Consider the following 69,902-nt stretch of genomic DNA (forward strand, 5'->3'; position numbering starts at 1 on the left):
TAAAAATAAATTGCACAGTTATTTTTATCCTGGTTCGTTGTTAACTAAACTACTCCAGTCCACCCCCGCAGAGATGATTTACCTCAACTGAGGATTTAATCCACTAATCGCACGGATTACAATGGTTTTCCACTTAGTCAGCAACTAAGTCTTCCAGAGTCTACTGATCACACACTGATCACTCCAGGAACAACTGCTTAGATACCCTCTAAGACTTTTCTAGAGTCTACTGATCCACACGATCACTCTAGTTACAATCTGCTTAGTTCACTCCTAAGACTTCCTAGAGTATTCTGATCCACACGATCACTCTAGTTCCTTACAACTTAATGTAATCAATTCTAAGAGTATTACAAATGCTTCTTAAAAGCGATAATCACAACTGTGATATTTCTCTTAATCGTTTAAGCTTAATCTCACTAATATATTACAACAGCAATGTAGTGAGCTTTGATGAAGGTGAAGATTCTGAGTTTAGATTTGAACAGAGTTTCAGCAAGTTGAATAAGCGTTGTTTTGTTCAGGATCGTTAACCTTGCTTCTCATCAGAACTTCATATTTATAGGCGTTGGAGAAGATGACCGTTGAATGCATTTAATACTTTGCGTGTTCCGTACAGCATCGCATTTAATGTTATACGCTTTTGTCAACTACCTCGAGCCTTGTTCACGCTGTGTCTACTGACGTAGCCTTTAGTAGCTTTTAACGTTCCTTTTGTCAGTCAGCGTAGCTTGCCACTTGTACTTTCTTCTGATCTGATGTTTGTGAATACAACGTTTGAATATCATCAGAGTCAAACAGCTTGGTGCATAGCATCTTCTGATCTTCTGACCTTGAAGTGCTTCTGAGCGTGATACCATCAGAACTTCAGTGCTTCTGTTCTCTTGTTCTTCTGATGCTTCCATAGACCCATGTTCTGATTCTGCTTCGACCATCTTCTGATGTCTTGCCAGACCATGTTCTGATGTTACATGCTGAACCCTTTGAGACAAAGCTTCTGAGCGCTGAATTATGCGTACTCTTTATATATTTCCTGAAAGGGAAATTGCATTGGATTAGAGTACCATATTATCTTAAGCAAAATTCATATTATTGTTATCATCAAAACTAAGATAATTGATCAGAACAAATCTTGTTCTAACAATCTCCCCCTTTTTGATGATGACAAAAACATATATAAATGATATGAATTTGCGATCAGAAAGAATAGAACGGCAAAAGACAAATTACACAGCTATAGCATAAGCATATGAATATGTCTCCCCCTGAGATTAACAATCTCCCCCTGAGATAAATAATCTCCCCCTGAAACAAATACTCGAAGAACTTTAATAAAAGACTTCCCTGATTATTTCGGTAGAGACGATCATATAAGCTTCTGTCTTTAGAGAATTCATAGCTTCTGACTTCTGCTTCCATAGGACAGCTTCAGAACTAGAATTTCCTTAGATCCCTAGAACACTCACAGCTTCTGATTCTTGCTTCCATCTAGGACAGCTTCAGAACTTGAATTTCTTTGATCTTCTGAACATTCACAGCTTCTGATTTCTGCTTCCATTCAGGACAGCTTCAGAACTTGAATTTCTTTGATCTTCTGAACATTCACAGCTTCTGATTTCTGCTTCCATTTAGGACAGCTTCAGAACTTGAGTTTTCTGGATCTTTAGAACATTCATAGCTTTGAATTTCTGCTTCCCTCGGATAGCTTCAGAGCTTGAATTTCTACCAACATCACTTCATGCTAGATTTGTATCAGAACATTGTTGAATGTACCAGAGCATCATCAGAGCATCTCTACATCCTGAAATGTTACAGAACAAAAACTAAACGACAAAAGTCAGCATGAACGAGTCAGAACATAAAATGTATATTCTAACACATTATATGTATCAGAGCTATAACATTATATGTATCAGAGCAACATTATATGTATCAGAGCCATATAGGCTAAAATAATGTATCAGAGCAAATAGAATTTTGTCAGACAAAAAATAGACAAATATGGATCAAATTCTATTATCAGTGCTTCTGATTTCTGAAGCTTGATAGCACTCAGCTTGCTTCAATTTCCATGGTTTTGCTTCTTGTGTTTGCTTTGAAGATTCTCTTCACTTCTTTATACCTGCAAAACACTTAAACCATATAGAACTTGCAGTTCTTGTTAGTGAATGTGTGGGAGCTTTACCCAGCAACTGATAGATTAATCAAATCATTTATCATTTATCTTCTCCCCATTTTTGTCATAACATCAAAAAGCAATATTTCAAAAGATTCAGATGCATAAAACGACAAATAAAATCACTGGAATGTAAAAGCAAAGAAGGTTTTTCATTGATAATCAAAAAAATTACAAGAAAGGGATGCAGGAAAACAGATGCAACAAGGAGAGGAAACTACAAAGACCAAAAGACTAAGATCCTAGCCTACGCAAAATCCGCGCCAGAACATCATGAATCCCGTCAGTGCTTGTAGCTTGCCTAGTCATGAAGGAGCGAAACTCAGCATTGGCTGCTTCTTGCGCGTCCAAACGAGAAGCCAGCATAGCTTGATTCTGATGAAGAGTTTCCAAGGTCTCCATCAGAGCTGAGGTTTCACCAGAAGAAGAAGCACCAGTATTTCTGCCCAGAGAGACAGCAATCTCAGCAGGGTGATCTTCTGGGAGATCTACAGCTTGTGCATCTTCCATTTCCTCATCTGAGTCTGACTCAGAAGTAGCCTTAGCATATTCTGGTTCAGGCAGCTCAGAAGTTCCATCTTCCAATGCTTGAAGAATAGCTGCTAGATTTGTTGGAGGAGTAGGACCAGCAACTTCAGCACGATAAACCACTAATGGAAAGACCATGTGAGGTGCTTTTTCAGAAGGGTTCATTCTGAACCAGTTGAACAGCCACTGAAAATCTCCAGTCAGCACAGGAAACCATGGTCTCCACACCACAATGTCTCGGCAGAGATTTTCTTCTTCCATCTTATCTGCTGGTATCTTCCCTTCAAGAACACTTCTGTTCCTGATGAGATGGTGATGGCTGCTTTCACCAACTTCCAACCGAAAACCACGAACACCAGGAGCTTCAGACATAATCCTTCTCTGAGTGTCTGTAGCCTTAGCCAGAAAATCCTGACGAAAGGTATTCCAAAGGTTGTTTGTGGCATACTCATCCAGATGATTAAGGTGAGCAGCACCCAGAATCTCCAACCAGCCATTTACATCAGCATGTAAAAGCTCCAGATATGTTTGAGTGGTAGGAGTTGGAGGGTTGACAGTGAACCTGGAGTCGGGAAGAACAACACTATAGGGATTAGGTGTTCTGGTGGGAAAAGGGTGTGAGAGAGATGAAGGAATATCTGATGGAAGGGTTGAAGGAGAGGAGATATCAGATGGTGAAGAAGGTGGTTCTGAGAGAATGAATGAGGAGGAAGAGGTGGTGGAGGTCTTTGAAGAGGGAGGTGATTGAGGGGAACCGTCAAGGGGTTGATACACTTTGAGAGGGTCATAAGAGATCCTTACTCTTTTTGGTTTGGTTTCTGGTTCAGCAGTTGCCTTTCTCTTTTGTTTCCGATCATTATCTTGATTCCCAGAGCTTGACGATGGATTCATGATGAATTTGCAGATATTGGAAACTGCTAGGGTTTATGATATGAAAACAAAGAGAGAGAGAACGAAAAAGAAACTGAATGCAAAGTGAGAGAAATATGAGAGGGAAAAGAAACGTTTGAAGAATATAAATAGAAAACTGAAAGAGAGTAAATGATGAAAAGCATTTAATGTTACGTGACGTGAGGAGAGATAATAATGACAAAAGACGTGATTTGCACAGTTACCTAAGTAGACGTCCCCTCAACTGCACGCACGCTTGTCCAGGAGTAGTGACCACGTGTTTACCATCTGGATAGCCAGTTACAGCTGTTTTGCTTTTAAAGAGATTCTGAATCTACTTAGACAATGAAACGTTAGTAATAACTGAATCACAATTTCTAATAGATTTCAATCAGAACTTCTTAAGAAAAAGATTTCATTTCAGAAGATACCCATATATAAGAATTTCTCATCTTCTCATTCTGTGCTTGTTTCTGAAGACCCATTTTGTACCAATTATATTGAATCCATCTGGTCTAGGAACAAGATCCCAAACATCATTCCTTGTAAACTGATTCAGTTCTTCTTGCATAGCAATTATCCAGTCTGGATCTTCTAGAGCATGATCAACAGAAGTTGGCTCGATCAAAGATACAAGACCTAATTGACAGTCTGCATTGTTCTTAAGGAATGCTCTTGTTCTGATTGGATCATCCTTCTTTCCAAGAATGACATCTTCTGAATGACCAGAGATGAGTCTGGATGATCTTCTGACAGATGGTTCTTCAGAAATGCTTAGATCCTCCAGAGAAGCTGATACTTGATCTTCAGATTCTTTGCTTCTGAGAAGCTCTGCTTCTGATGCGTTGCTTCTTGGCTCAACAACTTCTGATATATCAATATCACAATCTGCAAAATTATCAAACTGCTTTGGTTTTTCAGAACCAAGCTTATCATTAAACCTGATATTGATTGATTCTTCTACAATCAATGTTTCAGTATTGTATACTCTGTAGCCTTTTGAGCGTTCAGAATATCCAAGAAGGAAACATTTTTGTGCTTTGGAATCAAACTTACCAAGATGATCTTTAGTATTCAGAATAAAGCATACACATCCAAAAGGATGGAAATATGAAATGTTGGGCTTTCTATTCTTCCACAATTCATAAGGAGTCTTATTTAGAATAGGTCTGATGGAGATTCTATTCTGAATATAGCATGCAGTGTTTATTGCTTCTGCCCAGAAATGCTTAGCCATATTGGTTTCATTGATCATGGTTCTGGCCATTTCTTGCAGAGTCCTATTCTTTCGTTCTACAACCCCATTTTGCTGTGGAGTTCTAGGACAAGAGAAATCATGGGCAATACCATTTTCTTTGAAGAACTCTTCAAAGGATCTGTTCTCAAATTCACCACCATGATCACTTCTAACCTTTATGATTTTACACTCTTTTTCAGATTGAATCTGAATGCAGAAATCAAAGAACACTGAATGAGTCTCATCTTTGTGTTTCAAGAATTTTACCCATGTCCAGCGGCTATAATCATCTACGATGACTAATCCATATTTCTTCCCTCTGACAGATGCTGTTTTGACTGGGCCAAACAGATCAATGTGCAGGAGTTCTAATGGCCTTGAGGTAGAAACAACATTCTTGGACTTGAATGCAGGTTTGGAGAACTTGCCCTTCTGACATGCTTCACAAAGAGCATCTGATTTGAATTTCAGATTAGGGAGTCCTCTGACCAGATTCAGTTTGTTAATCTGAGAAATCTTTCTCAAACTAGCATGACCTAGTCTTCTGTGCCAGACCCACTGCTCTTCAGAAACAGACATAAGACAAGTCACCTTCTGACTCATAAGATCTTGCAGATCTGTCTTATAAATGTTGTTCTTCCTCTTGCCTGTAAATAGGATTGAGCCATCCTTCTGATTTACAGCCTTGCAAGACTCTTGATTAAAGATTATATCATAACCATTGTCACTCAATTGACTGATAGATAAGAGGTTATGTGTTAATCCTTCTACAAGAAGTACATTAGAAATGGAAGGAGAGTTACCAGACTTTATAGTTCCAGAGCCAATTATCTTGCCCTTCTGATCTCCTCCAAACTTGACTTCTCCTCCAGACTTAAGCACCAGGTCTTGGAACATAGACCTTCTTCCTGTCATGTGTCGTGAGCATCCAGAGTCCAGGTACCATGACATGTTGTGCTTTGTCCTTTTTGCAGTCAAGGATATCTGCAATAGGAATAATCTTATCCTTAGGCACCCACATCTTTTTGGGTCCTTTCTTGTTAGATTTTCTCAAGTTCTGATTGAACTTGGGTTTAACATTGTAAGCAATAGGAGGAACAGCATGATAATTTTTAATGTGAGTTTCATGATATTTCCTAGGTTGTGTCACATGCTTTTTGGTGTGTGTTATGTGAAAACTTTGAGCATGTGAAGTGTGCCTAATATCATGGGAGTGGCCATACTTGAACTGGTCATACAATGGCTTGTATGTGAATTTCATTTCATCAATAGGTTCAAGTTTGTATGGGGTTTCACCCTCAAAACCAATGCCTACTCTTTTGTTTCCAGACACAGCATATATCATAGAAGCTAGCTGACTTCTGCCAATACTTCTAGATAAGAACTTCCTGAAACTTAAATCATATTCTTTCAGAATATGGTTTAGACTAGGAGTGGATTTTTCTGAATCAGAAGGAGATCCAACATTATTGGATAATTTTAAAAGTTTTTCTTTTAATTCAGAATTCTCCAACTCAAGCTTCTTTGTTTCAAATTCAAACAGCTTTTTCAGCTTTTTGTATTTGAGACTAATCTGAGACTTGAGTTCCAGAAGTTCAGTTAGACCGGAAACTAACTCATCTCTAGTAAGTTCAGAAAATACCTCTTCAGAATCTGATTCTGATGTAGATTCTGATCCGTCATCTTCTGTCGCCATCAGCGCACAGTTGGCCTGCTCATCTTCAGAGTCTGAATCATCTTCTGACTCATCCCAGGTTGCCATAAGACCTTTCTTCTTATGAAATTTCTTCTTGGGATTTTCCTTCTGAAGATTTGGACATTCGTTCTTGTAGTGTCCAGGCTCATTGCATTCATAGCACATGACCTTCTTCTTGTCAAATCTTCTGTCATCAGAAGATTCTCCACGTTCAAATTTCTTTGAACTTCTGAAGCCTCTGAACTTCCTTTGCTTGGTCTTCCAGAGTTGATTTAGCCTTCTGGAAATCAGGGACAGTTCATCTTCTTCTTCAGATTCTGATTATTCAGGATCTTCTTCTCTAGCCTGAAAAGCGTTAGTGCATTTCTTGATATTGGATTTTAATGCAATAGACTTACCTTTCTTTTGAGGCTCATTTGCGTCCAGCTCTATTTCATGACTTCTCAAGGCACTGATGAGCTCTTCCAGAGAAACTTCATTCAGATTCTTTGCAATCTTGAATGCAGTCACCATAGGACCCCATCTTCTGGGTAAGCTTCTGATGATCTTCTTTACATGATCAACCTTGGTGTATCCCTTGTCAAGAACTCTCAATCCTGCAGTAAGAGTTTGAAATCTTGAAAACATCTTTTCAATGTCTTCATCATCCTCCATCTTGAAGGCTTCATACTTCTGGATTAAAGCTAGAGCTTTAGTCTCCTTGACTTGAGCATTTCCTTCATGAGTCATTTTCAAGGACTCATATATGTCATAGGCCGTTTCCCTGTTAGATATCTTCTCATACTCAGCATGAGAGATAGCATTCAGCAAAACAGTTCTGCATTTATGATGATTCCTGAAAAGCTTTTTCTGATCATCATTCATTTCTTGCCTTGTCAGCTTTACGCCTCTGGCATTTACTGGATGTTTGTAACCATCCATCAGAAGATCCCATAGATCACCATCTAGACCAAGAAAGTAACTTTCCAGTTTATCTTTCCAGTATTCAAAGTTTTCACCATCAAATACCGGCGGTCTAGTATAACCATTGTATTGCTCAGCAGAGCCAGATGTAGATGCAGGTGTAGACTTTTCACTTTCATCAACCATCTTTTACTGAAGCGTTTTTCTCTTCCTGAATCTTTTCTAAACACGGTTAAGTGCTTGCACCTTAGAACCGGCGCTCTGATGCCAATTGAAGGATAGAAAAACACTTAGAAAGGGGGGGTTTGAATAAGTGTAGCTTTAAAAACTTGACAGATAAAAATAAATTGCACAATTATTTTTATCCTGGTTCGTTGTTAACTAAACTACTCCAGTCCACCCCCGCAGAGATGATTTACCTCAACTGAGGATTTAATCCACTAATCGCACGGATTACAATGGTTTTCCACTTAGTCAGCAACTAAGTCTTCCAGAGTCTACTGATCACACACTGATCACTCCAGGAACAACTGCTTAGATACCCTCTAAGACTTTTCTAGAGTCTACTGATCCACACGATCACTCTAGTTACAATCTGCTTAGTTCACTCCTAAGACTTCCTAGAGTATTCTGATCCACACGATCACTCTAGTTCCTTACAACTTAATGTAATCAATTCTAAGAGTATTACAAATGCTTCTTAAAAGCGATAATCACAACTGTGATATTTCTCTTAATCGTTTAAGCTTAATCTCACTAATATATTACAACAGCAATGTAGTGAGCTTTGATGAAGGTGAAGATTCTGAGTTTAGATTTGAACAGAGTTTCAGCAAGTTGAATAAGCGTTGTTTTGTTCAGGATCGTTAACCTTGCTTCTCATCAGAACTTCATATTTATAGGCGTTGGAGAAGATGACCGTTGAATGCATTTAATGCTTTGCGTGTTCCGTACAGCATCGCATTTAATGTTATACGCTTTTGTCAACTACCTCGAGCCTTGTTCACGCTGTGTCTACTGACGTAGCCTTTAGTAGCTTTTAACGTTCCTTTTGTCAGTCAGCGTAGCTTGCCACTTGTACTTTCTTCTGATCTGATGTTTGTGAATACAACGTTTGAATATCATCAGAGTCAAACAGCTTGGTGCATAGCATCTTCTGATCTTCTGACCTTGAAGTGCTTCTGAGCGTGATACCATCAGAACTTCAGTGCTTCTGTTCTCTTGTTCTTCTGATGCTTCCATAGACCCATGTTCTGATTCTGCTTCGACCATCTTCTGATGTCTTGCCAGACCATGTTCTGATGTTGCATGCTGAACCCTTTGAGACAAAGCTTCTGAGCGCTGAATTATGCGTACTCTTTATATATTTCCTGAAAGGGAAATTGCATTGGATTAGAGTACCATATTATCTTAAGCAAAATTCATATTATTGTTATCATCAAAACTAAGATAATTGATCAGAACAAATCTTGTTCTAACACAAACTTTTGACATTTTTTGTAATGCATTAGTTTGTAAAAGATATGATCCTGATAAGTGTCAAATTGTAGCTATTTTTGTTTATATTTTTGCGATACTTATCGTCTCTTTTTCTTCAGCTTGTGCGTGAATGCGTAAGTTTTCGTCATATTTGTACATATTACATATTCTTTGAGTTTTCGACTCATTTATTTATCATTTGATAGGTTTTCATTCATTTTGTAGGTATTCATTCATAATTGGAGCATCGATTAATAAGAGCCAAAGGCTAAGCTTCAAGGATACAATGTTTAGCAATTCATCAAAAAGTAAGGCTCAAAATAAGGATGATAAAAATAATCAATTTGATTGTGATTTAGTCATTTTTAGATAGAGCATTGAATAAGTTTTCCAACCCTTCGAACCGGGCGCAAATCGGAGTTACGATTCTCAAGTTTTGGCCGAAACAAGTTTTCAAGTTACAGTAGAGTTTGCTTAGCGAGCTCTGGTACCGCTAAACGAGATCAGTTCGGCAGAAACACGTTAAAAGGGCTAAAATACCCATTTTATAGGTTATGTTTTGGGGTATTTGTTCTCAACTCATCAACCTTCATTCTTGATAGTTTAGAGCTTAGAAAACAACATTTATGGCTTGTAATCGGATGATCTGGGGCCGAGAACTTGGTTGATCATGATTGACACCATGAAAGATTTGGTTTCTTCTCCATTTCTGCTCTTTGCAAACTTCTATTTGTTTGGGGTTTTGTTTGTAAGTATGCTTTGTTTATATGTATATAGATTACTCATGGTGTTGTATGATTCTTTCTTTACAAATTAATGTTGGTGACTGCATGCTTTATTTGGGTTTGAGTTGCTATAGACATATAAGGTTCGAATCTGAATTTAGGATGAACGTCTATTAGGCTTTGACTTTAGAGATATATTTAAGCTTAATAATCATGTGGGTATCGACTCTTAATGCCTCCGTGTTGTTCGTGTTGTGCTAAAAAATCGTCAACACGAGCAAAACGGTTGATTTCTCACTTTGCGTTAGATATAACCTCTGTGTGAGTGGTACATGGTGATATTTACGAGTGATTTAGGTTGATTACAACTGAGTGATGAGTTTAAGTATTTAACAGATATGTGAAATTCAGTCCCGAGAGTTCTATCCTTTTCGAAGAATGAAATTCTTTTTATGTTAATAAATTTAATTCCCGCATTTACAGTTTTAACCCATTTTAACCCAAACTCATTAACACATAAACTTGTTGAAAAGAAATTCAATAGCACTAATCCCTATGAAGACGATATGATAAAACTAAATAAATACTTACTTTTTGCTTCCGCTTTATCGTTTCAACAGCTCCCATCAATTCACTTTTATTTTATACTTTTTTATTCAAGGGTCTTTTGTTGAAGTTGATATGTTAATACTTGAATTTTATCTTTCAATGCATCATTCTCTTATGATGATGTTGCATCATTAGGAATGATATTTTTTATATATGATTTGAAGGTAACGGCTTGAGATCTTAATCAAAATATGTGCCCCCCCTTCTTGTATCCATAAATCTTATTTTAAGCTATTTATTTTGTTTAAGTTTTATAAAATATTATTTCCCAAAAAATGGAAAAAGCAAGCAACTTGAAATTCAAAGAGTGAACCGAAACATTTGAAGGGAGGAGATGGAATTTTTAATTTTTTAATTATTTATTTGGTGATCGAAATAAACATGGAATAAATCAAAGATGGAATTAGTTGACCCTAGGGTGACGACCATTGAGACAGAGTTATTTATACACATATTTTGTGCTTTTGCATAACATTAAGACAAAATAATATTTGGTGCTTTTGCAATTCTAACCTTGAGCCTTCTATTGTTAAAATTAATGATCAACATATTGCTTTCACCATTGATTTTCATAACATTAATTTTGGTTTCTCTGTGATTTATGCATCCACTAATTATATCATAGAAGAAACTTATGTAACTCTTTAAACAATATCCCCAACGGTATTCCTTGGTCCTTCCTTGGGGACTTTAATGCTATTGTTAGTGCCTCTGAATACAAAGGCAATCACTTACCTGCTAAAACTCCTATAGAGGATTCTTCAACTGGTCTCACCTTAATCAACTCATCCACATCCCTATTGTATGTAATTTTTTTACTTGGTGTAATGGGAGAAAGGGTAGGCATAGAAATGAAAAATGCTTAGACAGAGCCATTTGCAACCTTTCTATGATAGATACTTGTAATTATGTTGTGTGTAATACCCTAACAAAAGCCAAAACAGACCATTACCTGCTTCTGCTAACCATTAAGCTAAATAATGTTAATTTTAGGAGTCAATTTAAATTTCTTAAAACGTGGACCTTAAATGAGGACTGTGAAAGACTTATTAAAGATGTGCGGAAGGTGAAGATCTATGGTTTCCACATGTTCACTCTTGATAAGAAGCTTAGGATTCTTAAGTTTAGGCTTAAGGAGTGGAACAAGCTCACTTTTGGCAATGTCCAAGACAATGTTAGTATTGCTGAAAGGAATCTTAAAGAGATTCAAACAGATATACAAATTCTTGGCTATTATGATGTTTTGCAGGATTTGGAATCTAAAGCTCAACATGAGTTTGAAAAAGCTTTGAACATGGAAAAGGAGCTTTGGAGGGAGAAATCTAGAATAAAATGGCACTTGCAAGGTGATAGAAACACAAACTTCTTTCATACTTATGCTAAAATCAAAAGAAAGACAAAAATGATTTCCTCTTTAGTTATTGATGGTAAGATTGAAATTGACCATATGCTATTATAGAAGCACATAGAAAATCATTTCAAAAAGCTCTTTAATTCTGACTTTGTTGGGCGGGATTCTGATCTTATTCAAAGATTGATTCCTAAACTTGTTAATGATCATACTAATGTGATGCTTTTGAGAATGCCTAACCCTGATGAAATTCATAGTGTTGTGCATAATCTGAATATTGATTCTGCCCCTATCCCAGATGGATTTAGGGCATTTTTTATGTTAAGTATTGGTACATAATTAAGATAGATGTTATAAATGTTGTTAACCAGTTCTTCTTGCAAGGATGGATTCTTCCAAACTTTAATGTTAATACTCTTATTATGGTTCCTAAGACTAAGAATGCTAGTAGCATTGGTCATTATAGGACAAGTGCTATAGCAAACTTTAAGTACAAGATTATTTCCAAAATTCTGGCTGACAGGTTATCTTCTATTCTTCCATCTATTATTTCTCTAGAGCAAAAGGCTTTATTGTTGGTAGAAACATTAAAGATGGTATATGTCTTACTTTTGAGGCCATAAATCTTCTTAGCAACCAAAGATTTAGGGGGAATGTTGCCCTTAAAATAGACATTACAAAAGATTTTGACTCTCTTAATTGGGATTTTATTTTAAAAACTTTAGCTGGATTTGGTTTTAGTCATAAATTCTGCACTTGGATTCATACTCTTCTCAACTATGCTTCTCTCTCTATTGGTCTCAATGGTAAGTAGGTGGGGTACTTCAATTGTTCCAATGGTCTTAGGCAAGGGGATCCTCTCTCACCCCTTCTCTTCTGCTTGGCTGAGGATGTCTTAAGCAGAGGCATTACTGAGCTTGTGAACTCTAACCAAATTAACCTCATACAAGCTAATAAACTTTGCAAAGTCCTTTCCCACACTCTTTTTGCTGATGACATTATGATCTTTTGCAGGGGGATATAAAATCTCTAACAGCCATTTCCAATCTTCTGAAGGAATATGCTATGTGTTCTGGCCAGATATGCAATTCTTCTAAATCAATCATATATGCAGGGGGCATGTCTCATGAAAGGCACTGCTAACTTGCAGATATAATTGGCTTTACTAAAGATTACCCTCCCTTTATCTACCTAGGTGTTCCAATCTTTATTGGTGAACCTAAAGCTAGGCATTTCTCTTTTCTTGCAGATAATATTAAGCTCAAATTGGCTACTTGGAAGGCTAAAATGTTGTCTATGGCTGGGAGAGTCATGCTGGTAAAGAGTGTTATTCATAGTATGATGGTGCATTGCATCAACATATACAATTGGCCGACTAGTATTATTAAAAGCATTGACAAGTGGATGAGAAATTTTATTTGGAGTGGCAATGTGGAAAAGAAAAAGCTAGTGAATGTGGCTTGGAATAAGTGTTGCACTAAGACTTCTGAAGGAGTCCTTGGCATCATCTTATTGAAACATTATAACACTGTTACAAACATTCACCTTTGGTGGAAAGTCTAAGCTTCTTACTGCTAGAGTGAAAAGAAATAGCAATCTAATCAAGTACTCCATCAAATCCTCTTTATGTAAAGGCTTTAAAGATGTGTTTGACAAAGTGATGGAGAATTGTATTTGGATTATTGGAAATGGCAGGAAAATTAACTTTTTGATGGATAATTGGGCTAGTGAAACCTTGGCTTTCAAATATAAAATTCCTGAAAAGTTTCACTCGAGTCTCAATAAATGCATTGTTTGTTGTTGGCACAACCACTCATGGTCTATACATGACAACATTACCCTTGCTCTGTCTAGCTTGCTTTCTTTCATTTCTCCCTATTTAGTTTCTAAATTGGATTATGATGATCTACTGGCTTTGAAAAATGTGGAAGGTGGGAAACTCTCCATCAAGCACGATTACAATATGATCTTTAAACCCTCTAGTAATGGTAATTAGGCTCTTTTCCCTTGGGACAAGGACACGACTCCGACTCACTCGATGATTATTTGGAGACTTTTGCACAATCGCATCTCCACTGACGAGAATTTAGATATGCGTGGATTTTCCTTCCCGTCTATCCGCTCTCTTTGTCACAAAGTTGCATCTCCACAAACTACTGAACATTTGTTCTTTAGTTGCAAATTCGCAGAGAACATTTGGAATTGGCTCTATGAAAAATTTCAATTGCCATACTTGATCAAAAATATGGGGGACTGTCATAAGATTTTAAATGAAGCTTGGAACCCTTAAGCTCCTGAAGTTATCAAAGTAAACCTTGCCTTCTCCTTCTCTCAAATATAGCTGGTTAGAAACAACTTCAGATTTAATAATAAAGTCACACATTGGAAACACTACATTTCTAACATTGCTGCTTGAGAGCCAAAATGGTTGGAAACTTAACATCAAAAAAGGCTAATGATTCTATGAGTAGCTTTTCAATGCTTAAAGCTTTTGACATTAACATTCGTCCTTGTAAACAATTATCCACTGTGGAAGTGTTGTGGAGTCCGCCAGCTCGGGGTTGGATCAAGTGCAACACAGATGGTGTTGCTTCGGGCTCTTCTTTGTTGGATGCTTGTGGTGGTCTATTCAGAGATGAGGAAGCTAATCATTTGCTTAGTTTTAGCGTGTTTATCGGTCCAAGAACTCCGGTTGTTACTGAATTCATGGCGGTTATTATTGCAGTTGAGAAGGTCAAGCAATTAAATTGGTCTAAGTTATGGATAGAAACAAATTGTATGTTAGTGGTGAAGGCTTTCGCGAATGTTCACTTGGTGTCTTGGACTCTCAAATCTCGTTGGCTTACGTGTTGAGCGTATACTCTAAGAATTGACTTTATGATCTCGCATATATTTAGAGAGGCTAATTTTTGTGCTGATATCCTGGCTAATATTGGTTTTATTAACAAAAGCTTCACTTGGTATGACGATGTGCATAGAGAGATATTGTCTCGGATTACTTGTTAGATAAGTCGGGCAACCCTAGGCTTAGGCTTTGTTTCTAAGAGGTTTTGGCTTGGTTTCCCTCTTATGTCTCTTGTATTCCTTTTTGTTTGATTATTAATATAATCTATTTTTTGGTTAAAACAAAATTCTTCTCTAAATTTTGTCGCCAACTACTTCCTCCGTTCCAAATCAAGTGTCGCATTTGAGTATTTTACACAGATTGAAAAAGTGTGATAAATGAAAAAAGAGAATATCAATTTTACAATTTATCATTGTTCAGTGTTGGTGTATTATAATAATCATAAATGTTAAGCGAGAAAATAGTAAATTAGGAGTGATGTAAATAGTATTAATTAAATAATGTAATTGAAAGAAAAAAAATGAAAGTTGTATTGAAAACTAAAAGTGATATTTATTTTGGAGCAAATAATTTGTTAAAATGGTCATTTATTTTATGGTCATTTATTTTAGGATAGAGAGTAGTATTTATTTGTTTAATTTACAAATTTACAAATTTAAAATGGACTTTATGACAAAAAAATATTCGGAGACAGAACTTCATATTTTTAATATCATCACTGTTTAGTCTAATTTAACTTTGGTCTCTATCTTTAAAATTTCGTCAATGATTCTATCTTTAACAGAGAATAAACAATTTCATCTCTAAATCCGGTCGTTCAACATTTTTAGTAGTGAACTAGTCAAAGACCCGTGCTGTCGGACGGGTGCATTATTTGTGGTGTCGTATTTTTTGAACGATACCGAAAATGTGAAGTAAAGAAGTTTGATAAAAAATGTATTTAAAAATGGAAATTAACAATATAAAAAAAGGTTTGGTTGCTTGATTGCTTAAAAAAAAAAAGTATTATTGTGATAGTGACTCACGCAGCCGCACAGATAAATTCGTTCATATATTTCATTTAATAAAGTTTGATCACTTGAAAAAAAAATTAAGTATTATGGTACTAGTGACCCACGGATAAGTTTATTTTTTAAATTTAAAATAAATATTTTCTTTTTAAATAAAGGTCATTGTTAATTAAAATAAAATAGACATTGTATTGATAGTGACCCGTAAGATTAAACATTTTATTATCATAAAAATTCAATTATATTAAATAAACATACAAAATAAAATAAAAAAAGGACCAATTGAGAAAGAAAGAAAAAGAAAAATTTTAAATTCAAAAGATTTCTATTGTTTTTGTGGGTAAGGAGTTACAGTGAAGTGCTAATAATTCATCCATTTTGGGGACTAATATGGTTTCGTTTTTCTCAATCACTATTTTTATCATGCAAGTTCTCATGTTCCTTGAGTTTTTCTTGAAAACATCCATGATACAAAGTTTCAAAAACTTAAATTAAAACTTAAATTTTTGAACTCCACTATCAATTATGGAAATGATTGGACATTAGGAAACTTTGACATTATCATTCCAAAAAAAAAGCTAATGACAGTATCGTTTTAAGATGGCTAAGTATTGCCACTTATTGTCATGTTACAACAAAAGTGTATCATAGTATCACAATATTCATATTCTATTGAGTTTAAAACCAGTGTCCGAATAGAATTTATTTACAATTTCATGTTTCTCCTTGTACTTGTGCTAATTTATTCATCAAAAGAGGGAGAGGAACAATCAATATTTTTATTAATCAATTAAATGATATACATATAATTACAATGATGAAAGCAGACGTAGAAAACAAAAACTAAACCCAACAAAAATTTAACTTCCTAACTTAGGCACAAAGCATTTCTGGCAAATCTCTCTTTGAGAGCTCCCAATCTATTGACAGTCCATACTAAAAGCCTGCAGAATGCCTGTGAGCAGCAACAGTGACTGCTGCAGCACCAGCTGCACCAAATTGAGAATGTGCTTGCAACAATTTAGCGTCAATAATCGGTATAACTGCAAAATCCATAGCATCAGCAAAATCTCTAGCATGTCAAACGCAAGATTTCTCATTCCCGGTATAACTGCAACAACACAATACATAATCAATCAGAAAATGGCAAATATATTTTCATCGTGATTCCGTGATTCCTCTAAAACGCCTATACAACCATCTGAACTAACCCCAATCCAAATCCCAACACAATTGGAAGCTACAAAACAACCATACAAGAAACAAAATTCTGAAACTATATATAACAGAATCAAAGCAAAGTCATCTGACCGGGTGAATCTCGGTGGTGTAAGAGTTTGGAGAAAGGCATCTGTTAGTCTGCTTAGAAAATGCTGCTAACCCTTACGCTTCCGAATCAAATGCAGATAGTACCGAGGTTGGAGATTGGGTGTTGTTATCTACAGCGGACAAGTTAATGGATGGAGATCTTTATGATTCATTCAGGACTGACTGTCCCTTGAAAGTCTCAATTGATTTGCGAGGGTATGGATGAAGAGATTTCCGCTTTGGGTGAGGAGGAGGTATGTTAATTGGCTGAATAGGACCTTCAGCGCTGCCATCAGGTTCCCGCATAACCTGAAAAATAAATCTTCGCGCTAATTATGTTATTAATTAAAGTATCAATGAATAAAGTTTAAATCTATGTTTATATTAATATTCATTTTATAAGTGAGAATTATCTACGAAACTAAAATATATTAATCTTAGAGAAAAACTTTTGAGCATGGCTTCGAATCGGAACTGCGGTTTTGGATCCTATATGTTCTGCTTGAAGATTAACAGGACTTTATATCTAACTTGAGTACAAGGAATTCATTTATTTTGAATTAGTTCAACAAACTTTGTTCATAAACTTTACCTTCAATTTGACGCCAGCCACAGCCATATAATTTCAAAGCCTTGATGAACTTTTGATGCTCTTCTTCAGTCCACTTCTCCCTTTGTTTAGTGATGGTATACGGTTTCTTCGCCTGATTTAAATTGAATTAAATTTCAGGACAATATATCCGTTCAAATTTCACAACACTAAAGTGCTATTTAACATTGTTGAAAATAATATTTCAATATCGATTATAAAAGGAAATTATAACAACCTTGGGAGTCTGGTGATTTCCAACAGAAAGTATATTCTGCGACTTCAAAAAAATTTCAGACACTGCTCCACCTTTGGAATGACACTTGCTAATTGGCCAAGCCACATTGATTGGGCATGGGCCAGACTCTTCTTTCATCTGCGGCGAAAACAACTCGGTTACAATCAAATTTCACACCTATTACTGTTTTCTCAGAAACCAATAATACCTAAAAACAGGTCATAAAGTGATCCAGCAGTTGAAAAAAATATTAGTAAATTATCCCTAAAGTAGACCATGAAAAACTAAATGCTTAAAAAGATGGATGCTGACCAACATCACGGAGAGGCAAATCCCGGAGCTCTACAAAACAGAGGATGCAACGCTTTGCTTTGGATGGAAGAGGTGCCATCTCCAAATAGTGAAAATCATTTGTTATAACTTATACCAATCTGCATAGAGATGCAAAGTGAAAGACTTTAAAATTTGACTGACATAAAAAAACAAAGAGACACAAAACTTAAAAACTTAACTGATAATATTAACAAAGTCAACACAGTGAACATGAAGTAAACATTCATTACATTCAATAAGCCAGTGGAGATAACAACCTGTAGCTGTGGAAAACCCTCCCTTATTAAAAACTCAACAAATCACGGAACCACACCAATTTGTATAACCTCCTCAATCTGTGGGCTACATTCTGATCACACATAAAAATTGTTAACCAAATGTCCATTAACAAATAGTAGATAAAAAATATACATAGAACAATATCTAACCAATTGAAAGCAACTTCGAAACTGAGTTGTTGCCTCGAACTGCAGGTCTGACCAAGTCTGGTAGTTTCCAATATAGTTGTTGCTTTTTTAGAATTTCCCCTGCCAAAACACATATTTATAAATCTCAAATGATTCACAAGATCTATATTTTAGCAATTTATACAAATTAAACTAACCACCAAATATACATCATACTCATAACTTTTTAGAAACGAAACTTATATTAATTGAAACTGAACTTTCGAAACGATATCGAAACACATAAATTAAAAACTCTGCAATAGCCATCAAAATGGAAGATGTCAAAACACAATATAATATACAAACTTATCTCTAAATCTAAATAGGATTTGAACAAAAACTCAACAGGTGATTAATCAGAACAACTTTAGAAACTTTTATTTCAAAAAAAACAACAAACAACCGAAAAATGGTCCAAGAGAATCCACCTTTCAGCAAGAAGTTTGAGTCTTCAGTTTTCTCTTAAACTGCCTGAAAAAAAGAAACAATAACAAAAAAAAAATCAGAAGATAACCAACTGGTCGACGGCGAGTAACATTATCCGACGGCGAGGTTGTTCGAAACAAAATTCTAACCAGTTCATTAGGAAGGCCATGAGACGGATAGTACGAAAATGGCTTTGATTTTTTCATCGGAGGTGGTGGTCACCAATAATAGAGGCAGAAAGGGTGGCGGCGTTTTAGGGCTTCAGAGAAAAAAGAGAGAAAAAGAGAAAGAGAGAGAGAAAGGTGACAGAAGACACGATGGTGGCGACGGCGAGAGGAATGATAACATTCTTCCATGTTTCTAGATCTGAATCATAATAGAGAGAGGAGTTTAGGGTTTGTTTTTTTTTGTGATTCTGGGTTTTAGGGAAAAGAGAAGAAGAGACGATGAGAGAGAGAACGAAAGTGAGGAGAGGAAGAAGAGAGGGATAATTTTCAAAGGACCAATGAGAAGCACACAAATGGCATTGAGTAATATTTATTTTGTTAATTACTTAGATAGCCTTTTGTTAGTGTAAAAAAAAAAATTGAAGGAAGGGTATATTAGTAAGATTGGGCAACATAATAGTATTGGGTAGATAGTTGATTCTGCAATAAAGAAAGAAAGGTCAACTATTAGATGCCAAATATATCCAACCATGGCTCAAAAACTCACAACACAATAGCTACAAGTTGAGGCCGTGATATATGATCAATATTTTTATGTACTCTATTATATTTTATAGATATTTTTAAATCTCATTTTAAACATATATAAACAATCAAACAATTTTTTTACTCTCAATCATTTAGTTTTTTTTTAATTTACTTAATATCTTTATTAAGTGATTAAAAATAGTGTACTGTCAATGTAAATTAATTTTACATTATTAGCTAATAGAATTATAACATTCTATCATATCATATCAACATTTTTAAATTAAAAGTGCGACTTGACTGAATACACGTCCATGATTAATTGATATTATAAAAATACTTTACAATGTCATTGCATCTTCTTTTTTTCTCTTTTAGGGGTTAAAGATAGTGCATTCTCGGTGTAAACTAATTTTACACTATTATCCAATATAACTACCATATTCTACCATGTCATATTAGTACTTTTAAATTAAAGATGTGATTTAGGGCCGTTTGTTTTGCTTTTTGTAAAAATGATTTTTATATTATTATATAATTTTGTGTAAAAAAATTTTACAAAGAAATTTTTTATAAAAACTTCAAATGAAAATTTGGTTTGAATAGTTATTCATAAAATGTGATTTTAGGTATTTCATCTATTTATGGAAAAAAATTGGATATCAAAATTTCAAAAAATCACTTAATTTTTAAGCTTTTTCAAATAGATTTTCATAAAAATCATTTTTGAAATACAATTTTTTCAAAATATTGGGATTTTGACTAGGTTTTGGTCTTCAATAATATATACTTATGTTATACGATGTCAAAATTAGTGTTTTATTTAAAAAAAAAACAAATACAAAAAACTTGTAATATTTTAAAAAATACAAAAAAAAATTATTTTTTAAAGCTGAAACAAACAGATTTTTGCTTAGATACACGTCTCTGATTAGTTAATAGTGTAAAAATTCTTTACTCTTTTAAAATGAATTAAAAGAAATTCACAAATAAGAGACAAAATTTCTTCGTTGGTGTAATCAGTTGAAGAAATAAACAATCATTTTCAGTGTTTTAAAAACCAGACCGGCCGGTCGGACCGATCGAACCGGGAACCAGCCAGGTAACCGGTCTGGTTCAATAGCTGGATTGAGAATGTCTTTGAACCGATGTGAATCGGTTAAAACCGGTGTAAACTGCTAAAACCGGGAAAACCGGCGGTTTTTGTGAACCGGCGGTTTAAATGCATTTCTTAATTTTTTTTATTTTAAAAAATTAAAACAATGTCTTTTTGACTATTTTAATGAAAAATTAAAATAAAAAATAAATAAAAAATTAAAAATAAAAAAATTGTTTCAGATGCGGTTGATTTTGTTACCGATAATTATGATATTGAAGAAGGAGATCCCAACATTAAAACAATTTTTTTTATTCTAATTAAATTTAATAGACAATGGAATTGTTTTGTTATAAATTATTCAATTAGATTATATTGCGATTAAACTTTCGTTTGTAATTATATTTTATAATTATGTTCTATTTTATTATGTGTGATGCCTATAAAATTTGAATTTAAACTATAAACTTGTGAATTTATTTATAGTATGATATTTTCAAAAAATTTAAGTGCTAGTTATATTTTGTAGAGACTGAATCATCCGATTCGACAGATTTTATACCTTTATAATTTTGTTATAACGACCGGTCTATTCAACCGAGTTATTCAATTTAACCCGGTTTAGTCACGCGGTTCGACTAGCAACTCGGTGGTTCGACCAATAAACTAGTGACTCAGTACTTTCATCAGTTTAATGTCCGATCCCATTTTTAAAACACTGATCATTTTTAAGAATTATATTTTTAATCCTCAATTAATTTTTAAGTCCAGCCATAATATCCAAACCACGATGCTTGCAATGTCAACCTATCAAAAACAATGAAAATTTTATTTCAGAATTGGTATAGACTTGAAAACCACCGACAATTAGATATTTTAAAAAAAACTTATTTCTTTCAGGTGTGCCAAATATTCGGTTGTAATATTCAAATCCATAACTAAATCTAAACTATTTTTAAATATTCGAATATAATTGAATGATTATTAATCGGTTTAGTTATTAATTATTTGGTTATTCATTCATATAATTCAAATATAATTAAATAGTTATTAACCAGTTAAATTATTTTGGATTCGGTTATAATCCGGTTATTATCCAAATCCAAAATATTTTAATTGTCAAAATAAATTAATTTTTTTGAAAAAAAAAAGTTTCGGAAGTTTTTTTCTTTCAAAACTCGATTTTTTTAAAAAACCAATTATATAATCATAATCAAATTTATAACCAATTTTGATTAAAATGTGATTATAATTATAAATCTAAATTATTTAAATAATTTTAAAATAATTATAATTTAATTTTTAAAAATAACTAACCATACGATCCCTATTTCCAACCCTCTAGATGTTGTTTAACATATGAAAATGAAATTGTTAAATGCAGCATTCTCTAATCATATGAATATTTCTCTATATTGGTGATGATATACAAATTGAATAACATAAAGTAACTATTTTCTAGCAGACAAGTAGCTAGGACTTTTCTTTGTAAAAATAAAGTCCCTAGGAAATTTCCCTAAGTTATAGTTCCACAATGATCACAACATTGTATGTAACGTTACTCATTCAAAGATTTGACAGTTACCTAACTTCTCTCCTTAAATAGTTTTGCACATCCACACATTCATATTATTAATTATTTTTTACAAAAGGTATAAAGTTTAAGTGAGTTTGATTTCAACTTCAAGAGTTCATGTGAATTTGGGCAAATTCCAAAGTTTAATTAATGTTTACATAAATATCTTTATATTATTTACTAAAGAGATCGTTCCGTGCTAAATTCATTATCTTTCAAGTCATCCAAATTCTTATTAATTAATAGTATATTTAGATTAGTTTTTGAAAAAGAAAAAATAATTTTATCATTTTAAAGTGATTTTGAGATATTTAATTCTTTTAAAATATAATTGATTCTGTCTTTAAAATTGATTATATTTAAAGTTAGAATTTGTAGCTTTTGAGTTTAAACATATTTTTTTACATTGAAATTTATTGTTCAAATGACTTTTACATAAATGTATCCAAATATAAATCAAATATGCTAAATTCAATTTTATTAAAATCAATTCAATCTACTCAATTCTGTCAAAATTAATTCTTTCCACCACCAATTCAAATACACACTAAGTCTATCTTTATTTAGTTGACATATTATATGCACGTTCATAGGATCATAGATACATAATAAGTTTAAAAATTCATAAGAAATTAGAAATTTAACTACAAAACTTTATCTTTAATCACTATCATAAATGAAAGAAAAACAAAAAACAAATTGTGTCACTATCCGTTAAGTGTTCCTTTTTACTCTTGTGATAAATCAACTTATTCATCATATAAGAGACAATTTTAAACTTCTTTTTCATGTCTAATATTTTGATGACGAGGCCACCATAAGGAATTCAAAGAAGGTAGCTAAAGCTCCAAACATCATTCGGGAGACCAGTCAAAGATTAGGTCTCAAATTTAATATTCGTAAAACTAGGATCTTTTGGCCTTCGTGTGAGAGTAGTAAACTTCGTGTGGGAGTTGTTCCCTTCGAACATTGGGATGTCAATATTGGGAATGAAGTTGCTTGGAGGAGTTGTTAGTCGAGATGAAGGCTTTATCGATGGGTTGTTCATGAAGACAACGGTCAGGATTGTCGAGTTAATGCATCTTTTGCCACAACTTGGGATCCTCAGTGAGATTTTTCTACTTTGATCTTGCATGGGTATCACCCAAATCTTTTTTGGCCTAAGAACTTGTAAACCTAATCATATAGAGAATGCAACTATTTGGTTTGATAGAGAGTTATGGAGGACAGTTGAAGACATCGTAGTTGATGGATGTCCTTTATTCGGGGACCTCAATTGAGTATGGCTTCTTTACCTATTGGAGTTGGGGAATTAGGTTTGTGCTCGATATCAGAAACTTCTCTACGCTATTGTGGCTTTTAGGGCTCAATCTTGCATGTTACATGATATATTGAGAAACAGTGGGATATATGGTATGAAATTTGATTTTAACACAACTTTGGATGATCTTAGTATTGCGATTCCAGATTTTGACCTTAGCAGTTTTACTAGCAAGGATATTGTCCCTCTTAAAGTACAACGTGTTCTGACGATTGCCCTTTTTAGTAAAAGTGTTCAGAATATGAATGTAAAGTTTCAAAAAACCACAAAATAAAAAGCAAATTTTGGTTGTTTGCAAGCAACACATGCTCAAGATTTTCTCCTTGCTATTCTTATTAATGGAATATATATATATATATATATATATATATATATATATATATATATATATATATATATATATATATATATATATATATACACACACACACGAGGTTTGTCTTGTTTGCCGCAAGACGTGTTTGGATACATTTGTAGAATACATGATTTATTGTATGGAGCTTTCAAACTTCAAATACTAATATGACTTTGTTAGAGATGTCTTATTTGATTTATTTCGACGGCTCAGGATATCTGTGAAAAAAAAGCCGTCCATAAATTTTTTGATTGACCAACAGAAGAGGAGATCGACACTTAGACCAACAGATATTATAATTGCGGGTGGGTAGGAGAAAAACATGTGTGTATAGTCTTGGCTGGATTTTCTTAGTAGTGAAACTGAATACTAGAGCTTTTACTATAAGACAAATAGTCTTAAAAGTCTTTTCTAATAAAATATCAAATAAATAAAAAACATATTCTAACCATGAACATACTTTATATCACTTTAAATAATGAATATAGTTTTGAAAATATTGCATAAATATAATTTAGATAGAAAAATGTATTTAGTGTATAAAGCATGAGAATCGCTAACTCTTTTTGTACGCTACTATGATGCCATAAGGGAATATAAAAAGCTCATGTAAGTAATAAAAAAAATTGATTTTACATAAATTGAAATAGATTTTGAGATAAGGGAGTGGCAAGCATAACAATTAGAATTAGAATGATTCAATAGAAAATGACAATAAAAGCCTAGTCAGAGTTATATTATAGACATGTACTCCTATTTTGTTTGATATTTCAATTTCAATTCATGAATGAGTAAGGAAGATAGAGTATCAATTATCAAACAAAACGCACCGACTATGAAATGAAAGAATAAAGCAAAAGGCTTTTAGCTTGCCCCACAAGAACTCTCTTTTCACACACAACAATCATGCTTGCGTTTAAAAGTAATGAAATCACAGTGAACCATGTCACTCCCCACTGTTGGTGACTTCCCACACAGCAATGTATGTGTGTCATCAAGAGATGGGTCCCACATATTGTAGTGGAGGATGAAATGATCCTCAAATGAAGATAACCCTAAAAAGCATTTTGACTTATATAATTAATGATATTCTAGATATGGTGGTAAGGGGCAGAGAAACAATTGGAAAGGGTTTGTTGATTGGATTGTGGCACAAAGTTAAGGCAAGAGGGGGGCCACTGAGGGCGAACTATGTGTATGATAGGAGGCACTAATAACGCAAATGGAATGGAGACATATGCTCTTTTTGACATAAATAGATTTGGTTAGTGGAGGTGTGCTAGCAGCCTAGCTAGCATAATTAGTGGGAACATTTTACCACAATGATAAGCACGTGTATCATAGTGATTCATGAGCATACATGGCGGGTGATCTCAGCTAAAATTCGAGTTGGATTCACATGAGTGACATTAGAGAGAGGTGTTTGGGTCGATGATGTTTTTGGATGAAATTAACGTAGAATTGTAGATGTAAATACTCAGACGTTAAAATTTGTAAACGAAGACGAATATTATGAGCATTAATGGCCTCTATGATCTTAATTGTTGTCTGCGATGTTGCCCAACCCATATCTTTATCCTGTAAGAATCGTTACAAATTTGTCTATATGGTTTGTTTTAGATCATTGAGGGAAATGAATTCACTAACTTTCAATCCTCTAACTTTATGTGACTTTAGGCAATATTTCAGAGAGAGATAGAGCTGAGAAAGAGAAGAAAAAAAAGAGAGGGAAACATGATGTGAGAGACAAAATTCTTGGAGAGAGATAGAGAGAAAGGTAAAGGACAGTTCCTTTCAGAAAGTCAGACAATCCTTACCCATCATGGAGTTGGTTTGGTCCAGTTCGAAACAATTGAGTTATAGACATAGTTTAAAAATTGATTGATGCAACTTTATAAAAGCAAATTAATAATTATCATCACTTATAAATTTATGTTTAGACACTTGAGTTATGTAGGTGAGTTGTTACATTCAATTACACATATTACAAATTTGTTGAAAAGCAAGATGTTGTGTATCTCGCGTTAATGGGAGGTGCAAGTCATAACTAATTTTCGTGATCTTGTTTACAAAGTTAACAAAATGTTCTGAATTCGATTTTGATCAAAACTTTTGATCCGTTTTTAGGACATTCAAGCAAGTTTTGGAGAACACTTGCGACATACCTCTAAATTAATTGTCAATCCTTTATTTTAAAGGGGCGCAGTAGCCATAAAAAATTGAAAGATGATTATGTTGATGGCCTTAATAGTTGCAAAAAAAATCTTCAAGTAAGGATAATAAGAAAGGAGAATCTTCTCTAACAAGTGATGCGGTTCATGAAAAGTTAAATGTTCTTTGAAAGATTCTAGACAAATAGCCTATCACAAATGTTTGTAAGGGATTTTTGTTTTTTTGTTTTTATTTTCTTCTAATGAGGATCTTAGCAGGTTTTGTTAGTAGGATTGTGGATTCTATCTCCTAGTATCCTTCGCGTATTTACGTGAACATATCAAACTTCAATCGAATTTTGGATCAAATACTAATGTACAATGTTTGATTAAAATACTTGATTTTTCTATGGAATATTAGAGACCAAGTTCTTTTTTTAGTCACAAGAGATAAGAGTATCCTTCTTGCCTTATATGAAGCCACTAGCACTAATATTTTGGATATTGTGCTAAAATTTTGTTGATTTGATAAAATTCTTCCCCAATTCCCTACTTGTTAAAATGGAGAGTTATATTTTTAATGCTAATGTTGAGTGCGAAAAATTCTCTTCACTATATTCTTTGTGTCATATTATTGGTCACTCCTAAAAACATTATCATGCAAAAAATATTGTTAAGTTGAGGAAGAAAAAGATAACAACGAAGAGATTTTATGTTCTAATAAGATCAAATCATCAGGTAGAAAAGGTTACTACGACAATATTAGATGAGCCGCAAAGAAATGATCCAATCGTTATGGAGAAAGATGTAATCGGGATTTAGAGGATACTAGTGGATCAGTTGAACATATACAAGTTTTTTAATCAGATTTTTGTCAAAATATTGAAAAGAACGACTATCATGAGATAGAAGAGTAAGAAGAAGTACTTCAAATACTTTAAAAAAGTGATATTCAAAATTTTCAAAATATTATAAATTTAACCAAAAATTAAGAAAAAAGCCAAACAAAAAACAACGTAGTACAGTTAATATGCACCTTAATTTTGTTTATGGAACGGTGATTTTAAAGAATTAGAAGATGAGACTCACACAATGAGGAAGAAAATTATTTTATAAAAGGAATCTTTAAAACAACTAAAAAAACATGTTAAAAGAGTTTTCAATTACATAAGATCGATTCACAAGCTAGTAAATTTATGTGATTGGTTAACTCTCAATTACATAAGGTTGTACTACTATTCTAAAAATTAAAAATTTAGTAATGATAATGACTTTTTTATTATTCTAAAAAATTATTTTTTAAAAAAATATCAAATATTTTTTTATAGTTTTTAAATTTTCATTTTCGAAAGCCTTCCCCTCCCCTCCCCTCCAAACTCGCAAACATAACATAAATTTCATTTTATTTATTTTAATTTTTGATAATATTTTTATCTTTTATTTTTTAGTTTTTAGTTTTTTCAAGTCAGGTTTAATCCATCAATTTTATCCCTTTTTTTATCATATATTATTTTTTAAAAGTATGTTTAGACGCTAATATTTGGACACCTAACAGATGACCTAAGTGATGTCATTGTAGTGACTCATTAATAAATGCTCTAACACATGTGTTGATAACCTTAATACCATTTAAAAATTTTAAGATGACCAGAACTCAACTATTACAAAACAAACTTTATAAAATAAAAATTATCTCGACTTATAATTTCATATTTTAGTTTTTTTAATACAAAACTCTTAATACAAATTATTATACTTTCGAATCTCATTTGATTAGGTTTAAACTTGAAAATTTCCAACCAGTAGATTGTACATAAATTTGATTGTTAGTCTTCACTTAAGTTGATATTTTTCACATATTTTCTTTAATTAAAATTTTATAAAAAGGTAAAACATTGCATAAATAATTTTTTTTATAAGTAAAAAAATATATTAATGGAAAGACAAAAGTACTTCAACCCACTGTAATCATTACATTTAGTTTTATTTTTTTTTAATGTAATAGGTGGGGAGAATTTTCTCCACATGTTGCTTAATAAAGTATCACTAATTTAGGTGGATTATAGACAAAAATGATAGTACTAATTTAGAACAAGATAAATAAAGCATCATTTAGTTAAGAGAAGACTTCTTTTTTAAAGAGAAAAAAAAAAAAAAGTTAAGAACGGACTTCTTTGCCTTGTTTACATGAAAATATTGTCATCTATTTATATATGATAAAATAGATTTGATTAGTTAAACATTCTTATTCAATCAGCATTTTTTTGGAAAAAAAATTAAAATTTTTGTTTCGTCTTATTTTTTTTGAATTTTTCAAATGCGGAAATTAATATAAGTTTTATGTATTTTTAATTTTAAAAAATGCACTACTTGCGGGCCGCTCTGCTCCATCTTCTTTTTTGTAAGACAGTCTAAAATTTTAACTCTGCACCATACACAAAATTCCTCCTAATCTGCTCTATTTTTTGCGAACTATTATAAAACGGGCCTAAATACAATAGATTTTCCCGTTTGTCACTCCTCCATCTATCTAACTTCTAAATTATGGGACAATAATACATTCCTTCTTACTAATTCTAGAAAATAAAATTTATGTAAAATTTCTAATTTATTAAATTAGGTATATATTACACATAAAAAGATATTTTTTGAGCTAACCAAAATAATATCTTATTATTTAGAAAAAGACGTTAAAAAAAGAATTATATACGCTCTTCAACCTAACGAATTGTCTTTTATAAATGACAAAGTCAGAATGTAGAATCGTGAAAATTCTCCTATTAAAACTAACAATATTTTATGGTGGCGCGGACTTGATATAAACTTAAACACAATGGTATCACATTGAATTGGTGTCGTATGGATGACTCAACAAACAAGTTGCATGAAAGCATCTTTCTCCAAATGATTTAATTGGATTATATAAATAATGTGAAAGCTTTATTTAAAAAATTTGTTTTGGCCGACGTAAATATATGAAGAATGTTTACAATGTGAAAAGAATATTAACTCTAAACAATTTAAAAACTAGTAGAACTTTTGAAGTGATTCAGTTTCATTTTCAAAAAATAAACGATACCAAGAAAAGGAATTAAGTATCGATTACATTCTTTTGCACTGATTATATATACGGTGCATATATGGAACAACAAAGCATCGTATTATTCTCTTTTAATCAGTTTAGAAATGCTCTTCACATTTGACATTGTAGTTTGAGAAAACGTTGACAAAACAAAGGGTTTGTTAGGGTTTATAGGGAATATATATAGGACCATAATGAGATCACTCAAAAGAGTGGGAATAAGGGCTTGTGTGCCCTTAATGGAGTGCAAATTGTACATAAGAATATATATGAGTGGATTCATTATAGATTACTTCTGGAAGCCATGAATTTCTCTATTGAAAAGCATAAACATCTATTTTTAATTAAGGAGTCTCTAATGAAACATTGACGACCTAAAGACTTTTGGTAAGCAGAATAAAATAAATTAGATAGAATACTTGTATTAAATTTGTTTCAAGATAATATTTGATTAAACAGTAGGATGATAAATTAATCTTAAAATTTATCATATTTTATTTATCTAGTTAAAATATTTATCATGAATTTTAACATAATTATAAATCAACATATGATGAGAAAATAAACTATTGATTTATCTTTAAAATATATAATTAGAAAATGAAATATAATATAATATTATAATACAATGTAAATAAATAAATAATAACATTATATATTATATAAAAAATCAATAACTAATAATTTATTTATTAAAATTTTCATATATATGAATTCTTTTATAATAAAATGGTATTAATGGGCAAACATAAGTGATACTCTAACTCATTACAAAAGTTGAAATTAGCTATGCAGTAGCTTCAATGTTTTTCTAAAAGTTATTTAAATTTGTTTAATTAGTTATAACCTTTTTATATTTTTGTTCAAATATTTAAAAATATTATGTAAAAAGAATATTTTTATAATATAATTGTAAATAAATTATTAATATTTATAAATTAATAACTTTTAATAAAAATTATAATTTTTTTATTTTTTATTAAAAATGTGAATGTTTTTTTTAAGTTGAATCAACAAATAATAGTATTATATAGGTTTGTTTGCCGTGTAGTTAGACAATTTTAAGTTGAGAAGGGTTATGCCCTCACTGATTTCTAGAAATCATTCAGCTTTTGTCCAAAATAGACAAATGTTTGAAGGAGCTCTAGTAATTAATAAAAATGTGGATTTAGCTAAAAGAGCCGAAAGAGATTGTTTGCTTCATAAAGTGGATTTTGAAAAGACTTTCCATAATATTACTTGGAATTTCCTTAGAAGTGTGATGGGTTTGATGAGTTTTGGTAGAAGATGGCTGAGATGGATGGAATCGAGTGTCTATTCAAGTAGTTTCTCTATTTTGGTGAATGGTAGTCCAATCAAAGATTTCAAAGTTTTTAGAGGATTTAAACAAGGAGACCTTTTGTCACTTTTCTTATTCCTTTTGGTTGCCGAAGGTTTGAATAGCTTTTGAACAATGTGATTTTAAAAGGAGACTTTCAACCTTTTAAAGTCAACAAGAATATTCAATTAACAATACTTCAATTTGCGGATAACACAATGATTTTAGGGGAGGGGACATGGTCCAATTTATGGAGTTTAAAAGGGTTGTTGAGGGGGTTTAAGCTTGTTTATGGTTTATGTGTAAATTTTCACAAAAGAAGGCTTTTACGATCGATTTGAAGGAGAAATTCACTGAGGCAGATTTTATTTACTTGTCTTGTAAAGTAGGTAGCTTTTCATTCTTATTTCTTGGCATCTCTATTAGTGATAATCCATTAAGGAATGATTCTTAGAATTTCTTTCTAAAAAATTTTCATAGGAAGCTTTCTTTGTGGAAAAGTAGAAAGATCTCGATAGGTGGTAGGGTGGCTTTGTAGGTTCTTAACAATTTGTCAATTCATTTTTTCTCCTTCTTCAAAGCGCCCAAAGTTGTCATTAAGGAAATCATTAAGGTGCAACGTAATTTCTTGTTGGAAGGTGACGTGGGGAAGAGGAATATTAATTAGTTAAGTTGGAAGAAGTTGTGTTGTGATGAGAAAAATGGTGGCCTTGGTTTAAGCATTGTGACCTCTTTAATCAAGCCCTTTTGTGCAAGTGATATTGGCGCATTCTCAATGAGAGGGAGGCAATTTGACACTGACTTCTAACTTATAGATATGTGGATATTGTTTCACTTGTGAGTGAGGGTGGTTTTTTTGGTACTGGGAAGAAACACTCACTTTGGTGGAGGGATCTCAATTTGCTTAGTATTAATCTCTTGGCTAATAGCATAAAAATTGCATCTTGTTTTAAAGGGAAATTTGGAGATGGCAAGACATTTAACTTTTGGAAGAATAGATGGTTGGGTAAGGATGAGCTCACTCATATGTACCCAAATTTATTTATATGTGCATAATCTCAAACAGTGAAGATAGTAGAGGCAAGGCAATGGTTCGGTAAAATCTGGAAGTGGAATTTACGGAGCGAGATTGAAGAAAGAACATAAGAGATGAGAGATTAGAGAAGAAGAGGCAAGACGTATTTGATGAAGAAGATGAGAAGAAGACATGATACAGCTAGAAGAGATTAGATAAGGCTGAAACTAAAATCTTAAGTGTGAGGAAAAGAAAGTCATTCGTAGTCGTAAGGTTAAGGGAGAATAGGTTTGGAATTAGATTAGATGAGGATTAAGTGAAGTTTGGGTGTAACATAATGCGGTTTCGTTTGGTTAATTTGGTTTGAGTTGTAACATAATGCGGTTTTGTTTGATTTGTTTTGGTTTGCAAAATACAAACTGCAAACCAAATCGAACTGTGCAGTTCTGTTAAAAAATAATGCGGTTTTGTTTGATTTGCTTTAGTTTGAAAAATACTGAATTTTAATTTAATAGTAAGATTTGTTTGAGAGTAATTGTTTAGCAAAAATTGTAAGATTTGAGAGAGGTAAAGACAGAAAAGTATTTTTTAGCATTATATAGGTGTCAGAAATAAGATACTGGACTAAAAAAAACAGTAAGGCCCAACTAAAAACAAAGTCCAATGCTGAATCAGTGTTAACCCGACCCACTAACCCAATTCAGAATTTGATTAGCTAATTCTCAGAAATAACAGAAAAGATAAACTCCTCCAAACTTTCTTATTTCCATTTTCCAGTACGACCTCGCTTGACTAAAACTTGCCAAAAATGGCAAGAAACAGTTTCGCCATTTCTCTTCTTCTCCCTCTCACCATCATCGTCCCTTCTTCTTCTTCACATCAACCTCTAGCATTGAAGCACAAACCACAATTCTTCGGTAAATTCGCATCTTCAACCAACCACTCTCACTCTCACTCACATAGACAATCAAACTTCCACTACGAAACCAGATTCTTCCAACAACAACTCGACCACTTCAGCTTCTCAAAATCCCTCAAGTTCCCTCAACGCTACCTCATCAACACCGATCATTGGGTCGTCGGATCGGGTCCCATTTTCCTCTACTGCGGTAACGAAGGTGACATTGTTTGGTTCGCTGAAAACACTGGGTTTGTATGGGAAATTGCGCCTCAGTTTGGAGCTATGGTTGTTTTTCCTGAAGTAAGGGTTATTATTCTCTCTGTAACAATAACTCTGTGTGTGTGTGGAAGCTATGTTAATTGGTTTGGTTTTTGTTTTGTAGCATCGGTATTATGGTGAGTCTGTTCCGTTTGGAAGTAAAGAAGCAGCGTATAAGAATGCTTCTATGTTGGGGCATCTTAATGCGGCGCAAGCCCTTGCTGATTTCGCTGTTCTTGTTACTGATCTGAAGCATAATTTGTCTGCCGATGGTTGTCCTGTTGTTTTGTTTGGAGGATCCTACGGTGGAAGTAAGTAAGACATTCTTTTGCTTGTGGCTTGTTTTGATCTATAAATGTGTGAAACACTGTCATTATAGTCTATCAATGTATCGAAATTACAGTTAGAGAATTTAGAATTGATTCTGGATGTGTAGAATTGAATTTCACATGTTTGGTTGCTCTCGGGTGGAATTGATTCTGGATGTGTAGAATTGAATTTCACATGTTTGGTTGCTCTCGGGTAGAATTGATTCTGGATGTGTAGAATTGAATTTCACATGTTTGGTTGCTCTCGGGTAGAATTGATTCTGGATGTGCAGAATTCAATTTCACATGTTTGGCTGCTCTGGGGTAGAATTGATTCTGCATTCCAGAATTGATTTTACTTGAAGATAAGATTTGTAGCTTTTGAGTCTAAACGTAATTTTTACACTATAATTTACTATTCAACTCACTTTTGAAAGCATTTGTATTACTTTAACTTCAACTCAACTATAACTAGAATCATTTTTACAAAATCAATTCATGCAGAATCAATTGTTTTCACCGTAGAATCAAACACTAGTGTGTCATCTTATGTTAGGAATGTTATGAACAAAATTGTCTAGTGGAACACTCATTCAAGGACAAAACTAAGTATTGAAAATAATATTCCATGACAGATGTATGATTTTATAATTTTGGTACATTCAAAGACTATTTAAAAATATTGTAAATCTATGATCAAAATATTGTTATAAAGTATAATACAAATTTAAATATTAAAAAGAAAATTGCATATACAAAAATATTGTTATTATTATCATGGTTTTGATTTGATAATGTGAAATGTTCTTAAGATCCTGAAATTTTTCATAACAGTAGTTACTACTTAATATGCGGTGTTATGCTGAAGAGGTTTTGTTGGTTTATTTCTGAGTTGTCTGAACGTTCTATGAAACAGTGTTAGCAGCATGGATGAGACTAAAGTATCCTCATATTGCTATTGGGGCACTAGCATCTTCAGCTCCAATTCTTGAGTTTGAAGATATTGTGCCTCTAGAAACTTTCTATGACATTGTTTCCAATGGTTTTAAGGTTAGTTAGTCCGCAAGTGAGATTGTCGTCGTCGTTCATTGTTCTGTTAGTTGTACATGCTATGAATTTATTTATTGCACTAACAGTTTTGTTTGTATCATTATAGCGCGAAAGTTCCACTTGCTTTAACTATATAAAACAGTCATGGGATGAAATAGAATCTAAGGGTCAAACTAGCGAAGGCCTTGAATATCTGACCAAAAGATTCAACTTTTGTCAGTAAGCCATTTTTTCCAAGAGTTGTGTCTCTATTTCTGCATTACATGATTGTGAATTGTAATAATATCTATATTATTTCAAGTGTCTTGATTTAGTTAAAACTGCTTGAAGGAAATTAAAGAGCACTGGAGATTTATTCGGTTGGTTGGAGTCTGCATATAGTTATTTGGCTATGGTTAACTACCCTTACCCTTCTGAGTTTATGAAGCCTTTGCCTGGACACCCTATCAAAGAGGTAAGATCGATTTCATCACGATTTCCTTGTCTGATTTTTATGATGCTACTGGTAAACTGAGTTGACTAGTGGATGTTTCTCGGAATATGGTTGATCTCATAGCTAGGTTAAAGGAATTAAATTAAGTTGTTTACCAAACATTTCCCTAGTCCAGAAAGGAACCTGACTATATATTCTTTTACAGGTTTGCCGAAGAATAGACGCAGGCCCGGCTGGGACTAGTATTCTGGAGCGCATATATGAAGGAGTGAATGTCTACTACAATTATACTGGAGAAGCTAAGTGTTTTGAACTGGATGATGATCCTCATGGCCTGGGTGGTTGGGACTTTCAGGTTTACAATAGTTAACTGTTGTTTTTTCATTAGTTTCCTGGATAAGTATTCATTCTCAATAGCATAAAATGCCTTGACCTATATGTTCTTGTACTAATCTTTGGTTCATTCCATCTTTTCATGTTCATGATGATGTAGGCATGTACTGAAATGGTTATGCCAATGTCTTGTAGCAAGGAGTCCAGCATGTATCCACCATATGAATATAATTACTCTTCTTTCGAGGAGGATTGCTTCAAGAAATTCGGAGTGAAGCCAAGGCCACGTTGGATTACTACAGAATTTGGAGGGCATGTAAGAGAATTTTTACTCTTGAACCTTACTTCCGTTTCCATTGCTGTGATATTTCTTTCTTTTACTTGATATTTATATTTGGTAATCTTGTTTTGAAGGATATCCATAACGTTTTGAAGAACTTTGGAAGCAATATAATTTTCTCAAATGGCCTCTTGGATCCATGGAGTGGGGGCAGGTAATTTATTATTTATTCTCCAAATATTTCTCTATTTTCTCTGAAACACCTGCACTTTTGATTGAATGTGTGTCTGGTGTCTAATACGTTTCAATGTCCAACACCAACACATATAAATGTATTCAATTATTAACTTTTCAAAACTATAATTGGTGTTGATGTGCGTGTCTGTTCTTCATGTAATGTCAAATTCTGATATTCAAATTGTTTCTATCCCTTGCAGTGTTTTGCAGGATATTTCAGAAAGTATTGTTTCTCTTGTCACTAAAGAAGGTAAAGCAGTTGATTATTTAGAATTTGTGACTTGTCTGCTGCATGCATGGATTCGGTTTTGAATTTTTTCCCTTCTTATATTCTCAGGTGCACACCACATAGATTTACGGGCTTCAACTAAAAATGATCCTGATTGGTTGGTTAATCAAAGGGCCACTGAGATCAAACTAATACAAGGGTGGATCAGTGACTATTACCATGACAGTCAAGCTGAGTATGAAGTTAAAATCTCATCCCCACTAAGCAAAATCTTATCCCCACTAAGCAAAATCTCATCCTCATTAAGCAAAATCATAGGTTTTTTCGCCTGAACAATTGTTGTGAAGTTAAAATCTCATTGTCAGTAAGCAAAATCATAGGTTGTTCGGTGAATTGCAGGGAATGTAACAAGTAACAACAATTGGAATGTAAAAAAAAAAAAAGACAAACAACTTCTATAGATTTTATCCTCATGAAAAAATGGAATCCAAGACATGAGTAAAGTTGATTGATTATAACATTCAAGTTACATCTAACTAATATCACCAAAATGAAGTTCTTTATGTTTCAATCCAATAAACTCACATGTAGCTTGTATGCTTGAAATGACATTGGATTTCTATTTTATCCTCTCGTAAAAAAAAAAAACTAAATTAGGGGAGACATGTAAAGAATTGATTGTTACATTGTGTTTTGTGCGATAAATATCATAAATTTGTAGGTTTTTATGGTAAATATTTCAAACACACAAACACACATGTAGCATGGGCCATCCTTCGATGCTTGGCTTATGTATTTATTTATTTTTTTGACGAGAAAAAGCTTTCCATTCAAAGCAACTAAGCAACAGAATTCTGGTACAAATCAGAGTAAGGGATATTCCCAAACCAAGTTCTTGAACCTACATCTTTTCCAACCCCTACCATATGATCCTGGCGAAAAAGAATACTAGGGTTAGATCAAAATAGCGTGGATCACAAAATTAACAATTTGTATCTTCTTCATTAAACATTCAGAGAGTGCACACCATAGATAAACAGAGATAAGATGTCTCACAACTAGTTAAAACACCTTGCTTAACAACTTGCTTACAAAAATTATCTGATAAACTGTAATAACAATTTTTTCTTTGGCTATTTCAAGGCAAAGCAAAGATTCAAAGAAATGATGCACATTCATTCTTCTTGATCTACGCACACAACGGATATGCACGTCAACATTTATAAAAACAGCAAAGACATAACATTAACTAGATCAAAACATATAGGACAAACATAACCAGAATGTGATTATCTCCCCCTATTTGTCTTAAAAGTGACAAAGGTAGAAAAACTTAGTCGAAATAACAATCCAGCAACACTAGGGCAAACAAACTTGGCCAAAACAGAACTAACAAAATTCATCCTTTTAGTTTGACATACTACCCACTAGAGATAAGCTTATAAATTTTTGCGACACCTTCTAAAAATTTGATTCAAAACTTAAGAAAAATAGTTGTTACATATGTATATTTTAGTTTCATTTGATGAAGATAAATAATATGAAACAACTAAGACAAACAGTTTCTTCTATCATGGATTTTTCATCAGAGTGTCCACCCTTTGAATTTTATAGCACATATTATCATGTGTCTGGAAATGGAGGTGGATGTGTGAGACAAACATGTTTCTTTGAAGGAAAACCTCTTCTAACCAAGGAGTTGGATATTCAACCATCATTGGTTTTGGTGCTTTCTTTGCTCTCTTCACCTCTTTCTTGATTAGAACTAAGCTATAAATATGTTTCTTTCTTTGCTATGTATTGTATTGTATAAATAGAAAATCTCTTCTTAACATTCCACCCCATGTTTTCCTCATAGCTAGTGTATACTTTCATACTTTAAGATTATGCTAAATTTAACTTTTAGTGTTTTTTGCATCGATTCGTAATTATAGTTCTTTGGCTCTCCAATATAATCATGAGGTATCATGACCCTTCCACTGGCTATAAGACTAATCATCAATTTGAAAAAGACTTATTTGATCTTTTCTACTATCATGACCCTTAATTTTAATTTGGGGTTTATTTTGGTCCTTAATTTTACTTTGGGGATCATTGTAGTCTCTTATGTCTTGAAACGGCTTCATTTAGGTCATTTTCGTGCAATTCTCACAAATGGCGTCTATTTTTGCACGCGTGACATCTGACGTGGCACATGTTCATACATGTGGCATTTGACGTGGCATATGTGTTAGAATTAAATCATTAACAACTAATTGAATATACATGCTCAATAAAGTGCAGAAGTCAGGTAATTATACAAACATGCATAATATTAAAATACCTACAAATTGATTTTAGGAATACCTGAATCCATAGAGAAAGTTCCTATAGGCGGTAATCCTGAAGGTTAGCGGTAATCCTGAAGGTTAGAAGATAAATAAACAAAGAACACCTGATGACTTGTGTGGTTCTTCCTCAACCAGTACTCCTAATGCTTTGAATACTCTTCAGATAGGGAGAAGATATTATTTACTTGTGTACGGTATATTAGGGACCATAGCCTATATATACAGAGTGATGGCCAATTAGGGTTTCTATTATTCCGAAATGGGGCATCCTGACATCCGCTCATATTTGAGCTCATATCCAATTAATTTAATTAATGATTAAATAGAAATTTAATTAGCGTTTTAAACTTTATTTGACCACTTAATCAATTAAGTCTCTTAATTTGATAAATAGCTAATATAATACATATAAATATATTTGCTCACATAATAATTAGAATATATTAATTAAATAATATTTTAATATAATAAGTAAATAATATTTAAATATAAAATATGTTCATCACTAAGCTCACCAAAATTTCTAAACAATCGTCTAGTTCTAAGTTATGATGTGATTTTGGAATGTTCACCTTTACAGACACTACTGACTAAAGCTTGTTTGTTGACTAAATACTTATTTGCATTTACTTATTCAAGTTTATCTATTAACATAAGTTTTGCGACACTATTTGTTTAAGAGAACTTATGAAAACAACTAATGACATTTTTTATAAGCTTTTTTTAATTTATCTTCATAAGTTCTTCAAGATAATGAAGATTTATTTTTGTTTTAATTTAAAGTACAAAGAAAATATAATAATAATAAATTTATTCTTATTTATTTAAATAGGCCGACCTGATAAGCTTAAAAGACATTTTTAATAGCTTGTGGCCTAGCCATTTTAACTAAAGAGGCTAATAAAAAGGCCTAGGCCTTTTCCATTAAAAAAAATTGGCCTGACCATAGCCTGTGTAGGCTAGGTCGTAGGCCCCTGTTAGTCGGCCCGACCCCTAGTGGTAAACCATGTTATGTCTTCAATCATAACCTTCCTAATTTATCTCCATAATTAGAAAGTCAACATTCTTCTTGATTCTAACTTGAATCTTCCAGACCTTAAAATCATCGCCACATAGGATAACATAATTTTCCCAGAATATTCTGCATCTGTTAAATCTTAAACCGATCCAACAGCCCAGCTCAGCACAGTCACAATGGCGAGTGACTCTGCACAGGACATCTTGTCCGACATGTTGCTTCAGTTGATGAAACATCTCAACTCAACATGTTTCTCCATAAAATAGGACTTCTTGTTCAACAGGTTTTAATCAGCAAGTTAACACATCGTATTTAACATATTGTTGCCATATTTGTTTTACTAAAATTAATGCCAATCATAAAAATAGAGAAGTAACAATAATTAATTAATACGAAGCATATACTACTTCAAAATTTTATTACACCTAAAATTAACCATAAAAAATCACATTACATCCCAAACATAATGATTCATTACCACTAAATGTTGTACTACCAGTGGATAGTCATAAAAAACAAACACTAATAACCACCAAATTTCATCACATGTTGCAGCAGACCAAAACACGAAGGATTTTCCCCAACCGACATTCCATACATTGGGTACATGGGTTGTACCACAGACATTTGATGCATTACAGGTTATCCAATTGGCATCATATGTAACACCCCAAATTCTACCCGAAAATATCATGCGAGAAATCAGAGTATTTTAAAAACTATCAACAAGTATTTGGGATATCACATTTACTTCATATAAACAACTCATAAACAGATACATATCACTTTAATCTCAGAGAAGAACAAAACAACTTATAACAGCTCTTAGACAAACCAACTTCAATTTAATATGCAGCGCAATCATAACATTCGGCTTTATAAACAAATCATCTTATTTAATCGGAAACAACTTCAAATATCATAGTACTTCTCACTATCCAATTTGGAACTCAACAACTAAAACATGAACAACATAGAAACAACAATATAGACAACCCCCCCGAGTGCTACGTATCAGAGCGACACACCAATTAGACACGATGAAGCTACAAACTTCCACAACTATACTTGAGTACCTGTCCATTTACCATGGTAGGGGAAACATCAGCAGAAGGGGTGAGATATCAAACATTATAAAGGAAAGCATGATAATAGATATAGCAAGACAAGATCATACACAATTCACCACTTCTCAATATAAGCAATTTGCATCACGACAACAACATGGTTCATATATTCCAACTTATACACATATATCATTAATACATATATATTCACATTCTCATCATATATGTTTAATTAACGTACATCATATCCAACTCATCAACAATCCATATCAACTGAATTCAACTTCACAAACTATGCATCCACACATCATAACAATGACTCGGATGCAACTCGGTATGCGACTCAAACTATGCAAATGCATGTGGTACCAATCGGAGCTTCAGCCTCCGTCACCAATGGCCCAATTCAGAGGCACAAGGCATAAGCCTTCGTCACTAATTTGCCAATCCAGACCATCACAGAGTATGCATATGAAATGTGACTCGACAAACAAGACATATACAACATACTCATCACAATCACACATCGTCACGAGGCATACGCATATATCACTGATAATTACCAATTATTAGAGGTAATTCAACGTCACAATTAATCTTTCATCTTCACATAGAAACAAAATCGTCACGATATCATCACGTCTCGTCACATCATCGCCAATATACAACTTCACATATTAACAAAATCACCACGACATCATCATGCTTCGGTATATCACGACAAACATATAACTTCACATATTAACAAAATCATCATAACATCATCATGTTTCAGTATATCGCAACAAATCAACACATTAAGTCAATTCACATTAGTCTCATAATTATCTATAAATTAGTCGTTTAATTAACTCACTAATCCACTATCCTTTAACCAAAATCATTCACCTAATATTCTCTAATTAATCAGATATATCCTACGTCACTACCGGTTATCTAATTTCCGGTTAAATTCACTACTTACTGTCATACCATAATCCCTATGTTATTTACTAAATTCCAAAACATGATTACGGTCAAATTCTCAAGATACCGTTATTTACCAACAAACCGAATAATTTATCTAAGTCCAAGTATTTTCTAATTAAATAGACTAATTGAAATTAATTCAACTATTAATCAATAAACCAATTAATAATCACACTATATTAATTTCAATTCAATTATATTTCTATTCCATTATTTTCCAATTTCTAGCATCTACTTTACATGTCATTTATCATCATCAATTCATATCAAAACATGATTAGAGTTCAATTTCATGAAAATCTAACACAAACCCTAACATTTCTAATTCTACAAAAAAAACTCATTATTTCACTATCAATGGTTTACCCACAACAAACACAACAATCTAATACACATAGATTATCAATTGCACACAACTTATCACATTTATATCATCACATTCCAACAAACCATCAAATACCCAAAATTGCACATAGAAGAACATGGATATCAAGTATAGAATCTACCCACCATAACATACTATCATACAACCCTTTATCATGAAAGAACCCCACCCTTACCTTGATAAATTTGGACTCTTTCACCATAGCTCTAAGCTTTTCCCCAAAAGAAATCCTTTCTAACATCATTTGGGGACACACCTAAAAACTAGTTCGGGAATCAGCTTATCAGACGAACTTAAAACCCTTAAAATCAAAATCGCTCCGGTCAAAACTTACCTCTATGAGTAAGGAACGTTGTATCCAAGTACCGCAACGATCCAACGGTTGGATTGAGAGATACGTCCGTTTTGCTAAGGTGACTCTCTACTGAAACATAGCTGCGAAAAATGGGGTTTTCTCTAGCTTTTCTCTTCCACCATTGTTGTCTCTCTTTTGCCTCTTTTCTCTTCTTTCTATCTTTTCCCCCAAATGAAAAATAGTAACCTCTAAAACCCTAACTTCCTCTTACTATCACACTTATGTTAATTGGGCTTAACCCACCAATCCATTTCTAGTATTATAATTCTACTACTTAGGCCCATTTCATAATACCTCTCTAATTACTCAATTAAGCCAAATAACACAAACACACACTCATAATTAAATACTTAAATAATTATTATATTACATAATAACTAAATAAATAAGTAATTATTAAAAACACCAAATAATATAATTACTAATATAATTAATAAAAATATTAATAAAATCGGGATGTTACATCATAGGTTGAAGTCTGAACATTATACTCACATGTTTTCTTGTAACATCCATATGTGGCGTCGTTGCAACTTTACCACATTGACTCTGTGGTGTTTGTGAACGTTTTTTTGGTCTGCTACTACTAGCATTGCAAATGGATTTCTTTTTATTTTTTCTGTATATACAAATTCAATAAATGTTTCAAAAAAATTGTAAACATAACACAATTAACACAACTGAATATACCTTTTGTATTATGCTTAAAAAATTATTTATCGCTATTGACTCGAGCACAACATTCTGATCAGATGTCCCGTCTTGTGTGTCCTGGAAAAATTACCAAAATAGCTAGAATATAATGTCCAATACAAGATATATATATATATATATATATATATATATATATATATATATATATATATATAGAATAAGAATCTAATCACAAAGAAGGTGTTTATCACTGAACAATTCCTCGCATCATGAGTGGTAATATTGCAGTTTTTGCATTGTTTGGTTGATTTTGCTTCACTGTTTTTTTCTTTGGAGCGCCTTTAGTCGCTATTGTAGTCGGATCACCTACATATGACTTTTGAGCACTAATAGGTTCGTCAGAATTATAATACTTTCTCTGAAGATTCATCATGCCATCCATTAGATCCGCCTAAACACCACTTTTTTTTATGCTTCTTTGCAAAAAGTTGTAAAAACGATACAATAAACCCCAAAACGAGCCTGCTCAATCAGATTCAAATCTACTTCACCATTATAGTCCATGTTCAGACACCCAATTTTGGCATTATTCGTCCAACGCAACAATACCAAACTACTAGGAATGTGATACATATGCTCTTTCTTCATGACATAAAAAATGTGTGAACATGGTAGTCCACGTGAATCAAATAATCTACACGAACACCGTAATGTTTTATTTGAAGCATCATATACAATTTCTTTTTCAAACCCATCCTCACAATATTTTGTCAATGTAAAAAGAGGCGTTTCCCCTTCTGATAATTGCTCTTTCACAATTAATGCACCATCCTTCATAATTTCTTCTTTTACTTCTTTAAAAATATCTGCTGTATAAATTTTAGCAGCATCGTTCTCAATCCGACGGAGATGAGTTGTCAACATAGGATCCGAAAACTTTGATTTAAAATAAGCAACAAGTTCATTATTTATGTACTCTCTCAATGCCTGATCAAAATTATGCATAAATTCAAAAATGTATCCTTTTTCCTTACATAAGTCTTGATTATTGCATCAACAGCTTCACATTGAGACGTAGTTCTTATACGACCAAACAAATTATCCCGTAGATATGCAGTTGCTCAAAATGACTTGTTCTCATATGTTTTGGCAACCCAAGCATTTTGTTCAAGATCATTCTCCTTAACCAGCTGCGCCCAAAATTCTTAAAATTCTCCAGGTGTAAAATTAGAGTACATTGTTTTTTAAAACCTTACAAAAACTATAACTTCTTTACATTTTCACCTGCATTCTTATTCAAATGCCAAGCACACAACTAATGGGTCGCATCAGAAAAAATTTGTTTTGCACCAAAAAATGTAACCAGCGGATAATTGTATTTGTTCTTCTTGTAAGTTGTGTCAAACGCAACAACATCGCCAAAACAGAAATAGTTCGATATACTAGTGTCGTCTGCCTAAAAAAATGACTTCAATCTTCCATCACTATTTATAGAATATTCCACAAATAGCTTAGGATTCGTAGATGATTTCATGTTGAGATAATTTAGACCAGCGAAAACATCTCCATTTTAATAACAACACACATTTTTTATAAGAATAATTGTATAAATCTTTCTTTGTAAAACCAACATCATGATATTCACCCTTCTGAGCAACCATGTATCCCATATATGACACGTTATGATTCCTTGTGATTGAGGACCATCAATTTGAGCTATATCTGCCTTAGATATTTGACGATAACTGGGATTTAAATGCAGAAACTTTGTTGGGGTTAATTCATGGTTATGAGCCTATTTAAAAATTGACAATATACATTTTCCCTTTTTGTTATTGTAGTGCACACGGAGCCTACCTTCACAACTAATACGGGTCATCCGTCGGTGATCTCTTTTCCTATATACCCTATCTGCGTGTTTCTTGTCTTTTAATCCGTCCTTGTTGCATACATATTGCCTCATTACTACTATTCACTACCTTCGTGCCCTGTCGGCCTAACGTCGCTTTTCCTAATGGCAAAGCCTTTACATTTCCATACCTATAATAAAATTCATAAGCTTCACTCACTGTTCCAAATTCCAAAGCACGAATTTAGTCGGAAGTAATCGAACTTACATTCATTATTTTATCACCTACAGCTGCATCGCTATTTGTTACGTCCGGTCCAACCGAATCCTCATCATCGTTATTATCATATTCACTTTCATCATTTGAACTTTGATGGCCACTAGAACCAACATCATTAACATGTTCATCACAACTACATTCAGCATAAGATGAATCACTATAATGAACATTATTCAAATCAACCCCAACGGAGTCGGCGTAGTTGTCCATCTGAAATCAGTCGATATATAACACAAAAAATAAGTTAACACCAATCATATAACCTATTTCCCACATTGAAAATGAAATCTTAACCTACATATTGAATAACTAACATAATGACAATCAAAATCCTTAATTTTGAAATCCAAGTGCAGACAATAACATCAATCATATCACAAAAATCTCAAATTGAGATAAAAAATTTCCAACTTAATTAACAGCTACCATATTGAAAATCAGAATCATTAAATTTGAAATATAATTTCATATTACTACATCAATCACAAAACCTAATTCGCAAATTGAAATCATATAAGAATTTAAAATCATTAAATAGTAAACCCAATTACATTAGCGAATCGGGTATCAATACGAATTGTGTGAGGAGCGCGACTGAATGAGATAATATTGAAGGTTCGCTCCTTGAAGAGCGTCGTAGGGAAGAAAACCCACGATTGCGAAAGAAGAAGATGAAACGTGCGTTTTGGATAGTAAAGAAGATAAAGTTGTAGAAAATGGAGTTGTAGAAGATGAATTTGTAGAAGATGAAGTTGTGTTGTTTGTGGAGAGAAGATGAATTGACAAAAATGAAGTTATTTCAATAGTTGAATTAATTTTTATTTTGTTAAAAAAAAACAAATTTGAAGTTAAAAAATAATTATATTGAATGAATAATGAATGAGACTTAGTTGCAAATATGTTAGGACTTAATTGTAATATTAACAATTATTAAATTACATAATAAGTTGGATGTATAATATAAGAGCAATGCTATATCTACACCAAAATTATGACACTGTAACCTACACCGTAACTTTCCAAACATCATTTTTCAAGTGGCACATATTCCAATTTATATAAAAATAATAAATAAAATACAAAAAATACTTGTACTGTATATTTATACGGTGTAGTTGTACAAAATCAGTGTAAACATAGTCTTTCTCATAATATAATCCTATGTAGTATACTAGGGTTTCAAGAACATTTGTAATTGACCAAAATTGTGACTTTTAAAAAAAAAAAATCAATATGACAACTTTAGCATAGAATTTTCCTTCTCTTTAACGGAACAAGATCACATGTTTCCATTCTTTGTCTACTAGCTAGTGTAGTGGTGGGTTAGTGGCCGTACATTCACCACTACGTTTGAACTTCAAGTTTGAACCAGTGAGAGAAAGGTATAGAGTAGTACCGGTAAGAGCATCTTCAACAATCATATCCCAAGTAAAGTTCATAGGTTAAGATATGCTTTAATAATTTTCTTTCCTTTTATAAACTTAACGTATATTTATTTTAAGAATTTTTTTTTTTAAGATTTAGAATTGATTTTAAAATAACTTTGAAGTTTGTTTAGTTTTTTAAGTAGATCAATTGATTTTATTTTTAAAATTAATTTTGTTTCAAAGTAAAATTTGTAGTTTTTAAATTTAAAAATAATTTTCATGTTAAAATTTATTGAAGAATTAATTTAAAATTAAATTACTTTACATTCAACTTACTTTTGACTAATATCAATTTTGTTGCAACATAATAAACATACGCTAAGTGTGATATCAAAAAATTCACATATATAGCAATTAATATTGAATATAAATTTAGATTTTGATGTCAAATTTTACAATGTCAAATGTATATTAGATTGATTTTATAGAATCATTAAATTTACTTTATTTAAAACATTGTTTCATGAAAACACTAATAGTTGCAAAATTAATTTCTGCTATAATTGTTGCAAAACAAATTTACGCTATAATTGTTGCAAAACAAATTTATGCTTAATTTTATTTTTTATCTTTACACTAAAATATGTATAATCTGATTAAATATTGACAATTTCTTAATGCATACTTATAGGCAATTTTAAAATCGGAACTACTAATTGACTTGGTCAAAGCACTACGTTATTGGGTCACTGGTCGAACTAATGAGTTACTAATTAACCTGCATGATTGTTGATCCGTTCCTTATAAAAAATTAGAAAAAAACATTATACGTAATTATGTGCACATATAATTTAAATATATCAAATTAAATTAAAAATAATTCTAAATCAATAGAAAGAGATGTAATTAACATATTATAATAATTTAATTAAATGTTCGAAATTTAACAACCTTAAAAATACATATTAATTCAGACTAGAAAAATAATAATAATAAACTAATATTCTATGACTATACACAAAAATCTAAGTATACTAAAATTACTTTACATTTATTTAAAAATATTAAGACATTAAATTTTAATATATTAGTTTTAACTAAACTATAAATATATACTAAATTAATAATAACAAGAAAATCAAAATGTTGTACCAACATTTATTCATACATTATTAAGAAAATACTGTTTATATTGACAATAGAAGCAATAATGGCTGAGTGGTTAAGTGTGAGGAGCAGTACCACTGTCTCATTCACCTCATTTTTTAATATGTATATTCGAAATTCATGATTATATTTTAAATGTATATTCGAAATTGTTTTAATATTTTGGTTGTACATATCACCTATTATATTTTGGATATGCATATCTAAAATTGTTTGTATATTTTAGATATGTATATCTGAAACTGTCTATTACAAAAACAAAAACAGAATTTTTTTAAAACTATCTCTATGTTTTAAATGTGCATACTGTTACAAAAACAAAAATTTATTTAAATAAACTTTTTGTTTTTGTACAATTTAAATATGGTGCATCCCTACGTGTTTCACTCTTACCTTGTCCCACTCTTTCCCTCTTTCCAACTGTTATTACTTTTATTCCAAGGCAATGTATTACAAATTCAAATTTTCATATTTACCCTTACCTTACCCACTTCTACACTGAACTCAACACCACTGTATATCCTTTGCCCTTACACCTCTCCCTCCATAAATACACCCTCAATTCCTCCAGCATCTCCCACAAAAAAACCCTTAAAAAACACTAAAAAATGTCTGAAGAAGGTCACCAACCTCATCACCACAGTGGAAAAGACTATGTTGACCCTCCACCAGCACCTCTTCTCGACTTCGCCGAAATCAAGCTCTGGTCCTTTTACAGAGCTCTCATCGCTGAGTTCATAGCCACACTCCTTTTCCTCTACGTCACCGTCGCCACCGTCATTGGCCACAAGAAACAAACCGGACCATGCGACGGTGTTGGCCTTCTCGGCATAGCATGGTCATTTGGTGGCATGATATTCGTCCTTGTCTACTGCACCGCCGGTATCTCCGGTGGCCACATCAACCCTGCCGTCACATTCGGCCTCTTCTTAGCACGTAAGGCTTCTCTTATTCGAGCTGTTTTATACATTATATCGCAGTGTTTAGGTGCTATATGCGGTGTTGGGTTGGTGAAGACTTTCATGAAGCATCCTTACAACAGCCTTGGTGGTGGTGCGAACTCGGTGGCTTTTGGTTATACAAAAGGTTCAGCACTTGGTGCTGAGATTATTGGAACTTTTTTCCTGGTTTACACTGTTTTCACTGCTACTGACCCTAAGAGAAAAACACGTGACTCATATATTCCTGTTTTGGCTCCTTTGCCTATTGGTTTTGCTGTTTTCATGGTTCATCTTGCGACTATTCCGATCACCGGTACTGGAATTAACCCTGCTAGAAGCTTTGGTACTGCTGTTATCTTCAACAATGGCAAAGTTTGGGATGACCAAGTAAGTTTACTAGTAATAATAATAATAATGAGATTTTTCTTTATTTATTATCTCATGCAAATGTGTTGATTAACATGAATTGTTTCGATTATTGTTGCAGTGGATTTTCTGGGTTGGACCATTCGTGGGAGCAGCGGCTGCGGCGGTGTACCATCAGTGTATTCTGAGAGCGGCGGTTATCAAGGCGTTGGGCTAAGCAACCCAACCAACTAAATTATGAATCATGTATAGATTTTCTGTGTGTGTTAATTTTCGCATGTTTCACTACTATGATGCAAATTGATTGTTTTTTATTTTATTTATTCGGTTTGTTTGTATGAAATGATGCATTTACTACTCACTTTTCATTTCATATTATTTATATTTCAATTACAATTTATTATTTATAATCTGTTTTATTCATAGACTCAAATTCGTAATTAGTTTTATTGCAGTTTACATAACCTTTTTTATGATAATATTGTACCAAGAGTTAATATCCAAATTGGTCTGAGATTGCATGGGTCTAATCCTTAACATTGTGGCATTTTGAAATGATCTCTAAAATAAGAAAAAGATTCATCTACTTTTGCCACCTTTGCTAATTTTTGGGTTTAAACGAGGTAGTTAAGTTTCATACAATTATGAAATATAGTCTCCAACAAATGGTATCATATTTCTTGGGAAAGAGATTTGGATGAGTTTCTGCCTCAAGTTATGTTAGAAATGAATTTCTTATACAGTACTTTCTAACAAATGGTAACATTGATGGAAAGATACACTTAGATTAATTTTTAAAGAGTTTTGCTATCCTTACACTATATTAGTTACACCATACAGCTACACCGTAGCTTTTTCCAAAATTTGTAAGAGTGGCACAGAAATCAAGGCAAGAGAAAAATAATAAAAAAAACAAAAAGTATATGAAATGGTATAAATATACGGTGTAGTGTCAATTTTAGGTGTAAGTTTAGCATTTCTTATTTTTAAAATATTAGTATAATGCTAGAAGTAAGCACTACTCCCTCCGTCGTTTTAATAAATAAAATTTATTTTAAAATGATTGTAACTTTCACTTTTTAATACAGTAATGATTATAATTTTTTTAATTGTGTTCTTTCCTTTTTACTCTGGACCAGTAGCAGAGTGAGTGTCAGGAGGTATAGACTTTTTCTTACACAAATAATTAATAAAAAAATAAAATTACACCATATATCTTCTTTAAATTTTGTGCCTAACAATTTGATTCTTTAAGTTACCAAACATTTGTACCATTATTCTTTTTTAATGTGAATATCATAATTATGGATGCAATTATTTTAAGTAGTATGAAAATGATGAAGTGCAAACATCATTATCAATACAAGAATCGCATATTTTTAAGTTTTCAAAATACGAAGAAAAAGAGTCACAAACTAACCTAAAAAATCAAATTGTTAAAAAAAAAAATTAAATATCAACCTATTATACAAAAATAAAATACGATATTTGGTATAATTTTGCCTATAAAAATGTAATGTAAAGACAGAAATCATGCTTTTTCATTAATTAATTGTTTGTTATGTTCAATTTCAATGTTACTTATGAAATTATTCAATAGAAAAATAAAAAATAAAAAAACAAAATTGGATAAGCATCATTTTAAATTATGAAAGTAGTGTGAATTATGTTGATATTAAATACTATTTAAGAGATAAATTGTATAAGTTTAGTCTCTTCCATATATTTTATTGAAGATAATATTTTATATCTTTCTTTTTTGGAACAAATATAAATTTTTTTTCAAAAAACAATGAGGTGCAAACCGATCATAAAGATCCAGGTATCAAGCAATCAAGTTACTCTATGCAAAGAGTATGTTCATCAAAGTGTCTACTTATTGAACTACACCTAGAGCATCTAGTGTATACAATAAACTTAACTTTTTCAACCACATGATTATCTATACTCTCATTCCCAAAAATAATAGCATTTCGATTTTGCCAGATAGCATAAACCAATTCTGCAGCAGCCACCTTGAGAATCATTCTTCTCCATCCTTTCTTATTAGTTTCCATGGACAACCACATTGCTTCTTGCTGCCACGGACAAGGAGTCCTATAATACCCAATCTAGTTTAATACACTAGTCCGCAGGCCCTTTGTCCAATTGCAACAAAAGTAAAGGTGCTCAAGCATATCCTGTTCAGTACATAAACCACAGCATAAGTTAGTATTGATTCCAAATTTTAGCATTCTAGTCTTGGTGTTAACCCTGCCCAGCAAAGCCAACCAAAGATGAAATTGTGCCCTCGGCCTGGCCATGTTGTGGTATAAAATCTTTCTCCAAGGCACCTGTTGCTTCTCCCCACGCAGGCATTGGTACATTTTTGTTGTTCTATAGACTCCAATCTGCAAGACCTCATTCCAATACTCAGTTTGAGTGAGCACTTCCCTGCAAGCACATAAGTCTTTAACCAAGCCAGAACTAGCAGCACTAGGCTGCCACAATAGGAACTCCTGATTTTTTAGAGGATATATATTGACCCATTTCACCCAAAGTTTATCAGCCTTGGATTGAATATTCCACAACAGTTTACCTACAGTAGCTTTATTCCACTCCCTCAAAGAAGTGATGTTCAGACCCCCTGCACTCTTTGGATCACACATTTTATCCCATGCCACTGGTGCCCTCTTTGTAATTGTAGCAGTTCCACTCCATACAAAGCTTTTACACACAGCCTCAATATGTTTTATCACACACACTACAGGAAAAAAGGTCTCGTGCCACGCCCAGAAAACCGAGGCTATATGCAAAATAACCGTGGCGTAACGCTGAGGCCACGGTTTGGCCACGGAAATCCAACCGTGGAGTATACGGCCGTGGCCTAAAGTAAAGTCCACGGTTTTTTGATATAGACCACGCCTTTTTTACAACCGTGGCTTTTTTAGGCCACGGTTTAGGTAGCTTGATTAAGGCCGCGGTTTGTACTTACCATGACTTAAAAACTGTGGCTATATGGTAAAGCCACGGTTTCATTTTAACGTTTACGACACAGTATTAGTTCAAGATATAGCCACGGTTTGGTTATGACCACCTATTTAAAACCGTTGTTAAATGTTATGCTTTTTAAACCATTTATCTTGCCACGGTTTATTTCTGTATCATTACATAAATATGTCATTATATATATATATATATATATATATATATATATATATATATATATATATATATAAAATTAACAATAATATTGATGATTAGAATCTAATTAATTAGAAGCAAATTAACGTCAAAAGTAAGTTTTTTTTTTGTAGTGCCACTAATAAGTTAGATACTAAGTTTTGATGTCATCCCAAATTCAAAACAACCATGGGATTCAAAACAAGAGCTAAATTAAACACAAGTTTCTCTCAAAGAGTCATCCCAAAATAACAACAAAAGTTTGATGAACTAGCTAGCAAGATAATATAAAACACAACTTCTTAATATTCTTCTTGATCAAGTGTTGCTCCAGCGTCCAAACATGTTATAAGCATTCATGGTAGCTGCAACAGAACATGTGCATATCCCTCAGGGCCAATACCAGCACCATCCTCAATGATCAGAAACTGAAACTTGACTTAGACAACCTGCACAAACAAAGTATTGCCCATAAATTATAAAACAAGCACCAAATGCGAACTCGGCTTCCTTGTTAAGTTTCTGGCTCATAGGTTTAGCATGACAAAGAATATAACAACATTAGTTATGCGAAGTGTCTGAACCAGAGTGGAAATAAGAGAATTTTTTGACCTCGTAGATTGTATATAATTGGTAATAATTTGACTTGTGCTTTTATTCACAAAGGTAGAAGGAGCACTGAATATTTGAGCAACATCTAAAAATTGATCATTTTCAACTATAGTACCAATGCCTCCTATTTCTTTCACAAGTGCATCAGTGCCCCATGTCCTAAATCGGCAGTAAACAATCTTTCCTTTCACTTATTTCGGATCTAACGAGTCGGCATCATCACAATACCTGCCAAAGTATTCAAATTTCCTTGTTATTTAAGAAACTAAATCGGGTAGTGTTGAAAATCAAAGCGGAAATTACTTAGCATTTTCCTTGCTTGAAGAGTCTCGTGCTGCGTCTTTCCTCATGGCATGAAATGCGCCGATTGCTATACAGTTCTGCACATAATTTGCATTTCCTCCGCCTAACGAAAGCGATATGACATCCACGCCGTCGTGTATGGCAGCCTCAAATACAAAACAAAAAAAAATGAAAATGAGTTGAAAGGCATGATAAACCTGTATCCAAAAGAGCGACAATTATGTCACTCTCTGATTTCAGTTTTCTCTTAGCTGTCAAAGGTAATCCAATAAAATTCCATGATCTTGTTGTGTGTAGCTTGCGGTACTGGTTTCGAAATACCGAGAGCACTTCATTCATGTCTGCACAATAAATATATACTATAAACACATTTCATTTTATTATACATACGTGGATGTTACACTCAAAGTTTGAGTGTTGAAAATATTTTCAACACATGTACATTAATATTAATATTAATATTATTCAATCTAACTTAAATATTCTAATATATTGGAACATATATGCATGCAGCTTGTTTTGGATTATTGTGTATTACTAAAATCCAACAATAAGGTAAAACATGCATATCTATTGAGTATTACCCTTGATCATAAAGGCTGCAATACTTCACTTTGCAAGTTAAAAGGAAGGCCCAGACATCTCTGCAAAGAAATATAAGCAAGTAAAGACGATAACTAAATGAAGCAATTAACATTATTAAATGAAAAAGGCTTTCAGACAAGTGAGTGCGAATAACTAATATGGTGAAGAGAGATTTTTTTTCCAAATCGTTATTTGACTTTTTCTAAAAACTGTTTTTAGATTAACATAATCAAACATAATTATGCTCATAAGCAACATAGATTTTAGTTGGGTCAAAAGCCCCATTACAACTATAATATACATGCTATCTATACACCTACAATTCAAAATTTATGTATATAAGTTTTATACTGCTTTGTATCAGTGGATGGGAATCAGATTTCTCAATAAGCTTTGTAACCTAACATCTCATATTATTAACGTATTTAGCTATTAGTTATACCAATTGTGCCGTTATATTAGTTGCAGATAATAAACTCCTGTTATGCTATGTATTAAAAGATTCAGAATACAAATAGTAAACAAACTCCAGATTCATCACATATACAACAACAGAATTCAAATCCTGAAATCATGATAATCAATAAGTTCGTCTGACACCAAGATATTCCAATAGTCCAGACAGACCTTGTATTTTTTATAAATAAACGAAATATATGACTAGTGCATATTGAGAACAGGAGGAAGAGAAATGAACATGCATGCATGATAAAGTCAAAAAAGGCTACTGGAACGGGGATGCTTTTGGGGCTACATTCAAAAACAACATCCTAAATACAAAACCATAGTTCACATGAAAAAGGGTTAGGTATTAACCTTGCTTCTAGCTGAAAGAACTGAACTAAATGTCCTGACATTTATCTTAGATCTTTCTCTTAACTTTCTTCCTTTAAGAGGCTGTTTCTCTTTCACTTCAGATTCATCATCAGAGCTAATGACAATTACTAGACTCTGGATTATCAGAGCTGTAGCGCCATCTTCCATCAGTTTGGCTTAGAGCCTGCCAAAATTGAAAGACAGGTTCAATTGAAATTGCAGAATGGTTGAGGAATATGGGGGAAACTAATAAAAGTTGGGTGCAGATTTTATGCTGAATTTCTTATCATCAACATTAATGAGGCCAAAGAGCAGTCATCAAAAAGCAACCCTAGTTTAATCTTATTTAACTGAAAACACAATAAGTACGAACCTTGATTGATTGAAAAACACCATTTGCATCAGTTAGAAGAACGTCAACATTGGAAGCCTGATCCTGCATACAGAGAAGGTAAGGAATGGGGATAATAACGGAACATCATGCCACATAGCAATCCAAAAATCACACTGATATAAAACTTAATTAAACGTTTATTCAACAAGTATTTTCCATATAAGAACTTGTATACATATTGTTTCTATCAAGGAAAAAATTAGGATGCACTCTATACAACAATAATCATCTTAGAGGAGTTTATGAAAATAACTTGAAAATAGCTTTTAAACATATAAATCACATCAGTAGAAACATTGAGCCAATAGCAATGAGCAACTTAACACGATTAGCATAGTAAACTGCACTTTGACTGTTTAGCTCAACTGCTTTTGTATATAGTTCAATAGCGTGGGAAAATTTCCGATCTGACAAAAGAAATTCACGGGATCAGCAAATGTTGGCATATAGAAGTGTTGAAGAAGCAAGTCATTGCAAACAAGATTCACAATCTCTCTTTATTGTATAATATTAACCAACTACAATAAAACAGAAAAAGAATGGGATGAGGAATGAACAAGTCATTATGATCACCGTGAAATAATCTTCCAAAACCACCCCTGCAAAAGCATCATATGGAAGAAAAATTCAAATGATATCCTAACTATAAATAAAAATACAGTAGCCAAACTATTAATAATCATACACATCCAAGGCATTGGAAGTATTGCAATTCAAAACTAAAGTAGCCATAAGATGCAAGAGAGCAAAATTCATGAATAGACAGACCAACTAGATATATAGAATAAATTCATTCAAGAAATACTTAAAATGACAAATCCAATCGAAAAGTGAGAATTAAGGATTCCGTACCTGTTGAAGCTTCTCTTCTTATGGAATATTAGGTAATGGCTCAATTCCGACATCTGCATTGAAACCAAGTGTATTATTCTGTTTACAGAACTTATCATGTAAAGTTAGTTCCAAATCCAAGTTCATGAGTATACTACTATCATACTAGCACATAGTATATTCTGAGTCTTCCAGAAGTATATGCCCCACTTACCTAAATCTTGGAGCCTTGTATTAACTCATATTAATAACACCCATAAAAACTTTGAAATATCACTAAATCAAAATATCACTATTAAAAACCCTAACTAAACAAGTGCTTATAAAGATTAGTTTCGTGACTCACTTACCCCATCTTCAATAGAACTTCTTCTAATTAAAAAGTCATAAACTCATATTAGCTGAGAATTTCATTTAAATTAAAAGCAAATCTAAACTAAACCTAATTGAAATTCAAAAACCCACCAAGTTTTTAGGGTTAGAACAGACAAATATGAAACCAAAACCACAACAAAGGCACATTTCTATAAAACAGAAACAACAGAAAATGTTGAAAAGTAACAAAATTGATAGAACGTACCGTATTTGCCAACAATACCGGCCTTCTTGGTTCTCTTAGTCTGTAAACAAAATCACAAACATATGAATTAACAAACACAATCATCATCGTAAGAATGAAATTAGAATAACAGAAAAACAATTGAAATTCAACAAGATGAGAAAACCAACCATTTTGGAGTTGCTTGAAAGGAAGCTGTGAGAAACGAAGATAAGCGGCTGCAACCTACTGCAAATCGTTCACGATTTTCTCTTGAAGGAAATGGATTTAGAGAAGAGAAAGATCTGAAATCGTGAGAGAGAGGACCGATTTGAGGAAGGAGAGAGCATGATTCGGTTGAGGAAGGATTTGAGGAAGGAGACGGCGAGGTTGAGGAAGGAGACGGCGAGGTAGGGGAAAAATTAGGTTTGAGGGAAAAATTAGGTTAAAGGGAAATTAGGAGAGAGCATGAGAACTTGTATTTAATTTTTTAATGTTTTTTAATTAAAAAATCATAAAAGAAATTAATTAAGAAGAGGGAAATTAAAAAAAAAGAGGGAAAATCTGGCGGGTTTAATTTTTTGGACTTGGGCCACAGTTTCTAGTCAAAATTATAAGGTCGCGGTTTTTCTTTGCGGCTAAAAATATCTGCAGTTGTCTAACCGTGGATAGTTGAAGGAAAGGTCACGGTTTCGCAGTCTGGATTCAATGTTTTCAAACATTAGTCTAGGCTTATAAAACTCTGGCCAAATCATATATGTGGCCACAGTTTCTGAGCTGTGGACAATTTTAGCGTGGCCGTAGGCCAAATTTCTAGTAGTGACACTTGGGCATGTAAAAAACCTGCATCCAATAGTTGGTTACAGAAAACAAAACACTTCTCACCAATTGTTGTTTACCTGCATAGCTCAACAGCTTAGTTGTCTAATGAGTAATTTTAGAGACAATCTTATCAATGAGAGGCCTGCACAAACTGACAGTGAGCTTTCTACTAATAAGAGGTAGCCCAAAATACTTGAATGGAAGGCTTCCAGCCACAAAACCAGTGACGGCCAAAATTCTTTGCTGAACATCTTCATCCACACCCCCAAAATAAACCTTACACTTAGTAGGGCTAGCTTTGAGACCAGTAACTGCAGAGAAATTGTTGATAATGTTCATCATGAGAGTCACATAAATCTCACCTCCCCTAGTGAAAAGCATCAGATCATCAGCAAAACAAATGTTTGTTATGCCCATGATTTCACATTTTGGATGGTACTAATATTTTATATCTTGTTTATAAAAGAAATAATAAATTAATGGTACTAATAATATTGATTTAAAACCAAAATATCATTCAAGGAATTAAAAGAAACTATTTTTGTAAACATTATAGAAATGGAACTTGAAAGTGTATTTCGCTACTACCAGTGAGACACATTACTATTCTCGTAATCTAATTCGGGTTCATCATAAATGGATTGTTGGAGAAGGGATGTTAGAAACATAATTCATATCATCATCATCATTTATAATTTATCAAGGCTTTAAATTCATTATTCAAAGCAACTACAATAAAGGGTTTGAAACCCATAGGCCATACTATCATGTCGTGTAGGTTGTGCTTGGATGCTTCAATTTCTGTCAAGTATTCTTCCTCGGGGATAGATATAGCCAATTTATCCCATTCACTAAAGGATGTAGGAGCTGAGATACTAGTATGCTTCAAATATTGGAAAACGCTTGAACGATTATTATTATGTTGTTGTTTGGAGTTGGATACTCATATATCTGAACACTCTTCTTATCATTGAGACAGGTCCAAGGGATTGGAATGTTGTTATTTGATAAAACTTCTAGAACTCACTTTGATGCACAAGTAAAGAGATGGCCATTGATTCTCTACAGGAAGTAGAAACCTGGGTATGAACATTAAAAAAATCGCTAGAGGAAAACATCTCTAGGGCGAAGTCAAAATCATCAGTTAATTAATTAATCGATTATATTGTTATACTTATTTCATTAATCTATTATTTGTTGATATTTAAATTTAAACAATATTGCTTACTTAAAATTAATCTTATTTATTTTTAATTTTTATAAGTTTCAATTTTCAAATATAATTGATTGTTTCATTAGGTAATATTAATATTAATTTTTTTATTTAAAATTTAATACATAAAAATCAATCCAAAAATAAAAAAGACTAAATTTCCCCATAATTTTCTTAACTAAATTCATATGGAAGATTCATGTTATGTGAATGGGTTAAAGCCATTGGTGATATATTTGAAGATATTATGGAAACTCATAGATGTGACATTAGGACTATATGAGTTGAACGTTAAACTAAATTATAATCTAGATTTGGTCATTTTAGGAGCCAAAAGATTATTTCAATCTGAATTCAGTTACCACATACGATAGTGGAAACTAGATTAATTGATTGGTATTCTTGTATTTTTTACATATATTATTAACCATTTATGAATTTGAATTATTTCAATTTAATATTTTTCAATTTCTCAATCATAAATTATTAATAATTAATAAATTTTTAGTAAAATTATAAAGGCGCATATCCAAGAAAAATAAATTACTATTAAAAAATTACTTACCTATTTTATAATTAAGACTTAAGAAATTGGATTTTGTTATAAAATCTCTATTTTACTTTTAAAATTGAATGTCAAATTAGTGCGAATCAAGGATACTTACACCTGTTATATATATGAAGAAAAACTATTTTAGTAAAAAAATGTCAATAAGACTAAATGAATTACATAGATTTATTAAATGTTTTTGACTACTTTATACAACGACAGAAAATAAAACCTTAACGGTCTTATTACAACTAGGTCGTTCAAATAATTCAATCTCTTATCTATGTAAGAAAACATTGTGATTTACTTCATAGATACAAAAACAAATTATATCATCATTCTCTTTTTCTTCTTCGGATTCTTTTTCTTCTGCATTCATGCACCCGGAAATGAGAATAGTCAACTACAACGTTGGAGATAAAGTGGAAATATGCAGTAAAGAAGAAGGCTTTGTTGGTTCTTACTTTAAAGCTACAATTATTTCTTGCGTTCCACATGAAAAATATGTGGTTCGTTACAAGAATCTCCTTTTAGATCTGGACCTCTCATAGAAACAATTCATCAAAGAGAGCTTCGTCCTTTGCCCCCACATGTTCGCAATCCTCCTGAGCTCCACTTAAACCAAAAAGTAGATGTTTTTGATAACGATGGTTGGTGGTTGGGAGAAATCACTAGTGAGTAGATTCTATTTGAAAATTATTATTACAAAGTGTATTTCACTACTACCGGTGAGACACTTTACTATTCTCGTAATCAAATTCGGGTTCATCATGAATGGATTGATGGAGAATGGGTGTTAGAAACATAATTCATATCATCAACATCATCGTCATCACTTATAACTTATCAAGGCTTTAAATTCTTTATATTTATAATTTTTTTCTTAAATTAAACTCTTTGATGTCTTATGTATTTTGAAGTGGTAAGTGATTACACTTATAATATTAAATATTTTGGTTAATTTCATAGACTCCCCTGAATTATTTTTGTGTTCGTACCTTTCGTTCTTTAATTCATTTTAGGATGAATGATGTGTTAACTTATAAAATCTTCATATTGATGAAGTCATGATTTCTTGAAAAATTGTAAAAATTAATTTTGCAACTAGAGGCGATTGTGCTACATCTACATTATAGATTATTTAAGAAATTTTTGCAATGAAGATATTTATTTTTTATTAGCAACGGATCCACTTGTTAAAAATTACGCTAAAGTTTTTATTCTAAATAAAAACTAATTAATTTTAGTTTTATTTCATTAAAATTTAAGTATTAATTCTATTAAAAAATTATTAAATGATTTAATTTATGAAGAAATAATCATGAGTTTATATGAAAAATATATTGAATAAAACATCATTGGTTACCATGTGTTTTATAATCACAAGTTAGGCTTAAAGTCCTTTTTCCATGCAAAACGATTTATCTAACAAGGCTCTAAGTTCCGTGAAGCAACTAACATATCTACGCGAAAATCCTTTAGCGATGAGAACGAGAATTCATAGAAATCCTTTCCTCGCGAGGTGATGCCCCATCTTGACAAATTCTTTCAATGTGACGTTAATTTGCTCTTCAAAGCAACTACAATTAAGGGTCTGAAACCCATAGGCCATACTATCATGTCGTGTAGGTTGTGCTTGGATGCTTCAATTTCTGTCAAGTATTCTTCCTCGGGGATAGATATAGCATATTTATCCCTTTCACTAAAGGATGTAGGATCTGAGATACCAGTATGTTTCAAATATTGGAAAACGCTTGAACGATTATTATTATGTTGATGTTTGGAGTTGGATACTCATATATCTGAACACTCTTCTTATCATTGAGACAGGTCCAAGGGATTGGAATGTTGTTATTTGATAAAACTTCTAGAACTCACTTTGATGCACAAGTAAAGAGATGGCCATTGATTCTCTACAGGAAGTAGAAACCTGGGTATGAACATTAAAAAAATCGCTAGAGGAAAACATCTCTAGGGCGAAGTCAAAATCATCAGTTAATTAATTAATCGATTATATTGTTATACTTATTTCATTAATCTATTATTTGTTGATATTTAAATTTAAACAATATTGCTTACTTAAAATTAATCTTATTTATTTTTAATTTTTATTAGTTTCAATTTTCAAATATAATTGATTGTTTCATTAGGTAATATTAATATTAATTTTTTTATTTAAAATTTAATACATAAAAATCAATCCAAAAATAAAAAAGACTAAATTTCCCCATAATTTTCTTAACTAAATTCATATGGAAGATTCATGTTATGTGAATGGGTTAAAGCCATTGGTGATATATTTGAAGATATTATGGAAACTCATAGATGTGACATTAGGACTATATGAGTTGAACGTTAAACTAAATTATAATCTAGATTTGGTCATTTTAGGAGCCAAAAGATTATTTCAATCTGAATTCAGTTACCACATACGATAGTGGAAACTAGATTAATTGATTGGTATTCTTGTATTTTTTTACATATATTATTAACCATTTATGAATTTGAATTATTTCAATTTAATATTTTTCAATTTCTCAATCATAAATTATTAATAATTAATAAATTTTTAGTAAAATTATAAAGGCGCATATCCAAGAAAAATAAATTACTATTAAAAAATTACTTACCTATTTTATAATTAAGACTTAAGAAATTGGATTTTGTTATAAAATCTCTATTTTACTTTTAAAATTGAATGTCAAATTAGTGCGAATCAAGGATACTTACACCTGTTATATATATGAAGAAAAACTATTTTAGTAAAAAAATGTCAATAAGACTAAATGAATTACATAGATTTATTAAATGTTTTTGACTACTTTATACAACGACAGAAAATAAAACCTTAACGGTCTTATTACAACTAGGTCGTTCAAATAATTCAATCTCTTATCTATGTAAGAAAACATTGTGATTTACTTCATAGATACAAAAACAAATTATATCATCATTCTCTTTTTCTTCTTCGGATTCTTTTTCTTCTGCATTCATGCACCCGGAAATGAGAATAGTCAACTACAACGTTGGAGATAAAGTGGAAATATGCAGTAAAGAAGAAGGCTTTGTTGGTTCTTACTTTAAAGCTACAATTATTTCTTGCGTTCCACATGAAAAATATGTGGTTCGTTACAAGAATCTCCTTTTAGATCTGGACCTCTCATAGAAACAATTCATCAAAGGGAGCTTCGTCCTTTGCCCCCACATGTTCGCAATCCTCCTGAGCTCCACTTAAACCAAAAAGTAGATGTTTTTTATAACGATGGTTGGTGGTTGGGAGAAATCACTAGTGAGAAGATTCTATTTGAAAATTATTATTACAAAGTGTATTTCACTACTACCGGTGAGACACTTTACTATTCTCGTAATCAAATTCGGGTTCATCATGAATGGATTGATGGAGAATGGGTGTTAGAAACATAATTCATATCATCAACATCATCGTCATCACTTATAACTTATCAAGGCTTTAAATTCTTTATATTTATAATTTTTTCTTAAATTAAACTCTTTGATGTCTTATGTATTTTGAAGTGGTAAGTGATTACACTTATAATATTAAATATTTTGGTTAATTTCATAGACTCCCCTGAATTATTTTTGTGTTCGTACCTTTCGTTCTTTAATTCATTTTAGGATGAATGATGTGTTAACTTATAAAATCTTCATATTGATGAAGTCATGATTTCTTGAAAAATTGTAAAAATTAATTTTGCAACTAGAGGCGATTGTGCTACATCTACATTATAGATTATTTTAGAAATTTTTGCAATGAAGATATTTATTTTTTATTAGCAACGGAACCACTTGTTAAAAATTACGCTAAAGTTTTTATTCTAAATAAAAACTAATTAATTTTAGTTTTATTTCATTAAAATTTAAGTATTAATTCTATAAAAAAATTATTAAATGATTTAATTTATCAAGAAATAATCATGAGTTTATATGAAAAATATATTGAATAAACCATCATTGGTTACCATGTGTTTTGTAATCACAAGTTAGGGTTAAAGTCCTTTTTCCATGCAAAACGATTTATCTAACAAGGCTCTAAGTTCCGTGAAGCAACTAACATATCTACGCGAAAATCCTTTAGCGATGAGAACGAGAATTCATAGAAATCCTTTCCTCGCGAGGTGATGCCCCATCTTGACAAATTATTTCAATGTGACGTTAATTTGCTCTTCAAAGCAACTACAATTAAGGGTCTGAAACCCATAGGCCATACTATCATGTCGTGTAGGTTGTGCTTGGATGCTTCAATATCTGTCAAGTATTCTTCCTCGGGGATAGATATAGCATATTTATCCCTTTCACTAAAGGATGTAGGATCTGAGATACCAGTATGTTTCAAATATTGGAAAACGCTTGAACGATTATTATTATGTTGTTGTTTGGAGTTGGATACTCATATATCTGAACACTCTTCTTATCATTGAGACAGGTCCAAGGGATTGGAATGTTGTTATTTGATAAAACTTCTGGAACTCACTTTGATGCACAAGTAAAGAGATGGCCATTGATTCTCTACAGGAAGTAGAAACCTGAGTATGAACATTAAAAAAATCGCTAGAGGAAAACATCTTTAGGGCGAAGTCAAAATCATCAGTTAATTAATTAATCGATTGTATTGTTAAACTTATTTCATTAATCTATTATTTGTTGATATTTAAATTTAAACAATATTGCTTACTTAAAATTAATCTTATTTATTTTTAATTTTTCATAAGTTTCAATTTTCAAATATAATTGATTGTTTCATTAGGTAATATTAATATTAATTTTTTATTTATAATTTAATACATAAAAATCAATCCAATAATAAAAAAGTCTAAATTTACCCATAATTTTCTTAAATAAATTCATATGGAAGATTCATGTTATGTGAATAGGTTAAAGCCATTGGTGATATATTTGAAGATATTATGGAAATTCATAGATGTAACATTAGGACTATATGAGTTGAACTTTAAACTAAATTATAATCTGGATTTGGTCATTTTAGGAGCCAAAAGATTATTTCAATCTGAATTCAGTTACCACATACGATAGTGGAAACTAGATTAATTGATTGGTATTCTTGTATTTTTTACATATATTATTAACCATTTATGAATTTGAATTATTTCAATTTAAAATTTTTCAATTTCTCAATCATAAATTATTAATAATTAATAAATTTATAGTAAAATAATAAAGGCGCATATCCAAGAAAAATAAATTATTATTAAAAAATTACTTACCTATTTTATAATTAAGACTTAAGAAGATGGATTTTGTTATAAAATCTCTATTTTACTTTTAAAATTGAATGTCAAATTAGTGTGAATCAATGATACCTACACCTGTTATATATGTGAAGAAAAAAGATTTTAGTAAAAAAAAAGTCAATAAGATTAAATGAATTACATAGATTTATTAAATGTTTTTTACTACTTTATACAACGACAGAAAATAAAACCTTAACGGTCTTATTACAACTAGGTCGTTCAAATAATTCAATCTCTTATCTATATAAGAAAACATTGTGATTTACTTTATAGATACAAAAACAAATTATATCATCATTCTCTTTTTCTTCTTCAGATTCTTATTCTTCTGCAATCATGCACCCGCCAATGAGAATAGTCAACTACAACGTTGGAGATAAAGTGGAAGTATGCAGTAAAGAAGAAGGCTTTGTTGGTTCTTACTTTAAAGCTACAATTGTTTCTTGCCTTCCAAATGAAAAATATGTGGTTCGTTACAAGAATCTCCTTTAAGATGATAAGTCTGGACCTCTCATAGAAACAATTCATCAAAGAGAGCTTCGTCCTTTGCCCCCACATGTTCGCAATCCTCTTGAGCTCCACTTAAACCAAAAAGTAGATGTTTTTGATAACGATGGTTGGTGGTTGGGAGAAATCACTAGTGAGAAGATTCTATTTGAAAATTATTATTATAAAGTGTATTTCACTACTACCGGTGAGACACTTTACTATTCTCGTAATCAAATTTGGATTCATCATGAATGGATTGATGGAGAATGGGTGTTAGAAACGTAATTCATATTATCAACATCATCGTCATCACTTATAACTTATCAAGGCTTTAAATTCTTTATATTTATAACTTTTTCTAAAAATTAACTCTTTGATGTCTTATGTATTTTGAAGTGGTAAGTGATTACACTTATAATATTAAATATTTTGGTTAATTTCATAGATTCCCCTGAATTATTTTTGTGTTTGTACCTTTCGTTCTTTAATTCATTTTAGGATGAATGATGTGTTAACTTATAAAATCTTCAGATTGATGAAGTCATGATTTCTTGAAAAATTTGAAAAAATTAATTTTGCATCTAGAAGCGATTGTGCTACATCTACATTATAGATTATTTAAGAAATATTTGTAATGAAGATATTTATTTTTTATTAGCAACGGAACCGCTTGTTAAAAATTACGCTAAAGTTTTTATTCTAAATAAAAACTAATTAATTTTAGTTTTATTTCACTAAAATTTAAGTATTAATTCTATAAAAAATTATTAGATGAATTAATTTATCAAGAAATAAACATGAGTTAATATGAAAAATACATTGAATAAAACATCATTGGTTACCATGTGTTTTATAATCACAAGTTAGGGTTAAGGTCCTTTTTCCATGCAAAACGATTTATCTAACAAGGCTCTAAGTTCCATGAAGCTCTTAACATATCTACGCGAAAATCCTTTAGCGATGAGAACGAGAATTCATAGAAATCCTTTCCTCGCGAGGTGATGCCCCATCTTGACAAATTATTTCAATGTGACGTTAATTTGCTCTTCAAAGCAACTACAATTAAGGGTCTGAAACCCATAGGCCATACTATCATGTCGTGTAGGTTGTGCTTGGATGCTTCAATATCTGTCAAGTATTCTTCCTCGGGGATAGATATAGCATATTTATCCCTTTCACTAAAGGATGTAGGATCTGAGATACCAGTATGTTTCAAATATTGGAAAACGCTTGAACGATTATTATTATGTTGTTGTTTGGAGTTGGATACTCATATATCTGAACACTCTTCTTATCATTGAGACAGGTCCAAGGGATTGGAATGTTGTTATTTGATAAAACTTCTGGAACTCACTTTGATGCACAAGTAAAGAGATGGCCATTGATTCTCTACAGGAAGTAGAAACCTGAGTATGAACATTAAAAAAATCGCTAGAGGAAAACATCTTTAGGGCGAAGTCAAAATCATCAGTTAATTAATTAATCGATTGTATTGTTAAACTTATTTCATTAATCTATTATTTGTTGATATTTAAATTTAAACAATATTGCTTACTTAAAATTAATCTTATTTATTTTTAATTTTTCATAAGTTTCAATTTTCAAATATAATTGATTGTTTCATTAGGTAATATTAATATTAATTTTTTATTTATAATTTAATACATAAAAATCAATCCAATAATAAAAAAGTCTAAATTTACCCATAATTTTCTTAAATAAATTCATATGGAAGATTCATGTTATGTGAATAGGTTAAAGCCATTGGTGATATATTTGAAGATATTATGGAAACTCATAGATGTAACATTAGGACTATATGAGTTGAACTTTAAACTAAATTATAATCTGGATTTGGTCATTTTAGGAGCCAAAAGATTATTTCAATCTGAATTCAGTTACCACATACGATAGTGGAAACTAGATTAATTGATTGGTATTCTTGTATTTTTTACATATATTATTAACCATTTATGAATTTGAATTATTTCAATTTAAAATTTTTCAATTTCTCAATCATAAATTATTAATAATTAATAAATTTATAGTAAAATAATAAAGGCGCATATCCAAGAAAAATAAATTATTATTAAAAAATTACTTACCTATTTTATAATTAAGACTTAAGAAGATGGATTTTGTTATAAAATCTCTATTTTACTTTTAAAATTGAATGTCAAATTAGTGTGAATCAATGATACCTACACCTGTTATATATGTGAAGAAAAAAGATTTTAGTAAAAAAAAAGTCAATAAGATTAAATGAATTACATAGATTTATTGAATGTTTTTTACTACTTTATACAACGACAGAAAATAAAACCTTAACGGTCTTATTACAACTAGGTCGTTCAAATAATTCAATCTCTTATCTATATAAGAAAACAGTGTGATTTACTTTATAGATACAAAAACAAATTATATCATCATTCTCTTTTTCTTCTTCAGATTCTTATTCTTCTGCAATCATGCACCCGCCAATGAGAATAGTCAACTACAACGTTGGAGATAAAGTGGAAGTATGCAGTAAAGAAGAAGGCTTTGTTGGTTCTTACTTTAAAGCTACAATTGTTTCTTGCCTTCCAAATGAAAAATATGTGGTTCGTTACAAGAATCTCCTTTAAGATGATAAGTCTGGACCTCTCATAGAAACAATTCATCAAAGAGAGCTTCGTCCTTTGCCCCCACATGTTCGCAATCCTCTTGAGCTCCACTTAAACCAAAAAGTAGATGTTTTTGATAACGATGGTTGGTGGTTGGGAGAAATCACTAGTGAGAAGATTCTATTTGAAAATTATTATTATAAAGTGTATTTCACTACTACCGGTGAGACACTTTACTATTCTCGTAATCAAATTTGGATTCATCATGAATGGATTGATGGAGAATGGGTGTTAGAAACGTAATTCATATTATCAACATCATCGTCATCACTTATAACTTATCAAGGCTTTAAATTCTTTATATTTATAACTTTTTCTAAAAATTAACTCTTTGATGTCTTATGTATTTTGAAGTGGTAAGTGATTACACTTATAATATTAAATATTTTGGTTAATTTCATAGATTCCCCTGAATTATTTTTGTGTTTGTACCTTTCGTTCTTTAATTCATTTTAGGATGAATGATGTGTTAACTTATAAAATCTTCAGATTGATGAAGTCATGATTTCTTGAAAAATTTGAAAAAATTAATTTTGCATCTAGAAGCGATTGTGCTACATCTACATTATAGATTATTTAAGAAATATTTGTAATGAAGATATTTATTTTTTATTAGCAACGGAACCGCTTGTTAAAAATTACGCTAAAGTTTTTATTCTAAATAAAAACTAATTAATTTTAGTTTTATTTCACTAAAATTTAAGTATTAATTCTATAAAAAATTATTAGATGAATTAATTTATCAAGAAATAAACATGAGTTAATATGAAAAATACATTGAATAAAACATCATTGGTTACCATGTGTTTTATAATCACAAGTTAGGGTTAAGGTCCTTTTTCCATGCAAAACGATTTATCTAACAAGGCTCTAAGTTCCATGAAGCTCTTAACATATCTACGCGAAAATCCTTTAGCGATGAGAACGAGAATTCATAGAAATCCTTTCCTCGCGAGATGATGCCCCATCTTGACAAATTATTTCAATGTGACGTTAATTTGCTCTTCAAAGCAACTACAATTAAGGGTCTGAAACCCATAGGCCATACTATCATGTCGTGTAGGTTGTGCTTGGATGCTTCAATATCTGTCAAGTATTCTTCCTCGGGGATAGATATAGCATATTTATCCCTTTCACTAAAGGATGTAGGATCTGAGATACCAGTATGTTTCAAATATTGGAAAACGCTTGAACGATTATTATTATGTTGTTGTTTGGAGTTGGATACTCATATATCTGAACACTCTTCTTATCATTGAGACAGGTCCAGGGGATTGGAATGTTGTTATTTGATAAAACTTCTGGAACTCACTTTGATGCACAAGTAAAGAGATGGCCATTGATTCTCTACAGGAAGTAGAAACCTGAGTATGAACATTAAAAAAATCGCTAGAGGAAAACATCTTTAGGGCGAAGTCAAAATCATCAGTTAATTAATTAATCGATTGTATTGTTAAACTTATTTCATTAATCTATTATTTGTTGATATTTAAATTTAAACAATATTGCTTACTTAAAATTAATCTTATTTATTTTTAATTTTTCATAAGTTTCAATTTTCAAATATAATTGATTGTTTCATTAGGTAATATTAATATTAATTTTTTATTTATAATTTAATACATAAAAATCAATCCAATAATAAAAAAGTCTAAATTTACCCATAATTTTCTTAAATAAATTCATATGGAAGATTCATGTTATGTGAATAGGTTAAAGCCATTGGTGATATATTTGAAGATATTATGGAAACTCATAGATGTAACATTAGGACTATATGAGTTGAACTTTAAACTAAATTATAATCTGGATTTGGTCATTTTAGGAGCCAAAAGATTATTTCAATCTGAATTCAGTTACCACATACGATAGTGGAAACTAGATTAATTGATTGGTATTCTTGTATTTTTTACATATATTATTAACCATTTATGAATTTGAATTATTTCAATTTAAAATTTTTCAATTTCTCAATCATAAATTATTAATAATTAATAAATTTATAGTAAAATAATAAAGGCGCATATCCAAGAAAAATAAATTATTATTAAAAAATTACTTACCTATTTTATAATTAAGACTTAAGAAGATGGATTTTGTTATAAAATCTCTATTTTACTTTTAAAATTGAATGTCAAATTAGTGTGAATCAATGATACCTACACCTGTTATATATGTGAAGAAAAAAGATTTTAGTAAAAAAAAAGTCAATAAGATTAAATGAATTACATAGATTTATTAAATGTTTTTTACTACTTTATACAACGACAGAAAATAAAACCTTAACGGTCTTATTACAACTAGGTCGTTCAAATAATTCAATCTCTTATCTATATAAGAAAACAGTGTGATTTACTTTATAGATACAAAAACAAATTATATCATCATTCTCTTTTTCTTCTTCAGATTCTTATTCTTCTGCAATCATGCACCCGCCAATGAGAATAGTCAACTACAACGTTGGAGATAAAGTGGAAGTATGCAGTAAAGAAGAAGGCTTTGTTGGTTCTTACTTTAAAGCTACAATTGTTTCTTGCCTTCCAAATGAAAAATATGTGGTTCGTTACAAGAATCTCCTTTAAGATGATAAGTCTGGACCTCTCATAGAAACAATTCATCAAAGAGAGCTTTGTCCTTTGCCCCCACATGTTCGCAATCCTCTTGAGCTCCACTTAAACCAAAAAGTAGATGTTTTTGATAACGATGGTTGGTGGTTGGGAGAAATCACTAGTGAGAAGATTCTATTTGAAAATTATTATTATAAAGTGTATTTCACTACTACCGGTGAGACACTTTACTATTCTCGTAATCAAATTTGGATTCATCATGAATGGATTGATGGAGAATGGGTGTTAGAAACGTAATTCATATTATCAACATCATCGTCATCACTTATAACTTATCAAGGCTTTAAATTCTTTATATTTATAACTTTTTCTAAAAATTAACTCTTTGATGTCTTATGTATTTTGAAGTGGTAAGTGATTACACTTATAATATTAAATATTTTGGTTAATTTCATAGATTCCCCTGAATTATTTTTGTGTTTGTACCTTTCGTTCTTTAATTCATTTTAGGATGAATGATGTGTTAACTTATAAAATCTTCAGATTGATGAAGTCATGACTTCTTGAAAAATTTGAAAAAATTAATTTTGCATCTAGAAGCGATTGTGCTACATCTACATTATAGATTATTTAAGAAATATTTGTAATGAAGATATTTATTTTTTATTAGCAACGGAACCGCTTGTTAAAAATTACGCTAAAGTTTTTATTCTAAATAAAAACTAATTAATTTTAGTTTTATTTCACTAAAATTTAAGTATTAATTCTATAAAAAATTATTAGATGAATTAATTTATCAAGAAATAAACATGAGTTAATATGAAAAATACATTGAATAAAACATCATTGGTTACCATGTGTTTTATAATCACAAGTTAGGGTTAAGGTCCTTTTTCCATGCAAAACGAT

The 69,902-nt window shown here is 31.8% G+C and overlaps 3 protein-coding genes and 2 long non-coding RNA genes across 7 annotated transcripts; 3 read left to right on the plus strand and 2 right to left on the minus strand.

Annotated features, from left to right (window-relative positions):
* The first annotated feature begins 14,019 nt into the window (after nucleotides 1–14,019).
* Nucleotides 14,020–14,448, plus strand: LOC131643477 (uncharacterized). The gene has a single exon (XM_058913704.1). The coding sequence runs from the start codon at nucleotides 14,020–14,022 to the stop codon at nucleotides 14,446–14,448; it is 429 nt and encodes a 142-aa protein (XP_058769687.1).
* A 1,761-nt stretch (nucleotides 14,449–16,209) lies between these two features.
* LOC131638673 (uncharacterized) lies at nucleotides 16,210–19,352 on the minus strand. Of its 3 annotated transcripts, none has more exons than XR_009294742.1 (9): nucleotides 18,943–19,352; nucleotides 18,796–18,838; nucleotides 18,347–18,445; nucleotides 18,176–18,267; nucleotides 17,898–18,016; nucleotides 17,586–17,723; nucleotides 17,351–17,462; nucleotides 16,762–17,087; nucleotides 16,210–16,561 (listed from the first exon to the last, which is right to left on the minus strand). It is a non-coding gene; the product is annotated as an uncharacterized LOC131638673 (long non-coding RNA). The 3 variants fall into 3 exon arrangements; XR_009294741.1 differs by having other exon boundaries at nucleotides 16,762–17,080; nucleotides 18,943–19,349; XR_009294739.1 differs by having other exon boundaries at nucleotides 16,762–17,067; nucleotides 18,943–19,335.
* A 12,792-nt stretch (nucleotides 19,353–32,144) lies between these two features.
* LOC131638684 (uncharacterized) lies at nucleotides 32,145–35,966 on the plus strand. Its single transcript, XM_058909245.1, has 10 exons — nucleotides 32,145–32,602; nucleotides 32,685–32,871; nucleotides 33,785–33,918; nucleotides 34,025–34,137; nucleotides 34,249–34,372; nucleotides 34,557–34,706; nucleotides 34,845–35,000; nucleotides 35,099–35,178; nucleotides 35,402–35,451; nucleotides 35,539–35,966. The coding sequence occupies exons 1-10, from the start codon at nucleotides 32,210–32,212 to the stop codon at nucleotides 35,760–35,762; spliced, it is 1,611 nt and encodes a 536-aa protein (XP_058765228.1). The 5' UTR covers nucleotides 32,145–32,209; the 3' UTR covers nucleotides 35,763–35,966.
* An 11,513-nt stretch (nucleotides 35,967–47,479) lies between these two features.
* LOC131638689 (aquaporin PIP2-7-like) lies at nucleotides 47,480–48,395 on the plus strand. Its single transcript, XM_058909256.1, has 2 exons — nucleotides 47,480–48,199; nucleotides 48,300–48,395. The coding sequence occupies exons 1-2, from the start codon at nucleotides 47,480–47,482 to the stop codon at nucleotides 48,393–48,395; spliced, it is 816 nt and encodes a 271-aa protein (XP_058765239.1).
* A 3,056-nt stretch (nucleotides 48,396–51,451) lies between these two features.
* On the minus strand, nucleotides 51,452–54,738 carry LOC131606947 (uncharacterized). The gene is made up of 5 exons (XR_009285127.1): nucleotides 54,030–54,738; nucleotides 53,657–53,840; nucleotides 52,840–52,899; nucleotides 52,256–52,596; nucleotides 51,452–52,180 (listed from the first exon to the last, which is right to left on the minus strand). It is a non-coding gene; the product is annotated as an uncharacterized LOC131606947 (long non-coding RNA).
* Between the last annotated feature and the right edge of the window lie 15,164 nt (nucleotides 54,739–69,902).

The sequence above is a fragment of the Vicia villosa genome, linkage group LG1, assembly GCF_029867415.1.
Source record: "Vicia villosa cultivar HV-30 ecotype Madison, WI linkage group LG1, Vvil1.0, whole genome shotgun sequence".
Classification (NCBI taxonomy): Eukaryota; Viridiplantae; Streptophyta; class Magnoliopsida; order Fabales; family Fabaceae; genus Vicia; species Vicia villosa.

What these genes read in the sequence shown, in the direction of transcription:
- LOC131643477 (XM_058913704.1), top strand. Translation starts at nt 14,020, where the DNA reads ATGGTTGGAAACTTAACATCAAAAAAGGCTAATGATTCTATGAGTAGC.
- LOC131638689 (XM_058909256.1), top strand. Translation starts at nt 47,480, where the DNA reads ATGTCTGAAGAAGGTCACCAACCTCATCACCACAGTGGAAAAGACTAT. An exon ending in GCAAAGTTTGGGATGACCAA is followed by an intron (nt 48,200 to 48,299) that starts GTAAGTTTACTA and finishes TTATTGTTGCAG; the next exon opens with TGGATTTTCTGGGTTGGACC.
- LOC131638684 (XM_058909245.1), top strand. Translation starts at nt 32,210, where the DNA reads ATGGCAAGAAACAGTTTCGCCATTTCTCTTCTTCTCCCTCTCACCATC. An exon ending in CTATGGTTGTTTTTCCTGAA is followed by an intron (nt 32,603 to 32,684) that starts GTAAGGGTTATT and finishes TTTGTTTTGTAG; the next exon opens with CATCGGTATTATGGTGAGTC. An exon ending in GATCCATGGAGTGGGGGCAG is followed by an intron (nt 35,179 to 35,401) that starts GTAATTTATTAT and finishes TATCCCTTGCAG; the next exon opens with TGTTTTGCAGGATATTTCAG.